Genomic DNA, 59644 nt, shown 5'->3' with positions numbered 1-59644 from the left:
TCTTATAAGGCCACCATTCCTAGTAAGGATTAGGACCCCACTCTTAGATTTTGTTTAACCTCAGTTTTCCCCAAAAGCCGTATCTTCAAATACAGTCTATATGGGGGGTTAGGCCTTTAATACATAAATTTTGGGGGGACACAATTTAGTCTATAGCAATAGTTTATACACAGGTAAATAATGAGTGATAATTGGGTACCAGAGAAAATGAACTCTCAGAATTAATATGTCCCTGAGGGCTTTCATGTATCTTATGTCCTTTATAAGTGTATGGCATGTGCCTTGGCACTGGTGGGGATTTCTAGGGAGAACTCGTGTGGGGTCGTGGTTGTCCTCCACAAAACCAACCTGAAGAGGTCAGAAAGAGTTACACCAAATGACCTTAATAGCGCTTAGTGAATCCATTATTCAAGGATTTATGCAAACCCTTCTTTAACTTGTGATTTGGCTTGTGCTGCTTTGGGAATAATGAGATCCATAATTACCACCCACAGGGAAGTGAAATAATAATTGCTTTTCTTCTGTATTGTTTCATGTTGTCATTCTGAAGTTTAGTAACCAAGTCTTTCTTTTCAGTCTGCTTGCCCTGGTGGGAGGAAGAGGGAGGAAATATAAAGCCCAAGGGCTTGGAGATCTGGCAGATGGGGGTTCACATCTTGAGTTCAAGCACTTGCTGAGTGACTGGGCAAGTCTCAATCTTTCTGAGTCTCAGCGTTTTCATCTATAAAATAGAGCTAATAAAAATATCACACAGGGTTGCTGTGAGGTTATGTGAAAACAGTTTGAAATTATTAACGGGCTCTTGGACTAGATATTTTAGTCATGGGGACTATTCTACCCACACCTCTGAAGAACAGAAACCTCTACCTACAGCCACCATGTCAAGCTGGCTATTCATTCATTTCATCAAGATTTATTTGAATACCTAATAGGCGCCAAAGTACGTATTCTGGTGCTAGGGGCAGGGAAGAACAAGACAGACAAGTTTCCTCCTTTTATGCTGTGTATATTCTGGTAGGGGAGGATTGTAAATAAAATAAGTTCAGCTAGTGCTAAGAGCTGTGAAGAAATTAAATACAGGGTAATAAGACAAAAGAGTCACTTAAAGTAGGGTGGTGTGTGTTTGGATGGGAGTGTTATTTGACCCACATGGGGTGGCCAAATAGGGAGGGAGTCATTTTTAAGGAGGTAAGGGGAGTCCTAAATGTCCATTGTTTCCCACGCAGGGGTGGAAGGGAGTGGTGGAGAGTAAGCACGAGGCCCAAGCTGATTATATCAGGCAGGGTAACTCATCAGTCGATAGGCTGACCAGTGAGTGATCTATTTTAAATGGAGAGGCAGTGCTGACTAGATTTTTCTCTTGGGATTTAGAACTAAGAAACATGGAAAGATTTTTCCCTTGGCATTGAGAGTTGGAGCTGAAAGGTAGAGGGTGCGAAGAGGCCCTGTGCAAGCTGAGGTTTTGGGTAAGCAGAAGCTATGAGTAAGCAGAGGAGGTCATTGAGTGGCTCCATGTGGCATGTGACTGAGTGGGAGAAGGACAATCCATGGGTGTTTACTTGCTGGTGAAGTTCTTGGAGCCCTCTTAGAATCCAGACTACTTTGTAGTTGTGGTCTGCAAGAAATCACACTCTGCTAGTGCCTTAGGTTCTAGGTTTTGGCACGTTGTCTCAATTTTTAATTTCTCAATATGTATATTTTCAGTAGATCTCCCTTTTATGCTAGTTATCTTTTCCCAGACGAATCTTACTAAAAGAGCCATATGGATCTTGGTTTGGATCCCTGGCTTTCCTCTTATTAGCTGTGCCTTTGAAAACTAATTTCTGTAAGCATTAGTATCCAGCAACTGTATCCTTAGAGTGTGGTACGGGTTAATTGAGATAATAGTAGTAAAAAGGCCTGTGAACTGATCAATATTTGTTAGATACCTTCCTCTTTTATTCTGATCTGAATGGTTTTTTGATTACATGCCTCCCTCTCAGTATTGACTTGTCCTAGTTTTTAAAAGTCACCCCCTTTTTTTAAGTTTATTTACTTATTTTGAGAGAGAGAGCATGCATAAGTGGGGGAGGGGCAGGGAGAGAGAGGAGACAGAGAATCCCAAGCAGGCTCCACACCATCAGTGCAGAGCCCCGTGTGGGGTTCTATCTCACAAACCGTGAGATCATGACCTGAGCTGAAACTGAGTCGGACGCTTAACTGACTGAGCCACTCAGGTGCCCGCAAAGTCACCCTTCTTGTAGTTCTTTCACCTCTGTAGTCCTTTTAGGTGTCCCTAAACTGGAAGAACATCATGGCAACTACCCTTATTTCATAAATGTATGGACACTGTCATTAGTCTTATTGAGGCCAGTTACATAGCAAGTGGATTTCAGATTGATAATTATTTGTATTTAGAAGAGATGGGCCTGTCCAATAGTTTGGAGCAGTGACTTCCAAAAAGAGAGTGGGAACCAGGATCGAAGAGTCAGTCCTCCAAATGGTAATGAAGGAAGAAAGGGTATGGAGAAGCTATCTCAGAGAAATGTGGTTCAGAAGAGGAGGGAAAAAGGAGCCGCAGAGTTCTTAGACCTTGGCCTGGCAAGGAACAAGAAATGCTGTGGTCTCAGTATTGGAAGCTCTGGCAACCAGGTCTTAGTCCCTGTGAAGAGAGCTTCTCCCAGCCTGCAAGCAGACAGAAAACTCTTTATTTCTTAAAGCTGGAGAAGTTTTAGGAGGAGGCTCTGGTTTATACTGGAAGTGGAGGCTAGGACGAACTAAGAAGCACATTAAAGATACCTGTGAAATATGTATGTATACGTGAACCTGTGCCTCGGAAAGAACGTACCAGTAATTCTCTGCCTGTGCATCATGATCTTCCAGATCTTCCCAGCAGGCTTCAGTGAGGCAGCTGTGCCAGGCAAAGGCTGCACTGTGGAGATGTGAGAGAACCGTCCTGCAGAGGTAGCCAGGAGCGACATCCTTGACATCAGGGGCACAGGTCTCTGAGAGGAAGTCTGTGCACTTTTCCTGGAGGTGTTAGAAGGGTGTCTAAAAAGCGAAATAATCCCAGGTAAAATGGCAGGGCGATTTCTGTTCAGGGGCTTTAATAGGCTGCTTTCTGTGTAACCATTTCTGATAAATGTCACCAAGTGGATTACATGATTTGGGTATGGCTTCGTGACGATACCTGGAATGGAGAGAACATGGTCTCTGCTTGCAAAACAGTGTATAACCTAAGGAGAAATTCCATAACTAGTATTGAGACTGCTCTTAGGAACTGTTCTAGATTTCAAGCCAGTACTTCCAGGTTTATTTTTTCCCCCTAGGACCATGGCTAATAAAACCCAGGAAGATGGTGGCATCCATTTCCCTTTTCCCTTCACACCCTATTCCATCCAGAAAGACTTCATGGCTGAGCTCTATCGGGTGTTGGACACTGGCAAGATTGGAATATTTGAGAGTCCAACTGGCACTGTAAGTATGCATCATCAGGGGCTAAGAAGTGTCCTGAGAGACCCCTGATTCCAACACTGCAGAGGCCACCTAGCATGCTTGTTAGTCTAGGCAGAGATTTTCATGGTTTGACGTCAGGCAAAGTAGTTCTCTCAGTTTATCTTTCTGAGTAATAGTCACTTCCTGTATTAAAATGTTAAACAGAAGGGCACCTGGGTGGCTCAGTCAGTTGAGCCTCTGACTCTTGATTTTAGCTCAGGTCTTGGTCTCAGGGTCATGGGTTTGGCTGAGCCGTGTTGGGCTCCGTGCTGGGCGTGAAGCCTACTTAAAAAAATAAATAAATAAACACAGCCCCCGAATCTGAGAACAATTAGGCTAAAGAATTTGAATCCCAGTAGAAACCAAGACCTGTAGCACTAAAACTTTCCAGATTGTTCTGGGTACACAACTGCTTTGATGTTGAGAAACAAATTAGTTTGGCTTTTTCACAGATTAAACCTATCGGTTTAGTCTTTAGGAACGAGGTTACTAAGTGCTGAGGGTTCCCATCAAAGGGCCCTGAGTTTTTCCTTCTGGGACTGGAATGAGAGAGGGATTTATCAGAGGGTGGCCTTGAGGAGGATTAGGGCTATGGCAAGCAGTCCCAGCCTCTTGCCTCCCGCTCAGAAAGTACCGTGTGATGGTGAGATGCCTGCGTTGATGTGAAGGTCCCCCAGTGAGGCTGCGACCTCCTGGAGGCCGTCCTCCATGTCTCTGTCATCCGGTGGAGCTCGGCATGTTCGACCCACAGGAGGTTCTTAACCCAGTGCAGCAGTCCACTACCAGTCCACTGAGGTGTTCTTAGTATCAGCAGAGGCTTCCTGGTAAATAGATTTGGGTGTTTCGAGTCCTTATTTGACCATTCTGCAACAGTTGGTGGTGGTGAACATATCCCTCTCCTTTGTGTAAAGTGATCCCAAAACATGAATCAAAAATAATGCATGTCATTTAAAAAGTTAAATGTATTAAACTTGGTTCTTTGGGCAGGTACTTATAATTCTTTTAACTGTTTACTAAGAAATATACTTGCATAGCACATTTGAAATTGTAAGTTTCGTGCTATTTCTTGATTTATGGATTTTAATCATTGTACCTTCCTCTTGTGAGAGCTAAGATGCAGCTTTCTTACCATTTCTTTTCCTTCCCTCGCCCCATCCTCCTGTTGTAGTTAGATGGAAAGTGTTAGCCTCTCCTAAGCCGGTATGCTCTGATTATGGGTTTTCGTCTTGAATAATTTTTATTTTCCCAGTATGCCTTTTAAAGTATGTCTAGCTAATATGCCTACACCACTTTCTCTCACACCATCCAGTGGCCTCCGTAGGATATTCCAGACATAAAATTACTGCTTAGTCTGGCTCCTCAGCTGCCATAACAAAATACCACAGATTGGGTGGCTCAGATGACAGAAACTTATTTTTCACAGTTCAGGAGGCTGGGAAGTGCAAGATCAAGGTTTGGGCAGCCTCTAGCTTCTGGTGGAGACTCTTCCTGGCTTGTGAGGGCCTCCTTCTTGTTGTGTCCTCATGTGGTAGAGAGATCTTTGGTGTCTCTCCCCTTTTATAAGTAGACCAGTTCTATAGGATCAGGGCTCTGTCCTTAGGACCTCCTTGAAGGCCTTTTCTCCAATACGGTCACCTGGGGGATTAGGGCTTCAACATGAATTTGGGGGCAATATAATTCAGTCTATAGTAATTACCAATTCCATTTTACCCTGCAGACTTCCTTCTTGAAATTCTCCCATTTGTTCTTACGATCTGCTTCACAGCTATTGTACTAAGATTTCCCATCTCTCCTTAAAAAATAAAAAAAAAAAAGCAACATTATGAAGTATAATTGACATACAATAAAATACACCCCTTGTAAGTCCACAAGTTCAGTGAGTGTTGACAGATGGAAACCCCCATATAACCACTGCCACAATGAAAATGCCAAACATTTCCACCAGCCCAGAAAGTTTGTTGTACCCCTGGCTGCTGTTCCTCCCCTCACACCCTGCCCCAGCCTCAGGTAGTCAGTGATCATTTACCATCTCTGTAGATGAGTTTTAACTTTCTAAAATTTCTTGAAAATGGCATCATATCATAAGTACTCTTTTGTGACCAGCTTCTTATGCTCAGCCAGCATAATATTTTGGGGATTCATCCATGTTGTTGTGCGTATTCTTAAGTTTTTTCTGTGTTTGAGTCTCTTGTTTCCTGGATTCGTTATCTTCTTTGTTTTGGTAGAGAACATTCCTGAAGGGTTGTATGGGAGGTAAGATTTTGAGACTTGCTGAAAGGGTATTAATCTGCCTTTCTCTTGATTGATACTGATAGTTTGGTTGGGTATGTAATTCTAGCTGCAGAACACTTTTCCCTCACAACTACTCCCTTTCCTCTCTAGTTTCCATTGTGGCTACTAAGAAGTCCCGTGAAACCTGCACCCCAGTTCTTGGTGGTGACCTGACCCACCTCATCCTCCAAAGTTTTCAGGATCTCCTCTATCTTTTGTATTCTGAAATCTCATGTTGATGGGTCGGATGTGTGTGTTCAGTTCCTTGTGTTGGCCACTTGGTGGGCTCTTTCCACCTGGAGGCTTCTATCTTTCCATTCTGAGACATTTTCTCACATCTGATAATCTTCCTGGTACTCCCATTCTTTGAGTTTTGGACTTGCTGGTTAATTCTGTAATTATGTTTTCTTCTAATTGCCCATCTCTTTGGGCATCCTGGTTGGGTTTTGTTTTGTTTTCTTTTTGCTTTAAATTCTACTTAAGATTTCTTTGACTTTGCTGTCCAGTCTTTCTATTCAGTTTATTATCCTAGCCTTAATATTCAAGAACTTTTCTTATTCTTTGATTTTTAAAAATAGCATCCTGTTTTTGTTTCATGGAAATAATATCTTTGTGAGGATATCAATTATAGCAGTATTTTGAATTTTTGTGCCCCCCTGTATCATCTTGTCATGCAGCCTCCTCCCTCCCCCAGTTTTGGTTCTGTGTTTTGTTGAGAGGCTTTCCTCAACTGTCTGGTGATCTTTGGCTGTCTTCTATTGGTGTTCAAGAAAAAGCTACCACAGGGCTGACGGACAGGCCTGTGGTGCAAGCTGGCTGTGGACCACTGAACTGGCCTCTCTGTTGGGGCCTCCAGTGATCAGTGTCTGTGTGATTTCTCTTGAGCCATCCAGTTTTTCCAGAGAAGGCTCCTCTAAACTCTTGCCTTCTAGTCCTAGGCTGATGGTTAGTATTCTCGAGGGTGTCCTGGGGAAGTGGCTTCAGGTGCATGGTTTTTTGCTTAGTGTCCTGGTTTGATTTCAACTTCCTTCTCCACCCTTCACTTGACCTGCTATCTCCGGGGCCCTCCTGGCTTAGCTCCTCCAGAGGGTGCACATCCTATCTTTTGCAGAGAAGATCTCTGCAGGCACTTAGGCTTACAGTCCTTTACTCTGTCACGTCCAGTTCTCTGCTTTTCATCTCTCCTAAAACTTGTTACCCTCCCTTCTTCCACTTTCTTTCTGTGGGGTTTAAGCCTCTTCTTCCTTTGGTGTAAATTTAGTGTGTTTCAGAAAAGAACACAGAAGAGCATGCATTTATTCTGCCCTGTTTAATCTGAAGGCTTCAGGTCCCCATCTCAGCCCTCTGCCCATTCCGTACATCCTCTTCCTCTTCTCAGCTCTTTGTTGTTGATGTTTCTGATTCCAGGTCCTCATATCTTTGTTGTGTCTTCAGCTACCATCACATTCTGACCCTGTCTGCATCTCACCTCTGGTAAGCTCTTTCTCCTGTCGCCATGTTGTTACATGCCAGGCCTCACCTGCTGGGCCTATGCCCTGGGTGGCCACCTCCCCACTTGGGTCCTCATGATGCCTACTAAACTTGGACATGTCACCTTTTTAGCCTTTCATGACTCCACCACGTTGTGCTGACCTTCTGACCTTGTGCCCCCTGTGCCTTGTGTAACATTGCAATTTTGGGCACTCTAAAACCTGGAGTCCATGCTTCACAGAGAACTGTGATGCCCTGCAGGTCCTGCGTTAAGTTTGTGCCTGTGGGGATTTTTAGGGAGCTGCTTCCCAGTATCAAGCCCAGCACTTGCTACAATGTGGGTGTTTAGAATGAATGAATTTACTTATCTTGGCATGTATTTTATGACTGTGATATCTTGGATGGTACCCCAGGAAATAACATTGTTCAAAGCTAGGTATATTGTGGGTACTTTATTAGATTTATTTCATAACTGAGGCAAGCATTTGGTCATACATCCTTTTAACATTTTCCGATTAATACTTTTGCTGTCTTATTAGAAGGTATAGAATTGCAGGACCTTAGTTCTCCTTTCTCTTTGTGTTAGAGTGTATTCACAATTGTTTCTGGAGGATAACTTTGACCTTCCCCTTAGGAACTTCCTCAGCTCACTTTGAAGTGGAGAGTGCTGGCTCTCTAACCAGGTGTCTGCCCCTGGGCCATTGTTACAGGGGGATGTCTCACCTGCTGCTAGCCAGGTGATGGCTAAAGGCAGGAGCTCCCCATTTTACTGGCAGTACAGAATGGCTGCTCTCCAGGTTCTGCTGGGGAGTGCTGTCTGGAAGTCTCTGCCACTCAGTATTTCTCAAAAGCTGAGAGAAATGGTATATATGGGGCTTTTCCATAGATATGTTAGAAGTGCCATTCTATCATAGGGCCTTTTAAGAATTGATGAAATAGGTTCTTAATCTAGGACAGTAATAATTGTATTATTATTACTTAATAATAGCAAAAAAAAAAACTCCAGCTGCTTACTTATGTACCACGTATTGTTCTAATCCTAGTGTAGGTATTAACCTTTTTCTTTCAAAAAATTTTTTTCTCATGTTTATTTATCTTTGAGATGTTATGTTTCATGTTATTTATCTTTGAGAGAGAGGGAGAGACAGAGCGCAATTAGGGGAGGGGCAGAAAGAGGGAGACACAGAATCTGAAGCAGCCTTCAGGCCCTGAGGTGTCAGCACAGAGCCCAATGCGGGGCTTAATCTGTGAGATCATGACCTGAGCTGGATGCTTAAGCCACTGAGCCACCCAGGTGCCCCTGTAGGTATTAACCTTTATGGGTAGGAACTTAATGCTTGCAGCAGTTCTCTGAGGAAGGTACTATTACTATCCCCCTCCCCACCTTTTTTTTTTTTCCCCAACTTCCCATGTTTGTACGTGTGGAGCAAAGAAGCCTAGAAAGGTTAGCCTCAGGTCACAGCTGGTGAGTGGAGGAGCCAGTGTTTGGCCAGCAGCCTAGACTCTGGAGCCTTAGCCACTGTGCTCTGCTTTTTCCCCATCTCTGAACACCTGTGCATTTTACCTATAGTTCGTTTAAGCCCAAATTAGGTTCAGAACCCCTCTGGGTACTCTGGGACCCCCTAGTTTAAGCAGGCTCGGAGAGCTGACTGCTTGCCTGGAACATGTAGGTTCCTGTAGAGACTTGCCTGAACTGAACTGCCCTTTGGACACCAGAAGAAGCAGCCTTAAGAAACCCATGTCAGCGGCCTCCCAGAAGGACTGTGTTAGTGCTCCCCCTGCCGTAACAGAGTTTCACAGGCTGGGGGTTTCAGTAATAGAAACTTCCTCTTCACAGTTCTGGAGGCCAGAAATGCAGAATCACAGTGTGGGCAGGGGTGGGTCTCTCTGAGGGTGAGAAAGAAGAGACTGTTCTGGCCTGCCCCCCTGTGTTTTATCACATCGCTTTCCCTCTGGGCATGCCTTGGTGTCCCAATTTCCCCTTTCTGTAAGGACACCAGTCTTACTGGATCAGGGCCCTGATCTTAACTAAATACATCTGGAGTGACCCTATTTCCAAATAAGGTCACATTCTGAGACACTCAGGGTTAGGACTTAACACAAGAGTTTGGGCGGAGGGTCCCAATTCAACCCACAGGGAAAATTCTGGTCTTTAAGTAAAGAATTGTGTTCTCCAGAGCAATTCGTTTGCTTTTAAAGTGTTTTGAAGACCGGGACTCATGGGGCCGTATTAAAGTGGAGAGACCAAGGTGGCTCCCCCTTAGTGAGGATATAGGATTTCAAGCTATATATTATTTGGCCTAAATTCTTTTTGGGGGTTATTTATCTAATTCTTCACCTTTTTTTTTTTTTTTTTTAATAATGTTTATTTTTGAGAGAGAGAGACAGAGCGAGAGTACAAGTGGGGGAGGGGCAGAGAGAAAGGGAGAATCCCAAGCAGGCTCCGAGCTGTCAGCACAGAGCCCCATGTGGGGCTTGAACTCACGAACCGTGAGATCATGACCCGAGCTGAAGTCTGACGCTTAACCTACTGAGCCACTCAGGTGCTCCAAATTCTTCACCTTCTAATTTTGTTAACTTGCGGTATTTATATGTAACCTGATAAGCCACATTAAATTATTTTAGGAACAGTGAGCTGTATAATTAAACCATGAATTTCATTTTCATTTCTTCCTTTTTCATATTTTCCTTGGCTATCCTTTTGCTAATTCCCTTCCTGCCCTTTCCCAGCTCGGTCTTAAACTACCTTCTAGTAATTAAAGGTAGACCTTCCCTGAAGGCTTTATTAAAATGGGAAACATCATCTGGAAAGCTTTAATTTTTGTTCTTTTTTCCTGAAGACATTTTTCTTCCTGTAGGGAAAATCTTTAAGTCTGATTTGTGGGGCCCTTTCCTGGCTCCGTGACTTTGAACAGAAGAAACATCAAGAAGAAGCACGTCTCCTTGAAACTGGAACTGTCCCCTTAAGTGATGGGAAGGATCAGGCCCCATTTCTTTCATCCTCCTGCAAAGAGACCCCAGACACCCTGAGGCCTGCCGGAGAGCCTGACTGGGTGACTCAGTTTGTGCAGAAGAAAGAAGAAAGGGACCTGGTGGACCGGCTGAAGGTGAGCCCTAGGGTGACGGGAGGTGAGAATGATCCAGGAAACAGTGTTTGGGTGGTAATTTGGGGTTGATGAGTGTGTCCTTCTCCTTTGCAGTGCCTTCTTGAGCCAGTGGTACTGTGCCCTTGCTGTCTTTTTAAAGTTTATTTGTTTGAGAGAGGGAGAGTGGGGGAGGGGCAGAGAGAGAAGGAGGAGGAGAGAATCCCAAGCAGGCTCTGCGCTGTCAGCACGGAGCCCGACACGAGGCTTGAACTCTTGAACCATGAGATCATGATCTGAGCTGAAACCAAGAGTTGGACACTCAACTGACTGAGCCACCCAGGCATCCCGCTTTCTGTCTTTTTAAAGCTGATGTCAGTGGGCCTTCTCTAGACCAGGGATTGGCAGTTCCATTCATTACCCACCTGGAAAAAGAACCTCACTGTTGCCATTGGCAACATGGTTCAGTGGCTGCAAGCTCCATTAAGGGAATGAATTTGATTGAGAGTCTGTGGCTTCGGGAGGGAGTGTGTAGACCTGCAGTGAGCAATAGGGCTGGGACCCAGTGAGGGTCAGGGATGCTGCTGCACCCTTGAGAGTTGCCCATGGAAGGGAGAACCGCCCTGTGTGAAGCGGCACGAGGCCAAGCCCCAACTCTTTAAGGAGGGCCTGGTTTGGGCCTCCTGCGGGAGTTTCCCGTGTGGCTCCTTTACCCTGTAGGAGGAGCAGGTCAGGCGGAAGAAGCGAGAAGAGCGCCTGCAGCAGATCCGTCACAATGCACAGCTCAAGTATGCAGCCAAGCGCATGGTGAGTGTCCTCTCGGAGTGGCAGGGATGGTGTACGGGCACGGTCCCACTGCCTGGGGCCTCACGGAGTTTCTCCTTTGGGTGAGTGGTCAGGACCTCAGTATTCTTGCCCTGACCCTCCCCCCCCCTCCATCACCCAGAAGCTGGCAGCTTGAGCTGAGGTATTGATGCCTGGGGTGGAGATACCAGTAGGACAGCGAGGCCTGTGGAAACGGCATGTGTGTTGTCCTTGGTGGTAGCCACTTCGAGGGTGACTCCATCAAGGGGGCAGGGGCACCTGTACTGAGATTCCTCTGTCCCACTTGTAATGCTCTTACACAGAGACGGGAAGAAGAAGAAATGGAGCGTCTCCTCCACCTCAGCAGGGAGATGCTAGCAGAAGGAACAGGGACCGAGCCCCTAGAGCAGCTGGTATGTGGGGACGAGGAGCTGGTCCTCGCCGAGTACGAGAGCGATGAGGAGAAGGGAGCAGCTCGTGGGTAAGATGGTGCTTCTCCTTTACCCACCTCCCCTGCGCTGGTCTGCATGGGGGCTCTCAGGGAGGCAGCTCCTGTGCCTAGAGAGAGGCAGCCTGCTGTGTCCCTCATGAGACATCTGAAGGGATGGAATGCCATCCCTTAAGTTCCTCATAAATGGGGGCTGTGCCTTAGGCTACAGGGCTAGGAAGGGGAGGAGCAGGGACCTGCACCCAGCACCCAGGCCACTCTTGATCATGTGCTCTTAGCTCCTAGACTACACCTTGTGAGGTTTATGATATAAATCATCAACGTATCCTTAGCCCAACTTGTTCTTTTCGCCTTCTGGCTTCTGAGTTTCTGATGTGTGAGTCCTAAGCTGCTGGGTGGAGTAGAAACACTGAAGGTGACAGTGAGGATGTTCTGAGGCCACACTGCCCTAGTGGGAGCCTCCTTTTTCATTCATGCTTTAGTTGCACAAATGACCTTTGAGGGTCTGCTCTAGGTGTGGCGTGGCTCCAGATGCCACAGATGACAGACATGACCCCTGCCCTCCAGAGCTTGCATGTAGTTGATGGCAGGGGGGTGGGGAATGTACACCAGAACTGTGAAATGAGCACATTTGCCCAGGAGGAGAATAAAACTGGTGAAAGGGGTAGCGTGTGGGGTCGCACCTCCAGGTGAAGCTAGGAGAGCCCTCCAAGGGGGTGACAAAGCATGAGAAAGAGCCTTGGGGAGACCTGGGAGAAGAGAGGTCTAGTCAGTAGCCTGAAGGTACCCTGGTCTGGAAACGGGAACAGGTTTGGTAAGTTCAAGGGGCACAGAGAAGGCCCAAGGGCTGGGCAAGAGCGAATGAGGGAGAGAGGGGAAGAAGAGGCAGCTGTGTGTTTGGGCCTCATGGGTCCACTGAGGGTTTGGGTGTTCTCAGTGCAGTGGGGCTGTGGGGTTTCAAACAAGGGAGTAACAGGATTGTATTTGGGCATTAGGGCATTAAAGTCATTTTGATATCAGTTCTTTCCCCAAGTCACAAGTACCCCTAGAGGTCATCCCTCTTAGGCTCCCAACTTGGAAGCATTGTTTTCTGCTCCTCTAAAGGTGACTCCAGTGTTCTACATTCTCATTGACACTGGTCACCATGTCTGTGTAGAGTGTAACTCCAAGGCCTGAAACCTTTGGTTGACTCTTTTGTGATGGAGAAAATCTTCAGTCTGTCTGCAGTGCACCTTCTAACTTCACCATCGGGTGCTCAGCGTCCCAGCTGCCCTGACTTTTCTTTCTTTTCCCCCTCAGCTTTATTGAGATATAATTGGGTTATAACATTGTGTAAGTTTAAGATACATACCATGATGATCTGATATCTGATACATGTATGCATTGCAAAACAATCACTATGATAAGGGTAGTTAACAAATCCATCGTCTCACATACTTAACATTTCTTTAAAGATGTGCTCTCCTAGCAGCTGTCAGGTGTACAATACAGTGTAGTTAATGACAGTCATCATGCTGTGACCCTAGAACGTATTATCTTATAATGGTACCTTTACCTTTTGACTACTTTCATGTCCCTCTTCAGCCCCTAGCAATCTACTCTGTTTCTAGGAGTTTGGTTTTTTTAGATCCCACTTAGGATATGCCACAGAATTGTCCTTCTCTGTCTGACTTACATCACTTAGCAGAATGCCCTCAAGGTCCATATATATTGTCACAAATGGCAAGACTTCTTTCTTTTTTATGGCTGAATATTTCCGTGTGTGTGTGTGTGTGTGTGTGTGTGTGTGTGTGAGAGAGAGAGAGAGAGAGACATTTTCATTATTCATTCATCTGTCAGTGGATACTTCGGTTGTTTTCATCAGTGCTGCATTGAACATGAGGATGCAGAGATCTCCACGAGATAGTGATTTCATTTCCTCTAGATATATACCCAGAAATGGGATTGCTGGGTCATATGCTACTTAATATTTTTTAATTTTTTGAGGAATGTCCATGCTGTTTTCTAGAGTGGCTGCACCAGTTTACATTGCCACCCACAGTGCGCAAGGGTTCCCTTTTGTCCACATCCTTGCAAACATTTCTTTCTCTTTCTTCCTTTCCTTTCCTTTCCTTTCCTTTCCTTTCCTTTCCTTTCCGTTCCGTTCCGTTCCGTTCCGTTCCGTTCCGTTCCTTGTCTTTCAGAGTACAAGCAGGAGAGAAGGGCAGAGGGAGAGAAAATCCCAAGCAGGCTCCATTCTCAGTGCAGCGCCTGACCTGGGGCTTGATCCTTATGACCCTGGGATCGTGACCCAAGCTGAAATCGAGAGTTGGATGCTGAATGGGCTGAGCCACCCAAGCACCTCATCTTTTTATCTTTTTGGCGGTAGCCATGCTAACAGGTGTGAGGTGAAATCTCATTGCAGTTTTGACTTGCATTTCCTTGGGGATCAGTGATGTTGAGCATCTTTTCGTGTACCTGTTGGCTATTTGTATGTCTTTGGAAAAATGTATATTCAGTTCCTCTGCCCATTTAAAAAATTTTTTTCTGTTTATTTTTGAGAAAGAGGGTGTGAGTGGAGGAGGGGCAGAGAGAGAGGGAGACACAGAATCTGAAGCAGGCTCCAGGCTCTGAGCTGTCAGCACAGAGCCTGATGCTGGGCTTGAACTCACAAACCATGAGATCGTGACCTGAGCCAAAGTTGGACGCTTAACCAACTGAGCCACCCAGGTGCCCCACCTCTGCCCATTTTTTAATTGGATTACTTGTTTTTTGCTGTTGAGTTCTATGAGTCCCTTATATATTTTGGATATAAGCCCCTTATCATCAGATAGGTGGTTTGCAAATATTTTCTCCCATTTCTTGGTTGCCTTTTCATTTTGTTGATTGTTTCTTTTGCTGTGCAGAAGCTTTTTAGTTTGACATAGTCCCACCTGTTTATTTTTGCTTTTGTTGCTATACTTTTGATGTCCTATCCAAGAAATTATTGAGAAGAACAATGTCATGAAACTTTTTCCTGTGTTTTCTTCTAGGAGTTTTATGATTTTAGGTCTTAGGTTTAAGTTTTTAATCCATTTTGACTTAGTTTTTGTGAGTGGTGTAGGAGAGGGGTTCCATTTCGTTCTTCTGCCTGTGACTATTCAGTTTGCCCAGCACCATGTTGAAGAGGCCATCTTTTCCTCATTGAGTATTCTTAGCTCCCTTGTCCAATAGTACTTTACTATATATACCTGGGTTTATTTTTGGGCTCTGTTCTGTTCCACGGGTCTTACGTGTCTGTTTTTATGCCAGTACCAAAGTGTTTTGATTACCATGCTGTTTGAAATAAGGAATTGTGATTCCTCCAGCTTTATTCTTTCTCAAGATTGCTTTGGCTATTTGGGGTCTTTTGTGGTTCCTAATGATTTTTAGGATTCTTTTTCTATATCTGTAAAAATGCCATTGGAATCTTGATAGGGAATTGCATTAAATCTATAGATAGCTTTGAGTAGTATGGACATTTTAGCAACATTAATTCTTGTGACCCATGAACATAGGACATTTTGTCATCTGTGTCATCTCCAGTTTCTTCATCAAAGTCTTGTAGTTTTGAGTATATGTTTTTCACCTCCTTGGTTAAATTTATTCCTGAGTATTTTATTGTTTGTTTGGTTTTTTTTTTTTTAAGTTATTTACTTTGAGAGAGACAGAGAACAGGTGAGTGGGGGAGGGGCAGAGAGGGGGAGAGAAGAGAGTCCCAAGCAAGCCCCTTGCTGTCAGAACACAGCCTGATGCAGGGCTCAGAATCACAGACTGTGAGATCAGATCATGTCCTGACTGAAATCAAGAGTTGTACGCTTAACCAACTGAGCCACCCAGGCACCCCAATATTTAATTGTTTTTTTTAAATGTTTTTTAAAATTCGGGGCGCCTGGGTGGCGCAGTCGGTTAAGTGTCCGACTTCAGCCAGGTCACGATCTCATGGTCCGTGGGTTCGAGCCCCGCGTCGGGCTCTGGGCTGATGGCCCAGAGCCTGGAGCCTGTTTCCGATTCTGTGTCTCCCTCTCTCTCTGCCCCTCCCCCGTTCATGCTCTGTCTCGCTCTGTCCCAAAAATAAATAAAAAACGTTGAAAAAAAAATTAAAAAAAAAAATAAAATAAATGTTTTTTAAAATTTATTTTGAAAGAAAGAGTGTGAGTGGGGGAGGGGTAGGGAGAGGGAGAGGGAGAGAGAGAATCCCAAGGAGGCTCCGAGCTGTCAGCTCAGAGCCCAATGCGGGGCTCAAACTCACAAACTGTGAGACATGACCTGGGCTGAAATCAAGAGTCAGACATTCAACTGACTTAGCCACCCAGGTGCCCCAGTATTTTATTGTTTTTGATGCCTTTATAAGTTAGACTTTTATTTCTTTTTCAGATAGTTTATTATTAGTGTACAGAAATGTACCTGATTTTTGTGTGTTGGTCATGTGCCCTGCAGCTTCACTGAATTTATTAGTCCTACCTAGCAGTTTTTTGGTGCTATCTTCAGGGTTTTTGTAAATAAACTCATGTCGTTTACTTCTTCCTTTCCAATTTGGATGCTTTTTATTTCTTTTTCTTGTCTGATTGGTCTGGCTATGACTTCCAGTGTTATGTTGAATAGGAGTGGTGAGAGTGGGCAACTTTGTCTTTTTCCTTGTCTTGGTGCAAAAGCTTTCACTCTTTTACTGTTCAGATGTTAGCTGTGGGCTTGTAATAGATGGCCTTTATTATGTTGAGGTACATTCATTTGTACCTAATTGATTGAGAATTTTTATCATGAACAGGCGTTGGATTTTGTCATGTTTTTTTCTGTGTTGAGATGATTATGTGACTTTTATATATCATTCTATTTATTGATATACCCCGTTTACTGATTTGCATATGATGAGCCATCATATTTTAGGGATAAATCCCACTTGATCATGGAGTATGATCCTTTTAATATGCCATTTAGTTCAGTTTGTTAGTGTTTTGTTGAGAATTTTTGCATCTGTATTCATCAGGGAAATATGCTAGCCTGTAGTTTCCTGTGTTTGTAGTGTTCTTACCTGGCTTTGGTATCAGGGTAATGGTGGTCTCATAAAATGAGTTTGGGAGTGTTCCCTCCTCTTCAGTATTTTGGAAGAGGTTGAGAAGGGTTGGCATTATTTCTTTAAATATTTGGTAGAATTTGCCTGTGAAATCATCTAGTCCTGGGCTTTTCCTTTGGTGCTCAGAGGCCTGCCCCTAAGCACAGATTTCGGGATCTGGATTAGAACCAAAACTTTTGACCCTGCCCAGGGCTGAGATGTCCAGACCTCTTTATGCATCCTATCTCGAAGAGATAAGGGCAGAGAGGCTCTGTAAACCCTTTGCCACCTGCCTCCAAGACTGCTTGCCCACTCCTGTACTTCTCCTCAAGAGGCCCCTGGGAACAAGAAAAGAACTTGAGTGGAGTTTGTGAATATTAGAGAAAGTGCTACTTAGGGTCTGGGCCTGAGCCAGTAATCCTGCAGATTTCTACAGCTTCCAGTGCCCTGGCATTTCAAGAGACATGAGCCTCTCTGAGAACACAACTCATTCTGAATATAAAATTTTTGCTCTTCATTTCTTCACATGTCCAGCTTCTTACTAGATTCGGTTGAGTTTGCTTACTGTGTGATTTAAATCAAGGCCTTTCAGACAAAGCTGACTGAACAATTATTGATTTATTTATTGACCGGGAAGGCAACCCTATAACTCCTCTTCTAATCCCCCAAAGCAATTAGCATTTCTGCTTTTTTTTTTAAATAAAATTTGCCAGGTGAGTAAAAAGAATCCCAGTGATGGCCCTGTAGGTAGAGTGTGTCTGTGAAAGATTTTGTGTTTTCTGAGGAACCTAGACTAATAACGTTGACCAAACATTCAGCCTTGTAATGCAGGATTTACCTCCCCACCAATCTGCCAGTGCACATGGGCTCTTCATTCATTGCTGGGAATGGTAGACTGAGGTGCTGGCGAGAGAAGAGATTTATCTGGTTCTGAGTGACAGCATCTTTTATTCAGTCAGTCAGCAGTCAGTTGTGACTTCCCTCAGGAAATGTGCGTGGAATTCCTGCTGTGTGCCAAGGCCTTGGTGGGACCCCTGGCATTCACAGAAGCTAGATACTCCCAGGTCCTGCCCGTGGACGTGACAGTCTGGAGGGGGAAACAGACCAAGAATAAGTTATTTTGAATGAGGTGCAGGGGGGCCATGGCAGTGTGTCAGAGGCCAGCCAAGCCTATGGGGGAGGTTGGAGAAGGCTGAACAGAGGAGACAATGTTTATATGGGGATCTCAAGGTTGACAGTTGGCTAGGTAAAAGAGGAGGTGAAGGGAGAGAGCATTCCAGGCAAAGAGAACAGCATGTCCAAGGCTCTGAGGTGGCAAAGAGCAAAGTTCTGTGGGGAACTGAGAGAATTCCAGTTTTCTGGAGGGTGGACAGTGAGGACAGAGTAGCCTTTGATGAGGGACAAGTCAGACACTGAACCTAGGCTTCGGGCATACTGTGCCCCTTTCTCATTTCCCTCCTGAGCGGCAGTGGGAGGATGGGGTTGGTGTTAGCCTGGGGGTGTCTCTCTGACTGAGCGAATGAGCACCTGCTCATTGGTGGAACCTGGTTGTTGGAATGGTCTGTCTCCCTTTGGCTGAGGGCTCCAACCCCAGCAATGCTGGCCTCCATGCGGGGAACAGCTTACTTGTTTAGCTAGTTCCCATACATGGCACATGCTCGGTACAGTGCATCTCAGTTGACCTGAGTCCCCAGGGAAGACTGTTCCATGTTATTTTTCTCTCTCAGAGTGGATGAGGAGGAGGAGGAGGAGGACCTGGAGGAAGAACACGTAACTAAGGTAAGACATCGTGTCCTGGGTATTCTGGGATTGGTCCCCAGTCCAGGGCTGTATCCCCCGAGCTGCTTCTCACTCTCCTGGGGTTCCCCAGACCCAGACCTTGGTGTCGGTGCTTACTTGGCCAGATGGGCTAGGCACCCAGAGGAGAGGCCTCTCCTGGCAGTGAAGCCTGGGCTTGTGTGCCCCAGGGCATCCAGGAGCTGCTGTTCTGGGCCATGGACCAGTGGTATCTCTCTGGGGAAAGGGGGGGCGGCAGGCCAGAGCAAGAGCACCCTGCCCTTTGGCTCCCTCTTCTCTGGTTTGTATTTTCATTGGCATGGAGTTCTGTGAGGTACATATGATTCTGACACCTCTCATGTTTAAAATCATTTGGTTTCATTTGTGTAAGACTCTTGTTTTCTTCGTTAAAAGTAGATATTTTGCCTCTATTTTTCTCTTCTTTTGTCGCTATTCTCCATCTCAGAGGAGCACAGAGAGAGTTTAGCTCAGTGCCCCCCTGCCTTACTGCCCGCCTGTCTTCCAAGCCCTTTGGGAGGTGTGTGTGGACAGCCCACCCCCCAACACACTCCCCAGAATCTATTCTTTCCCATTTGGGAACCACAGCTCAGGGAGGCGGCCTGTCCTGAGATGAACAAGCCCTGTAAAGTGGCTGGATTAGTGGCTGAGCAGGACTGATGGGAGGCGCTCCATGTCGTGGGTGTTCTCGTGACCTTCTGGAGCTGAGGGGATGGTGGGGACTGCCCCGGCCCTGTGTTAACTGAGATCTGCTGTGGGACAGAGTCCCCTTGCTTTAGGTTTGTGTATTTGTGGCCACTCTCCCCAGTCCCTCAGCCTATTAGACCATGTATTCCTTGATGTGCAGACAATATTTGGAGAAATTGTGGTCTCCTCTTTGAAATACCCTGCTTTTTCTCGGAGCAGATTTACTACTGCAGTCGGACGCACTCCCAGCTGGCCCAGTTTGTGCACGAGGTGCAGAGAAGCCCCTTTGGCAAGGACACCCGGCTTGTCTCCCTCGGCTCTCGGCAGGTAAACAGAGGCAGTGGGTCTTGGCTTGGGTGCCAACCTGCTCCCTTCCCTGGGCCTTCGTCTTCTTCCAGACATAGAAGAATTGTGGGTCCGAGGCAGGCCGAGCGGTGGGAGGATCGGCCTCTTCCGGTCCTTGGGGGGCTAGGCAGGCTCTGGAGGGTTGCTGTGTATCACGTAGCCGGGACCATTGTGTTGACTTTTTCTTTATCCTCTGCCTTCTAGAATCTTTGTATAAATGAAGATGTGAAAAACCTGGGTTCTGCGCAGCTTATCAATGACCGCTGCATGGAGATGCAGAGAAGTAAACACGGTAGCCGCCTGCACCCTGGAGCTGTGCAGCAAAGAGCTCTGGGACTGTCGTGTAGCCTCAGGCAGTACTGGGAAGGGGTCGGGAGTGGGGCAGAAGTGGACAAGGATGTGGGAAATAGTGTCTTAAATGGCAGTGACGGCAGAGCAGACGGCCGGGTCCTTCCTAAAGACCATCTCCTTGGGAAAAGGCGTTTTGCTTTTTGGGTCAGTGTCTAGTTCAGAACCCTGGCTCTGAGATGATTTTACTGGCTTTTTCTAGCGAACACCAAGTAAAATACCAGAATGGTGTGCTGAGTACCGAGCAGTACTGGGAAGGGTTTATCGGACCCCACCCTATGGAATTGGGCTCCTGACCCCATGGACACTTACCATTCTTTCTGCCTTTGCCCCCTTGTGCCTGTGCCCCTCAGAGAAGAGCAGAGCTGAGGATGAGAAGCCCAAGAGGAGAAGGCAGGAGCACCAGACCGCATGCCCCTTCTACAGCTATGAGCAGCTGCAGCTCCTCCGAGACGAGGTCCTGGTGGGGGTGAAGGACATCGAGCAGCTGGTGTCCCTGGGGAAGGAGGCTCGGGCCTGTCCCTATTACGGGAGCCGGTTTGCCATTCCAGCAGCCCAGGTGAAGACCCTGGAGGGTTGGGCAGTCACTCTTGGCTCTAACTGTGGCCTCAGCCCCAAGGAGTTTCCTCATTCCTCTTAATTTGGGAGGATGTCACTGGCCATGGTTGGACTGACCAACACACTGCACACCGGTGACCTGTCACCCACACGCCTGGTGCGTAGGGTCAGAGGCGGCCCCAGGTGCCTTGTGGCTCTGGGTTGCAGGAATAGTTGGCATTATTGGGGACAGCAGATAAAAGCCAGGAAGGGGTGTGCAGTCCTAGTGAAAAACAGAGTCGGGGGCGAAAGCTGAGGGGATGAAGTAAGGGTGCTACACCAGAAACGTGTTCCCAGATGGCCTTTCGGAGGAACCTACCCACCAGTGTGTGAGAAGACAGTCTTCTCTAGACTTGCCACATTTGGTGTCATCTTTAAACAGAAAAACTGCCGGTTTGCCAGATCAAAAATACCATTGTTATTTGGTACGATTTTACTGTCTAACTGCTGCTTCTTAATTTGAATGGCTTTTGGAAATAGGGTTTCGATTATGGAGACTTCCATATAAGAAAGAAGAGATTAGGTAGGTTTTCAGTGATTCAGGGAACATGAGTAATAATTTTACAAGGCAGTTAAATGCTCATTAATATACTACGTTGAACCGTGTTGCGTGGGTGCTCAGAATTAAATTCCAGAACCCTCCCAGCCCTCAGCATTGTTGCATGCCGTGCCTGGGGTCTGTTTGCCACATTGCAAGATTAGTGCCATAGATACCTGTGTGCAAATATAGTAAGATGTCCTGAGATTTTCATGATCTTAACTTTTTGAGATACTTTTCACCTCATTTTTGCTTTGTAGTATCCTACTAAAAAAGCAAAGGCAAGTATTATCCATATGTTCTCATATCCATATGAGGACACAGGCCCAGAAAGGTTAAGTGATATATCTGTTTTCTCTTAGTGGGTGAGTAATGGAGCCAGTATTAAAGTTGGGCCTTAAGTTTCTAGTTTTCTGGATTTTCACTCTATCAGTATTCTTTTAACTGTAAAATCATCATCACAGAGAGCACCTAAAAATTCATGGAATGCTTTTTTGTTTACCCTCCACCCCTTAGCCCTTATTTGAGATAGAGTTTATCATTTTGCAGATGAAGAAATTGAGGCGCAGAAAGATTAAGTCACTCTTCCAGAGTCATTTAGCTGGGAAATAACAGCTCCAAGACCGGAACTCAGGGCTACCTACTAGTACACCACTGGTTTTCACAGTGTTTTGAGGAACCTTGGGTGCTTCAGGGGCTACCTCGGGGGTATGGATAAGGCTAAGCAGGGGTTCCACGCTTCTCTCTGCTCCCCTCTGCCCACCGCCACTCTTGGTTCAGTCAGATTCAGATTGGCCCCAGTTATGTCTGTTTCATATTTCATGTTCCACATAAAACCTGAAGAGGGGGTCTGTTGCTAAAAGCACAGGGCTTTGCTAGAGCTTTCACTCTTGAATGCCCCTACACGTATTCTGGTTGGGAAATGAAACCACTCACACCAGGAGCTTAGAGCAGGTGGGGCTGTTGTGGCAAGGAGCCCAGCCCTGCTCAGGTGGCCGCCCCCTCCTCCCAGCTCGTGGTGCTGCCCTACCAGATGCTGCTGCACGGGGCCACCCGCCAGGCCGCAGGGATCCAGCTGCAGGGACAGGTGGTGGTCATTGACGAGGCTCACAACCTGATTGACACCATCACGGGCATCTACAGTGCAGAGGTCAGCGGTTCCCAGGTGGGTCGGCCTCTCCCTTCTTGGGCCAGTGCCTGCTGTGGGGAAGAGGGATGTGGATCATCTCTCCAAGTGCCTAGACCTGGAATACGTCTGGCAATGGCGTGGGGAAGGGTGCGCTGAGTCGAGGCAGTGGCCTCGTCAGGGGCGGACTGGCTAGAACTACAGGGACCCAGATCTTAGAAATGCTGGCACCCAGCGCAGACAAGGTGACTCATTTCCTTGTTCCTCACTGGCGTATGTCATCCTGAGTCCCTCCAGCCCAGGGTGGTACCAGCCAGTTCTCTATAACCCAGGACAGTGGGGTGAGGGAAGCAGGGTCCTCACATGGTTGGACATCATTATTGTTGCTTTGAGGGGTTCTCAGTATTTCTGAAAGCCACTATTTATCGATTATCTCCTCTGTGCCATGCAGCATACACAGTATTGTGAAACCCCACGCTGCCTCTGTGCAGGCTGGTATTCCTAGTTAACGTTGAGAACTCTTGAAATTCAGGGGGGCATAAGCAGTGTGCTGCTCTCTTCACCTTGGTTGTTTCCCATGAGGTGTCCTGGCTAGCATCTTCTAGGCATGATCTAAGATATCATTGGCACAGCCCTAGGCTGCTTGCTCAGAGCCTGGGCCGCCTTCACACCTGTTCTCTGTTCTCTCCAGTTCTGCCAGGCCCATTCCCAGTTGCTCCAGTATATGGAACGATATGGGTAAGATACTGCCTCCTGAGGGTAAGGGAAATCCTGCTCAGTCTCTGGGAGAAGGCACTTGGGTCTCCATCTCTGGCCCAGGCACCACACCGAGTGGGCCAGGGTGCTGTTTACCTCCTGTTTACGGTGGTGTGTACCCCACATAGGCCGAGGGTGCTTGGGACACAACAGCTGGCTGTGAAGGCCTTGGGCCACGGCCAGCCTTTTTCTCTGGGACCATATTTGTCACTGTGGTCTACCTTGAAAGACACTGGACAGAAAGGCCACAATTTGGGGCATTTGGAAGGGAAGCAGCTTGGGGAGTGCTACCACTTGATGTCCGTTGGTGTCTCCTCAGGAAGCGTCTGAAGGCCAAGAACTTGATGTACATCAAACAGCTCCTGTATCTGTTGGAGCAGTTTGTGACTGTGTTGGGAGGTAAGGAGCACTATGCCCACCCCAGCCCCTGGCCTGCTAAGCTTGCTGCAGTCCCTTCTCTGGATGCCAGTCAGGACACCTGGGATTTCTGTGTCCTCAAGAATTGTCTTGGCCATTGATTTAGAAGATGTTTATTTTTCATAGCTTTGTTGAATTGTCTGACCGTAGATCCTTTTTTAGGTTTCTAGTTTATATTTCCCTGAGTCCTTTTTATTTTGCCAGACCTTACTTCTCAGGTAGTAATAACAGCATAGTGTAATAGAAACGGTGATGTTACTTTGGAGTGCTCCTGTGAGGAGAGCTGCACAGGCACACTCACTGTTGTTGACAGAGGAGTCAACTAAAGCTCAGAGATGTGACCTGCCTCTGCTTCATGAACCTAGTAGGAGAGACTAGAGGCTCTAGGTTCCATACTGCTTTGCACAATTCTGTGTCACCTACCCTTTCCTTTGCTATATATATGGCTGTCATTTGAAGGCTTTCCTAGAAGCCAAAGTTCTGGAAAACCAGTGCGGCGTTCCACTGGAGGGATTTTGTCTAATGTCTAATGTCGGTGTTCCTCCCTTCCACCTCTGCCTTGCCACTGGCCACTGTGCAGCCTGGACAACTCTTTGCACCTGCGTAAAGTGGGTGGTCCCTTGGCCCCAGCCTCCTTGGAGGAGGTGTGAAAAGAATGAGATAACAAGGCTTTGGGCTCCATATGCAAACGTGGGTTAGATTTTGAGGCTTCCTAGAGCTTCCCACCCTCTCAGTGGGTTCTTTGGGTGCCATAAATGGCAAAAAACCTGTTTACATGTGAATGCTCTTATTTGATGAGTACATCAAATAGCGTACACACAAAATGTGTGAGAGGATGGGGGTGGGGGGCAGAGGATCCCCATCCTGACCTGCTTGAATTCTGTTTTAGGAAACATTAAGCAAAATCCCAACACACAGAGCCTTTCGCAAACAGGTAAGAGGGCGGCCTTCAGAGACTCAGAGATGGTCTGAGCCGTTTCTGAGCTCACCTCTGGGCCTGTGGTCTTCAGAGCAAGGATTCCAAGGCCCTTCTTTGTTTATCCTTAGGGACAGAGCTGAAGACCATCAATGACTTTCTCTTTCAGAGCCAGATCGACAACATCAACTTGTTCAAGGTAGAGGTTCTCCCCCTTCTGTGTCAGCGCCCAGTTTCCTTATCCTTACCGCCACCTGCGAGCAGAGCACTGTGTTAAGACTGGAAGGAATAAAAAGTAAATTTCTTGTGTTGTGAGTCAGTCTAGAAGTCTGAGGACCTACAGCATAGATGTTTGTAATTAACCCTTAAAGTGCCAGCAAGAAAAAAAATCTTCAATCCAGAGTGAAGGGTCCTAGGGATTGGTGAGAAAAGCTGCCTTTCATTTACCATGTAAGCACAGATAGAAACTCCCGGGTCCTTTACCTCGTTCCATCTTTCTTCTGGCCCAGTCTTTGCCCTGGACTAGAAAGAGCAGGTCAGCTTTGTGAGCACCATCCTGCTATTGGGCTGAGGTGGCTGAGAACACTCCCTGGGCCACTCTGCGTGACCCGCCCCCATCCTTGCACACCAGCTGCAGGTGTCTGCCTGCTCCAGACCTACTGTTCGGGGTACTGCTGCCATCACTTGACTCACAACTTAGTGATTCCAAATTACTAAAAATACAGAGCACTTGCTGTGTCCAAGGCAGTGCACCAGGTTCTGGGACCCCACGGTAGGAGGTACCATCACCATTCAGAAGCAGAGGAAACCAGGGCTGGGTGAGGTTTCCCCAGGACGACATGTACTAGCCATACATGAGTGAGCAAATGGTGCCTGGTGTGGGAGGCAGCATGTGAGCCCTGGCTTGGCCTTGAGACCCTGCTTGCTTCCCTCCTGCCTTCCCATTTTTCTTCAAACCAGCTTACCTGTTTTGATCACGGTCACTGCCATTACCCCATCTGACCAGTTGAGGCCATTTTGATGCCTTTCTTCTCCCTTTGGGTCCCGCATCCAAACAGTTGCCGGGCCTCAGAGCTGGAAGGAGCACTCGAACTCCCACTGCTTTTCCAATCCCACAGCTGCCACTTCAGGGCCGGCTCGTTTCCTCTCGCCTCCTTTCCGCTCTTCCTGGCTTCACTCTCTGTCCCTTCTCAAATCTTTCCTACACTGTCATCTGGTGAGTCCTCACTGGAAGATAGTGCCCTTTTTAGAAATCTTCAAAGGCTTCAACTCCCTGTCTTCCTTTCCAAGCTGCACATGTTGTACACACTGGAGGGCCCCCGAACAAGCCCCAAGCTTTACCCTCTCTGTGCCTTTGCTCGTATGTGTTTTTTTAAACTCTTAATCTTTTCAGGGTTCATCTTAGGTGCTGTCATATTGAAGGAGAGCACAGAAGACCTGTCACCAGGAACCTTTAGAGAGGGTTGGGGCTATGCAGACGTTAGTGAGGAGGCCATGTGCATGAAGGTTGCTCTTGTGGGAGAGCGCTGTGTTGTATGTGGGGGTGGTGGGAGAGGAGTGACCTCAGAAAGGAGGTTGACCCGGTTGGCCACAAGGAGGCTGGGTTCCTCAGGAGCTGTCAATGAATCATGCTCCCTGGGGTTTTGGAAGGTGGTGTTTTTTTTTTTTTTCCAGCCTAATTGTTGCATGTGCCTGCAGTGGTTTGCTTTTGCAGGTGCGGCGCTACTGTGAAAAGAGCATGGTCAGCAGAAAGGTACAGCCTCTTTTCCTGGGTCTGGCCAGGCTCCACAGCACCCCACCTCCTGCCCTCCCAGTACCTTGCTCTCCCCTGCCCTTGGGAGCCCCAAGTCACCCCTGCTCCCTTCTTACTGCAGGGCTGCTTGCTGTGTCGGGTGGGGGTGCCAAGATGCCTTGTGTTGGGGGGCAAGTTGTGGGCTGTGCGGGGTGCAGCAGAACCTCCAGCCTGGGCTCCCACTGCTGCACCCTCATTCCTCCCTGTGCTCTCTCTCCCCGTCCCAGCTCTTTGGCTTCACAGAAAGGTATGGCACGGTCCTTGCATCCTCCAGGGAGCAGTCCAGACTGGCTGGGTTCCAGCACTTCCTACAGAACCTGCAGCCCGCATTGACCGAGAGTGAGTCAAGAAGGGGAGACAGGGCTGCAGGTGGGGGCCAAGAATATCCATCCCTCACGCGTGGACTCCTCTCCTGCCTCATCTGTGGTCCCAGACTGTCTTCCTTCTGCTCTGTGCAGCTCCCGTGCCCCACGGAGATGAGGGAGAGGCCAGGGTGCCACGGTCTGCTTCCCCGCTGATGCACATCGAAGGCTTCCTTGCAGCCCTCACCACTGCCAACCAGGATGGCAGGGTCATCCTGAACCGCCAAGGTAGTCCAAGGAGGAATCAGCATGGAGCCGGGAAACCAAAGCATGAAAAGATTCTACCTTGCACCTCTCTGGGTTAGGACGAGGAGACAAGGTGGTGAAACTGGTCCTCTGTAGCCTGGGTGGGCTGGTGTAGGTGCGGTGAGGAGGGATGTGAGGCACTGGGGAGGCTGGCATCTCACGCCAGGTTATGAGAGAAGTTGTATAGCCTACTGGTTACAGGTATGTGAGTTTTGGTTTGAGTCTTGATTCCGTCACCTCCAAGCTGTGTCTATCACTGTGAACCTCAGTCTTCATGTGCAAAAGGAGCTGGTAGTGCTGTCTGCCTCGGGCTTGTCCTGCACTTTGAATGGAATCTAATCAAAAGGGAAAGTGGTATCTCTAGTGGCTCCTTCATGGACACAACTGAGCTCCCATTTGCCTCAGACTCATGGAAGTCTTTGTTCGGCCTGCCTGCAAACCACCCCCTCCTTCCCCAGCTGGCTCTGTCTTTTTTTCAGGAAGTCTTAGTCAGAGCAGCCTCAAATTCCTGCTCCTGAATCCAGCCGTGCACTTTGCCCAAGTGGTGAAGGAATGCCGGGCAGTGGTCATTGCAGGCGGCACCATGCAGCCGGTAAGGGAACCAGACCCAGCCTCTTGTGCCCTGAGTGCTGGGATGAGACAGGGACGGGGGGAAGAGGCGCTGTCCAGTGGGCCCTCAAACCAGAAAGGGGTCAGCTTGAACAGGCCAAGCAGCGTCCACCAGGTGGCATTGCTGTGCTGTCTCATGCCTGGGCCTTTAGCCTGGGGCAGGGGTGGAGTGGGCAGTGGGGGTGGAGGGAGGCACATGGCTGCTGATTTGGTGCTTTTGTAGGTTAGGTACCGCACTTCTCCCAAAAATAGCCGTTCTGGAATTTCAGGCCCCCATTTTAGTGCCATTCGCTCCTTATACCCACCATAGATACGACCTTTCCTTTCTTTTATAAATTTATATACACACACACGTATTTAGGAAAGTATTTTGTTTTCGTTGTAGAAAGCAGAGACCAGCAAAAGCAGGAAAAAAAAAAATAGATGATAATTCCACCAGCGAAAGATTTTATTTTAGTGTATATCATTATACTAGTCTTTGTGTGCATAATTTTTACAAATATACATACATATTTTAAAAACAAAAATCTGTATCTCTACATGCTGTTGCTGTGATTTGCTTTTTTCACTCAGCAACAAATGTCATAGACATTTTTCCTTGTCAGCAGTATGTATTTATTCCACCATGCTCTGGCTGTGTTTTTTTCTGTTACATGAATATGTTACATCTTATAGAACTACTCTTCTTTTGTTAGATATTTAGGTGATTTCCAGTCTTTCTCTGTTTTATGCAACACAGTGGCAAACAGAACCACGTCTCTGCACAGCGGTTCTGTCCTTAAGGTACACCTAGCCCAGGACTTTGGTGGAAGGCTCCTCAGCGCCCACGCAGTCATTCGTTTCTAACCTCAGCCGCTAGAATCCCCCATTGCTTTATTAGTTTCCAACTTTTCTGTCTTTTCTATAGACTTGCATATTTTTGTTCATGTATTAAAAGCATCTATAGTCATTGCTGCTTTCAATGCCCAGGTGTCTCAGACTTGGCCTGTCAGAGCCCGACGTGCTGCCTCTGGTCCTTGATGAGGCCCCACTAGCCTTGGGATGCTTTCTTCCTTTCTGGCAAGATGAAACATCCCAGCCACCTTATGCCTTCTTTATCCCATATCTGGGATCATTCATTTTTCTAAGATAACCTGGTTTCTTTTATTGGGGATTGGTGTTTAAAAACCAATATCTGGGTATTGGGGTGTTTGTGGTACTCCTGGATTATAAATGTTTTTAGGCCTTCTTGTAGACTGAGGAAAATGGTTTTAAAAAACCATGAGTCCATATTAATATTTCTAAATGAACATCAGTCAGTTATTTGACCTTACACTGTATGTCTTTTCTCTTGAGCTGAATGTTTGGTTTCTCATTACATTGACGTAACTACTTATTTGCTATGTCCCATAATACACTTAAGATATACTAAAATAGTTTCATATACAGTATTATTCTAACAATAAACTATTGATGAAAATTTCATTTCTTTGCATTTGTTTTTTGCCCTTAGGTATATCCTACTAAGGATGTATGGTCACTAAGGATCTGAAGTCACTTGAAGTCAGGCGTTGCTTTGTGTGCTTATGTTGTGAATGTGACAGAGAGTTAGGCTTTCTTTGTTGCCATGTGTTTTCAGTTTTAGAGTTTGATTTTTCATTTTAGACATATATATATATATATATATATATATATATATATATTTGTTAATGCTTATTTTTGAGAGAGAGACAGAATGCAAGTGGGTTAGGGGCAGAGAGAGACACACACACAGAATCCGAAGCAGGCTCCACGCTCTGAGCTGTCAGCACAGAGCCCGACGCTGGGCTCAAACTCACAAGCTGTGAGATGATGACCTGAGCCAAAGTCGGTTGCTCAACCAACTGAGCCACCCAGGTGCCCCTAGACTTAATTATATTTTTAAAATAAGTAAACACCTGTATGGTTCAAAAGTCAAAACTGCATGGAAGATACATTCAGGGGCGCCTGGGTGGCTCAGTTGGCTAAGCATCTGACTTCTGCTCAGGTCATGATCTCATGGTCCATGGGTTTGAGCCCCACATTAGGCTCTGTGCTGACAGCTCAGAGCCTGGAGCCTGCTTCAGATTCTGTGTCTCCCTCTCTTGCTACCCCTCCCCAGCTCATGTTCTGTCTCTTTCTCTCTCAAATATAAACAAACATTAAAAAAAAAAAAAAAGATGCATTCAGGAAGTCTTACTTCCATCCATTTCCAGCCTGTTCCCCATGCCCATAGGTTATCATTTTTCTTACTCCTAGTCTTTCTATGCTTTCATTTTATTTTTCTCCAGAAATAAGCAAATATATGTACTTATTTTTTCCTTTCCTTTGTCTTTTACATCAAAGCATAACTGGTTTTTAGTCACCAGTGTGTTGTGGCACGCCATTCAGTAGCCAGCGCCATCTGTGCGCCTCTTGCTGGCCGCTGAGCTCTGCGCTGGCAGGATCCAGCGTGATGCTTTCAGCTGACCCCTCCTGAAGGGGATCACTGCACAGGAAGTATCCTTGTGCATGGGTTGGTTTGTGGAGCTGTATGCTCAGAGGGGACTCCTAGCTAGGGGGGCTGCCAGGTTGAAAGATAAAAATACATCTGATTTATTAAATATTGCCATATTCCCCCCCAGCTGGAGCTGTACTGTTCTCTCTTCCACCAGCACTGTGTGTATGTGCCTACAGAGGGATACACTTTGGGATTTTTGCCAATTCAATAGGTGAAAACCCTGGAACTCTTTTTTTTTTTTTATTTTTTAATTAATTATTTTAATTTACATCCAACTTAGCATATAGTGCAACAGTGATTTCAGTAGATTCCTTAGTGCCCCTTACCCATTTAGCCCATCCCCCCTCCCAAAACCCCTCCAGTAACCCTCTGTTTGTTCTCCATATTTAAGAGTCTCTTATATTTTGTCTCCCTCCCTGTTTTTATATTATTTTTGCTACCCTTCCCTTATGTTCACCTGTTTTGTATCTTAAAATCTTCATATGAGTGAAGTCAGAAAATATTTGTCTTTCTCTGACTAATTTCGCTTAGCATAATACCCTCTAGTTCTTTTTTTTTTTTTTTAATGTTTATTTTACTTATTTTTGAGAGACAGAGACAGCATGAGCAGGAGAGAGAAAGAGGGAGACCCAGAATCTGAAGCAGGCTCCAGGCTCTGAGCTGTCAGCACAGAGCCTGACGCGGGGCTTGAACTCACGAGCTGTGAGATCATGACCTGAGCCAAAGTCAGACGCTCAACCGACTGAGCCACCCAGGCGCCCCTAATACCCTCTAGTTCTATCCATGTAGTTGCGAATGGCAAGATTTCATTCTTTTTGATTGCCGAGTAATACTCCATTGTATATATATACCACATCTATCCATTCATCCATCGATGGACACTTGGGCTCTTTCCATACTTTGGCTATTGTTGATAGTGCTGCTATAAACATGGGGGTGCATGTGCCCCTTTGAAACAGCATACCTGTATCCCTTGGATAAATACCTAGTAGTGCGATTGCTGGGTCATAGGCTAGTTCTATTTTTAATTTTTTGAGGAACCTCCATACTGTTTTCCAGAGGGGCTGCACCAGCTTGCATTGCCCCCAACAATGCAAAAGAGATCCTCTTTCTCTGCATCCTTGCCAACATCTATTGTTGCTTGAGTTGCTAATGTTAGCCATTCTGACAGGTGTATGGTGGTATCTCATTGTGGTTTTGATTTGTATTTCCCTGATGATGAGTGAAGTTGAGCATTTTTTCATGTGTCGGTTGGCCATCTGGATGTTTTCTTTGGAGAAGGTCTATTCATGTCTTTTGCCTATTTCTTCAATGGATTATTTGTTTTTTGGGTATTGAATTTGATAAGTTCTTTATAGATTTTGGATACTAACCCTTTATCTGATAGTCATTTGCAAATATCTTCTTTCATTTCATCCAGTTGCCTTTTAGTTTTGCTGATTGTTTCCTTTGCTGTGCTGAAGCTTTTTATTTTGGTGAGGTCCCAATAGTTCATTTTTGCTTTTGTTTCCCTTGCCTCTGAAGACATGTTGAGTAAGAAGTTGCTGCAGCCAAGGTCAAAGAGGTTTTCACCTGCTTTCTCCTTGAGGATTTTGATGGCTTCTGTCTTACATTTAGGTCTTTCATCTACTTTGAGTTTATTTCTGTGTATGGTATAAGAAAGTGGTCTTGGTTCATTTTTCTGCATGATGCTGTCCAGTTTTCCCAAGATGATTTGAAGAGACTTATCTTTATTCCATTGGATATTCTTTCCTGTTTTGTCAAAGATTAGTTGGCCATGCATTTGTAGATCCATTTCTGGGTTCTCTATTCTGTTCCATTGATCTGAGTGTCTGTTCCTGTGCCAGTACCATACTGTCTTTATGATTACAGCTTTGCAATACAACGTGAAGTCCGGATCGTGATGCCTCCTGCCTTGGTTTTCAAGATCGCTTTGGCTATTCGGGGTCTTTTCTGGTTCCACACAGATTTTAGGATTGTTTGTTCTAGCTCTGTGAAGAGTGATGGTGTTATTTTGATAGGTATTGCATTGAATATGTAGATTGCTTTGGGTAGTATTGACATTTTAACAATATTTGTTCTTCCTATCCAGGAGCATGGAATCTTTTTCCATTTTTTTGTGTCTTCTTCAATTTCTTTCATAAGCTTTCTCTAGTTTTCAGTGTATAAATTTTTCACCTCTTTGGTTAGATTTATTCCTAGGTATTTTATGGTTTTTGGTGCAATTGTAAATGGTATCGATTCCTTGATTTCTCTTTCTGTTGCTTCATTGTTGGTGTATTGGAATGTAACTGATTTCTGTTCATTGATTTTATATCCTGCCACTTTGCTGAATTCTTGGATCAGTTCTAGCAATTTTTTGGTGGAATTTTGGGTTTTCCATATAGAGTATCATGTCATCTGCGAAGAGTGAGAGTTTGACCTCCTCCTGGCCGATTTGGATACCTTTATTTCTTTGTGTTGTCTGATTGCAGAGGCTAAGATTTCCACTACCATGTTGAATAACAGTGGTGATAGTGGACATCTCTGTCTTGTTCCTGACCTTAGGGGGAAAGCTCTCAGTTTTTCCCCACTGAGGAGGATATTAGCATTGGGTCTTTCATATATGGCTTTATGATCTCAAGGTATAATCCTTCTATCCCTACTTTCTTAAGGGTTTTTATCAAGAAAGGATGCTGTATTTTGTCAAATGCTTTCTTTGCGTTTACTGAGAGGATCATATGGTTCTTGTCCTTTTCTTTTATTGATGTGATGCATCGCATTGATTGTTTTGCAGATATTGAACCAGCCCTGCATCCCAGGTATAAATCCCACTTGGTCGTGGTGAATAATTTTTTTAATGTATTGTTGGATCTGGTTGGCTAATATCTTATTGAGGATTTTCGCATCCACGTTCATCAGGGAAATTGGTCTGTAGTTCTCCTTTTTAGTGGGGTCTGTGTCTAGTTTTGGAATCAAGGTAATGCTGGCTTCATAGAAAGAGTTTGGAAGTTTTCCTTCCATTTCTAGTTTTTGGAACAGCTTCAAGGGAATAGATTTTAACTCTTCCTTAAAGGTTTGGTAGAATTCCCCTGGAAAGCCATCTGGCCCTGGACTCTTGTTTTTTGGGAGATTTTTGATTACTACTTCGATTTCTTTACTGGTTATGGGTCTGTTCAAATTTCTCTTTCTTTCTGTTTCATTTTTGGTAGTTTATATGTTTCTAGGAATTTGTCCATTTCTTCCAGATTGCCCATTTTATTGGCATATGATTGCTTATAATATTCCCTTATTGTTTTTATTTCTGCTGTGTTGGTTTTGATCACTCCTCTTTCATTCTTGACTTTATTTATTTGGGTCCTTTTTCTTTTTGATCAAACTGACTAGTGGTTTATCAATTTTGTTAATTCTTTCAAAGAACCAGCTTCTGGTTTCATTGATCTGTTTTACTGTTTTTTTTGGGGGGGGGTTCAATAGCATTGATTTCTCCTCTAATATTTATTATTTCCTGTCTTCTGCTGGTTTTAGAATTTATTTTTTCTTTTTCCAGCTCTTTAAGGTGTAATGTTAGGTTGTGTATCTGAGATCTTTCTTCCTTCTTTAGGAAGGCATGGATTGCTATATACTTCTCTCTTATGACTGCCTTTACTGCATCCCAGAGGTTTTGGGCTGTGGTGTTACCATTTTCATTGGCTTCCATGTACTTTTGAATTTCCTCTTTAACTTCTTGGTTAGCCCATTCATTCTTTAGTAGGATGTTCTTTAGTCTCCAAATATTTGTTATCTTTCCAAGTTTTTTCTTGTTGTTTTCGAGTTTCATAGCGTTGTGATCTGAAAATATGCACAGTATGATCTTGATCTTTTTGTACTTGTTGAGGGCTGATTTGTGTCCCAGTATGTGATCTATTCTGGAGAATGTTCCATGTGCACTTGAACAGAGTGTATATTCTGGTGCTTTAGGATGAAATGTTCTGAATATATCTATTAAGTCCATCTGGTCCAGTATGTCATTCAAAGCCATTGTTTCCTTGTTGATTTTTTGATTAGATGATCTGTCCATTGCTGTGAGTGGGGTGTTGAAGTCTCCTACTATTATGGTATTATTATCAATGAGTTTCTTTATGTTTGTGATTAATTGATTTATATATTTGGGTGCTTCCACATTTGGAACATAAATGTTTACAATTGTTAGATCTTGTTGGTGGATAGACCCCTTAATTATGATATAATGTCCTTCTTCATCTCTTGTTACAGTCTTTATTTTAAAGTCTAGATTGTCTGATAGAAGTATGGCTACTCTGGCTTTCTTTTGTCAACCGTTAGCATGATAGATTGTTCTCCATCCCCTTGCTTTCAATCTGAAGGTGTCTTTAGGTCTAAAGTGGGTCTCTTGTAAACAGCATATATATGGATCTTGTTTTCTTATCCATTCTGTTATCCTGTGTCTTTTGATTGAAACATTTAGTCCATTGACGTTTAGTGTGAGTACTGAATAAACCCTGGAGCTCTTTAGAAATGCCAATACATGTTATCTTCCCTCTAAAGGTTATTATTCAGTGGTGTGGGCTGGGGCCTGGCCATGTGTATTTTGTTTTGAATGCCCACTGGTGATCTTGTGGGCATGGGCTGGGGTAAGGTCCACTGTGCCCAGTTTACCAGATTCCCTTTGGTGTTTCCACAGTTTAATTTTTTTTTAATGTTTATTTTTTGAGAGAGAGAGAGAGAGCATGAGCATGGGAGGGGCAGAGAGAGAGGGAGACACAGAATCTGAAGCAGGCTCCAGGCCCTGAGCTGTCAGTACAGGGCCCGATGTGGGGCTTGAACCCACAAACTGCAAGATCATGACCTGAGCCGAAGTTGGATGCCCAACCGACTGAGCCACCCAGGTGTTCCTGGTATTTCCACAGTTTAAGTGAGACTGTCAACACTGGGTATCAGTAATTTTTTTTCCTTTTTGTTATCTGCCAATTTGTTATCTGCCTTACGTTTTACCTCTTTTTTCTGTTCCCATGTATTTGCTGCCTTTGAGCCCAGACTTCTGTCTTCCCCGGAGTGTTTCTCTCTGTCCCCCTCCCTGTCAAGGCCCCTGCCTGCTCAGGCCTACGGGGAGCTCATGGAGCCTTGCTGTTGTGGTCTGCAGGTGTCTGACTTTCGGGAGCAGCTGCTGGCATGTGCTGGGGTAGAAGCTGAGCGAGTGGTGGAGTTTTCCTGTGGTGAGAATCCATGGCCAGGGTGGAATGGGCCATGTGTCACACTCTGGCAGCTTATTGTCACAGTTGAGGAGGCCACGAGGTGGGACCTTCTCCCTTTGCCAGCTCTCCGGCGAGCTTACTTAGCCCCGTGCTTCTGCACTGTGTCCCTCCGCCTACGTGGGAGAGGTCTGAGTCCCGCCCACCTGCACTGTGGAAGCAGGGCAGGTGGCAGAGTGTTGGAATTGTTCTCCTAGCATGGAAGACAAGGTTGCAGAATGCTCCTTCTGGACACTTCCTTGTAGAATAGCCCCTCCTCGGTCTCTGCAGGTCACGTGATCCCTCCAGACAACATCCTGCCCCTCGTCATCTGCAGCGGGCCCTCCAGCCAGCAGTTGGAGTTCACATACCAGAAGAGAGAACTGCCTCAGATGGTTCGTACCAGCCTGCTTGCCTTACCATAGCCTCTGCCAGGGCAGGAGAGCAGTTTCTGGGGTGGTGGGTGCTCTGGTCAGTGCTTAGTGTCCAGGTGCTGGGGTCTTCCACCACAGAGCTGGAACAGAATGGCTGGTGTCCATCTAGATGCTTATCAGGGGAAGTCTGAGCGTTCCCCTCCCCTCACTCCCTGGACTGTTAAATAAGTTTTCTTAAACCTCAAGGTGTTCCTTCAGGATGAAACTGATGAGGAAGCTGTTCATTTCCTTTCGTTCTCTTGCCATTTGGTTGCATCAGTCCCCACCTTGGGCAGGGATGCAGGTGTCAGGAGCTTGTCACTAGAGGCTGCCTGGGGTTTTCATGGCGCAGTGGGCATTGGGAGTTGGAGCAGGGAGGACATGACACACCAGCAGCAGGGTTATTAGCTCTGGAGTGCTGGCCTTGTGATGTGTGTGGTACACTCCCCAGAAGCATCAGCTGGGTGTGTGTGTGTGGTGAGAGGGTGGCACCTTCCTGTCTGTTGATTTCTGCCCGGGGGCCTCTGGGCCCACACTTCTCTTCCCCGATCGTAGTCACCCTTGGATCTGTACTTGGTTTTGAGTCCCAAGGTTAGGAAGCATTGTTCGGATATGGCTTCAGGGAGGGCTCTGTCTTCTTTCCTTAGATGGATGAGACGGGTCGTATTCTCTACAACCTGTGCAATGTGGTCCCTGGAGGGGTGGTCTGCTTCTTCCCCTCCTATGAGTACCAACGCCAGGTCCATGCCCACTGGGATAAGAGTGGTCTGCTGGCCCGCCTGGCTGTCAGGAAAAAGGTGAGTGACCCCCTCATCTGGGACTCCCACTTGTGAGGTCAGTGGTACCCAGGGTTCCTGCTAGGATTTCTCATGCATGTCAGACCAGAATGTTAGGCTTACATATGGGCTTCTGTTAGTTAGTTACTCCCACCACTTCTAACACCTCGTCACCTCCCACAGGATTTCTCTCTAGCCCCTTACTCTGTGGGGTTCTCTGGTTCCCAGTCTGGAAAACATAGGGCTGAGAGCAGACCTGGGACCTATGCATTCTGAAACCTTTTCCTGGGAGACATTGTCTGTTCTCCTTCAGATATTTCAGGAACCCAAGAGAGCGAACCAGGTGGAGCAGGTGCTGCTGGAGTATTCCAGGTGCATTAAGGTGAGAGGTGTAACTGAGGCCTTGGGCCCAGAGAACATCTGGAGCTGGCAGCTGCAGATATTTTGGGTGGCATCCAAGCTCTGGCTCCACAGCTTGGGCTGTTGTCTCCTGCAGTGCTGTGGCCATGCGGGAGGCGCGGTGACAGGTGCTCTGCTCCTCTCCGTGGTTGGAGGAAAGATGAGTGAAGGCATTAACTTCTCTGACGACCTTGGCCGGTAAGTTGTGGGTCTCTCGTCTCCTGGGCTCTGACACCGACCACCCCTCACTCCAAATAGCAGGGACCCTGCCTGGAAGCCGATGCCATCTGAGTCTGCACCCTGGCTGACTGCTCAGGTCACTCAGCTGTATGGGGAAGTGTTTCGGCCCTTTGCTTCCAGGTGGAAGTTAGGCTGATCATCAGGGTTCAATTCACGTGGCCTGCATTGGGTTTCTTAGCTGAGAAAATGCACTCGAGGTGGAGGTACAGGGTGGGGAGGGAGGGGCAGAGCCAGTGAGCACAGCTTGAGGGGGCAAAGGTGTGCTGGATATAGCAGCTGAGGACGCGTGGTGAGGACCGGGTCCTATATTCTGGCCCTTGAAGATGTGATGGAGGCCTGCCTGCCCACATGCCATGGCCTCATGTTCCCTCCATGCTAGGTGTGTAGTTATGGTAGGCATGCCCTACCCCAACATCAAGTCTCCAGAGCTACAAGAGAAGATGGCCTACCTGGATCAGACTCTTGTGAGTACCTTCAGCGTGCCAAAGGATGGGAGGAGACAGCTGGGGAGAAAGTTCTGTCGCCTCTAGGACTGTGATACCAGGGCGGTACAGCTGTGACCTCCCACTGCCCGCTGATGTGTGCCAGTGTTTCCTGCCTTGCTCCAGGGGATGGGATGTACCTCCTTACCCTCTTGAGCTTCTCTGTGATCTCATCCGTTATATCAGCTGCTGGCATTGTGCCCATGAAGACTACTGTTCTTGCTCCAAAGCCTGGCAGTATAATTTTCTCAGAACACTAAGAAGGAGGCAAGAAGATACTGATAGATCATCTCCTCTGCCCTTCCCAGCCCAGAATCCCAGGTCAGCCCCCACCAGGGAAGGCTTTGGTGGAGAATCTGTGTATGAAGGCTGTCAACCAATCTATAGGTAGGCCGGGGAATGTTCCTGCAGATAGTGGTGATGGACGGTGGGAGAATGAGTTGACAGGGAAGAGGGATTTTACTGCTCTTTGAGGTTGGGGGGACACGATAGACACCGTGGTGGAGGCTGGTTTAACCAAGAAGCCCCAACCTCTGTTGCCATCTAGGCAGGGCCATCAGGCACCAGAAGGATTTTGCCAGCATAGTGCTCCTGGATCACCGGTATGCCCGCCCACCTATCCTGGGAAAGCTGCCAGCCTGGATCCGAGACCGCGTAGAGGTCAAAGCCACCTTTGGCCCTGCCTTTGCTGCTATGAGGAAGGTCAGTCCTACCTTACCCTGCCCCCTGAGAGCCTCCCCACCCCTGAGATCTAGTGTCTCACTGCCTGTGCCTGTCTCCCCAGTTTCACCGCGAGAGGCCTGGCCCCTCCTGATGGATGACCCACCACCGCCTGAGTGCCAGGCTCTTCCTTCACCCTGCCCACTTGAAGTGTTGGGGAGTGTGGGGAGCCAGCCTAAGAAGGTGATACCCAGGTGGAGACCAGACCAACCCCTTTCTGGAGTCAGTGGGCTGCCAGGACTGGGCACAGGTAGAAAAACCAGTAGGAGAAAAATCGAGTCGATCTGAAGAAACAGTGGGTCCTGGCCATCCTCGGGCCCACCCCAGGGCAGTTGTTCCCCTCCCTGGAATTGAATGTTTGTCCATGCAGCATGGCCCAGAGTCAAGCTTCCTGCCCTGTTCCACTGCACTATCTCTGGCCTTGCAGTCTCTCAGTGGCCACCTTCTCAGGCAGGCCCTCCTGCCTTTCCCCCCTTCTGGCTACAGTTAGCTGTTCTAGACCTTCACCCTCTCTTCAAAACTAAGAATGTTCCCTATTTCCAGCTTCCTGGTGCCCATAGGGCTCTTTCTGCACCCCTCAACCCTACCTTCTTTTTCTATGTTGTTAAGAACTGGGAAGGGGCGCCTGGGTGGCTCAGTCAGTTAAGCATCTGACTTTGGCTCAGGTCATGATCTCGCGGTCCGTGAGTTCAAGCCCCATGTCAGGCTCTGTGCTGACAGCTCACAGTCTGGAGCCTGCTTTGGATTCTGTGTTTCCCTCTCTCTGCCCTTCCCCTGCTTATGATCTGTCTCAAAAATAAACAAACATTAAAAACAAACAAACTGGGAAGAGTGTCCTGGCCCTTTGTTTTTAAACCATAGGGCTGGTCCCTAACCTCTTCCACAGCATTTCTTGCTCCCTTGGCTTGGCTCCAGGTCTTCCTCCAAGTCAGTGGCACCTTCCCTCTCAGCTACTTGAGCAAACTCCAAGACACCTCCTCCCCTGACTTAGCAATTATGCTGAGGACCATTAGGCTCTCAGCAGGACTATTTTTAGAGACCCCGTGTCTATCAGGGAGACATTTTTCCCTGTGTGAAAATACCCCCGCCTCCGCCTGCACCAGCTTCCCTTGTTGACTGCACCTCTCTTCTCTCCCTGACCCAGAGGAAGGGGCCTCGGTCCGCCAGGTGCTCTGCCCCCATTGCTTGAGCCTGGTGGGAACAGGAGGACAGACACTGGCTGGGAGGAGACACTTGCACTCTGCACAGCTATAGTTCCATGATTAAAAGTGCGCCACTGGTTTATGCTTGGTTCTTGCGGTATTATGTCTTTATTGATCCACGTATTTATTTCAGTCTGTAGCTGGAGGAGAGCACAGGCAGAGAGCAGGGGGCTCCCCCCTCCCAGCCATTTGGCCTCAGAAGCTGGCCACCTCACTCCTTGAAGAAGGTTCCGGGCACAGACCTGGGAGGGGGGCAGTCCTCCACAATCCCTGTTCCTCCAAGGGCAGCAGGGGCAGAGCGACTCACGGGCCAGGCAGCCCTGCCTAGCCATGCCCATGTGAGGGCAGTAACTAAATCTGGGTTTTGGTGGGGAAGGAACGGCTAACCCCTAGGATTCCCAGTCGTCCTCATCTTCTTCTCCAGGTGGCTGCTGTGGGGGAGGCAGAGGCGGTATGGAGTCTGACATTCGGGCAAAGGCTCCTCCTGGCCCCTCACCGGTCCCTGTTGCAGGTCCTTTACCAGAGATACCTGGGGGGACAGAGTTGGAGGGTGAGGGGGTTGGTGTGGGATACCAGTTCACCCAGCCCCTAGAGACTTAACAACAGGAAGAAAGTGGCAAAACATTCATGATACAAAATATCCTGAGCCTCCCAGCCCAAGGGAAGGCAGCAGGCTCTGCTTCCTACCTTTACGCCTCATGACCAGCTTGTTAAAGAGATCCGACATCAGGTCCCCACCTTGGCTTGTGGCTCTCACTGTAATGGGAAAGCCACTAGTAAGGAAAGATGAAGGAACCAAGGGGAAAATCTGCCTCTGGGGTGACATTCTCAGGGTTTGGATCTATTTATTTTTTGCTCCCTATCAACACATGCCAGCCCCTCCCACAGCCACCATGTCTTGGAGCTTCAGGCTGGCACTGGATGCAGCACTGGGGCACTAATATGAAACTGAGTAACACAGCCACCTGAAACAGAGGGGGAGGTATGAGTGGCCTCATTGTACGGATGAGGAAACTGGCCCAAAGAGGTCGGGCAATTTGTCTGAGGTCATAGAGCAGAACTTAGAAACTGGCGATGGGATTCAAACTCAGGACTTCCAGGGCATTGCTGCTTTGTGCCCAGGTGTTCTAGTCATGCCGGCATTTAAGATTCATAGCAGGTGCAACCTGCAGCCTCAAGAGGCTTAGCAAAGCAGAACTGGGCTAACCCTCCAGGTCCCCAACCATGTCCTTGGACAGCCCCTGGCAGATTCTAAGAAGATTCTCTGTTGTCATAGTTTGAGCTGGGTGAGGCTCTGTCTCTTATTAGCTTAACGAGGAAAGTTCTAAGCAAGCTACAAAACCAGGAGGGATCCCACAGCCTAGGCCACCCAGGGCTTCCAGCAGAAGCATGAGGCAGGTTGGCTAGGTGCTGCCTTTCTGCACCACCTTTGGGGTGGGCAGAGAGCACCCTATTAGAGTCATGGCTACAAGAGAAGGTGGCCCTTTCCTAGAGCCCTCCTGGAATGGTCCTAGGATCCCCTCACCTTGCTCCTGCTCCTTCTGTTTCTTCTTCTCCAGCTTGCGCTCCTTGACGCTGCGTAGCTTGGCCTTGCCGATGCCCCCAGCCTGGCGGATGGACTCCAGGAGAGTGGCCCGGCCACTGGAGGGGTCCACCACTTCCTTGGGAGCTCCCTGGACTGTAGCTGGGAGGGGCAGGGTGTGAGGAAGAAGGCTGCTCAGGCAGGCCGCCCTATGGGACAGCCTTGCCCAGCCGGAGGTTCTGGGGGTCCAGAGGCTTCCCCTCAAACATGGCTGTGAGAACAGGCTGTTCCTCTTGACAAAGGAAGCCAGTGGGTGAAGCCGAGCCTTGGGAGCCCATATGCAGCCTGAATGCTGACTGTGTCTGCCTGCACTCAGGAGGTCCTGTATGCAGGCACCCCTGCTCCCTTCCAACGCCACTTGGTTTAGGGGCCACTGCAAATCTACCCGTTTGCTGACAGTGTCTGAACTTGACACATGAACCAACAAGGAGTTTTTGTGCCACCTGTGGGTTCTGGAGATAAACCAGATGTCATACTAAAACGAAAATCCCCATTTTAAGGATTTGGATATTTTATTGCTGAACTTTTCCATTTTTTTCAGTAGCCCCTTTTTAAATAGAAATGAGGGACCCACACCTCCATGTCTAGGCTCCCTCTCCCTGGAGATTAGAATTTTGGGAGGCTACAGTTTGAAAACCACTATTTCATGTACCCAGGGGAACAAGATTTTGAAATTAGAATTCTTCTGAAAGTCTGAACCTTATGGCCACATAAACCTACAGAAAACCCTTCAGGAATCCGGAAATCAGAGGCGTCTTCAGAACACATGTCCCCTCCCCGCCCCCAACCCCGGGGCACCCTGCTGCTGCTCTACCTGGAGACAAGCCACCACTGCGGTCTTCTTCCCTGGCACCTTGGCCCGGGGAGGCCAGGGTCTGGGGTGGGGGTGGCGGAGCGCTGACCAGCACAGCTGGAGCTGGGGGAGGCGGAGGGGGTGGGGGTGGGGGTGGGGGTGCTATCAGCACTCCATCTTCTGGGTCTGCAACGGAAAGGTGGGAAAGTGTGATGTTCCTAGGATGCAAGTGTCCGAGCCTGAGAGCTCCTGCCCAACTCCTGTTTCCAGCTCACCTGGCTTGAAAGGCTCGGCCACCTCTGTGTGGAAGGTGGGCAGCTCTGGAATGGTGCCAGGGGCGGAGGGGGCGATGCCGGGGCCCAGGTCAGCACTGTACATGAGGTCATCAGCGATGCCTGGCAGGTCAGGCAGGTAGGATGGCACGTCGATCTCAGGCACTTGACCCAGGTCAGGCACATAGAAGTAGTTCTCTGGAACCTGCACGATTAGGTGGGAGCGTATGAGTCAGGGGCTGCAGGGGACCGGTGCCCTGTAGTTTGACCTTGGGGCAGGGAGCAGGGCCTCGTGCACACCCATGTACAGCAGGGCGGGAGCAGGGCCTCAGCAGACCCTGAGGATGCTGGCAGACTCTCTGCTGCACCCCTCCCCGACACGCGCCCTCCATCTCCACCTGTTGCTCCAGCTGCTCCCTCTTGCTGATGGACAAAGGGGCATCGAACAGCTTCTCCTCTGTCTCTGCCCCCAGCATCACGTGGGTCTTCGTTACAGCACCAGCCAGGGGGTCCAGGAAGACGTACTTTTTGTACCTGCAGAGGTGGGATGGGTGGGGGGCAGTCCATCATATCTGCTCTAGGCCCATGGTCCTGACCCATCTTTCCTATTTCTTCAGGGCCACGGTTTGTACTATGGACTCCGAGGCCTTACAAGGTAAAAACCAAACTGCTCAGCGCCTGGCCACCCCCCCCCCCCAGCCTGCAGTCTTCTGCACCCAAGTCTGATGCCCCCTGTATCCCCCACAAAGCCAGGCTGGGCCCCCAGCCGCCCTTCCAGAGCCCCGCCCTCTGCCGTACAGGTTCTCAGTGGTGTTGAACAGCAGCAAGGAGCTGACGGAGCTGATGTTGCTGGGAAGGCCCCCGAGCCCCTCCTCGGCCTCATCCTCAGGCTCTGGCTTGGTGTTCACACACACAGGGAAGTATTTCAGCTTCTCCTGGCAGGATGAGGGGTGGTAACACAAGAATGGTGGGTTTCAGTACTGGGTCAAAGTGACCACCCATCCCAGTCAAAATCCTCTGAGGGGACAGAACCCTCAGTTCCTCCCCCACAGCCAAGGCCACCTCTGGTCACCCCTCCAAGTGCATGAGCCCATCAGACCTGCAGGGCCCACTCATCCAGGGGGCGGTGCTTGCTCTGGATCCTGTGGCGGGGGCGTCTCTGCACGCCAGGGTCCTGGGCACCTGTGAAGATGGAACCGTACTCCTGCAGACGCTCTGGTGCTGGGTACTTGGCACTGGAGAACACCTGTGGACACAGAATCTTAGATCAATTCTTCAGGGGGCTCAAGATGCTCCAGAGCCTAGGGTGGGGTTGGAGGGGTGGATTCTGAGCAGGAGGAAAGCTTGAGGGGTGGCTGGACAGGGTGGGCAGGGACCTGGGCAACCTCAGAGGTGTGGGGATGGGATTTCTGGGACTGCTTGCCAGCTACAGGGACTCAGGGTCACATGGGCTACCTTGATGGCCTTCTTGCTGCCCTTGATCTTCTCAATCTTGGCCTGGGCCAAGGAGACCCTCTCCCCAATGGCCTGCAGCTGCCTCCGGCTGAGCTCTACTCGCTGGGAGATCCTGCCATGGAAAAAGAATCACAGGCTGAGGGCCGCTCCCCAGAAGGCTACAGCTTCCTGCACACCTGCAAAGCCAAGGGCTTAGGCAAGGGCCCTTAAAATACAGTGTTCTCTGCTGGTCACAGCAGATCTTGGGACTGCCCGGGTGGCCTCTGCAAGGCTTGTCTAACCTGAAGAGTCTATGAATGAACTCCACTGGGTTCCTTGGAGCTCTGGGTAGGAATGGGCAATCGCTCTGGCCTCAAGTCGGTGCCTGGATGTGCCATCTTAAGGGACAGGGCTCCTGCCTCCAGGAGTTTACAGCCTCAAGCAGGGGCAAGCAGAGACAAAACTATCATGACTCACGTATGTAATCAGCTACTTCCAGACGAGGAAACTAGAGCTCGGCAAGGATGGGTGACGGGCAAGACTGGGTCTAAATTCAAGTCCCAGACCCGTTCACAGGGAGCTGCCCCAACATATCATAAACAACTTGTGTGGGCAAATCGAAAGTCCCCACCATGGTTCTCATGTTTGTGGTCAGGGTGCTCTTGGGTTTCCACTCACCCTTCCCTCATCAGTGGGCTCCAGTGACACCAGTGCCCTGCTATTCCCCAAACATGCCAAATGTATTATCGCATGGCCTTTGCATCAAATGGAGTGCTGTCCCCACAGATAACCACAAGGCTGGCTTCTTCGCTTCACTGAGCACCCTCCTTGTGGAAGCCTTCCTGGCCAAGGACTCTTAAAGATGCACCTGTCACTTCCCAACCCCCTTTAACACAGAGCCATTTGACATTATGCATGAGTGCTCCAAGGGGGTAAGGGCTTTGCTTTGGTCCCTACTACATTCCCAGTGCTGGTACCTGCAGGGGCTCGCTGAGTGACAGTACCCATATGCCCTAAATGTAAATGCACGTGAGTCTCACTTATGCTGTCCCATATTATTGAGCAATGGCAAGTTTCTTCTCACCGCAGAGTTGACAGAGACACCAGGGCATCTTCCTCCCGGTTGCTTCCCCACCTCCAAGAACACCAGTCCCTGCCTGCGACCACCGGGTTTCATATAAGCACTCACCTGGCAGGAGTGGGTGCACAAGTGAAAAACAAAAGAGGCAGAACTGCAAGTTTACTTTGCAGGGGAGGGGAGGAGGACACATTGGATGGCAGAGGGGCCCCGCTGCCTCTGGGGTCAGAGACTATACAGCCAGGGAACTCTGGGATTTCTTTAAAAGTTGAACAGTCAAAGCTCTGGACCAATCTTCCTAAATCAACCAACCTCCACCAACTCTAGAGGATTCTGTCCCCCAGAGAACCAACCCGATCAGCCAATTTCACAACCGTAGGGGTCTCTGTTCCCCAAACTCCCTGATTACTCCTGGCTCCTTATGTGTAGGGAGCTACATGAGGTGGGGGGCTAGGATACAAGCAGATACCCAAAGCAGCTTAGTCTTCCTTGACAGACTGGTCTGAATGGGGCAGTAACAGAGAGAACAGAGGGCAGAGTTTCCTTCCAGTGAGAGAATGCAGAATCACCAGACTTGCGTGAGTTCCATCTTTTCTGGCAGGAAGAAAGGTTTCCATCCACTGAGAAAGGTTACTCACACACAAGCTACTTCCTCCCATTCCCAACCCAGCCACATTCTGCCCCTGGGTGCTGAAGCAACGTCAGTGGTTACATAACCACTCGGCTTGAAGTCAACATGGAGAGTGGGAGGGACATCAGAACTGGAGAAGGACAAAGGCTATTCTGTTCCAGTTCTTCCATCAAGGAGAGAAGGGCCCGTTTCTCCAAGTTGCAAACATAAAGCTTAAACAATAAACCCTGGCAAATTTCCAGAATGGATTATTAAATCGAGGGTCTGTAAGCACTTCGAGGAGAAAGAGGCAGATCCCAGGGGCCAGCATTGTTCTAAATTCACAGCATTTCTTTTTTTGACAGCGTTATTAGACTGGTGTATCAGGGGAAAGCCTTAAACACAGTGCATCTTGAGTCAGCAAGGATTCTGACGGCTTCTCACAAAATCCTGTAGACGAGATGGAGCTATGGGGGTTGGAGGAGAGCACATTTAGGAAAAATCAGAGCCAGATGAGCAACAGTACCCAAAGGGCACTGCCGAAGAACGAAATGATTTCAGCCTTGCACAAAGGCCTCTGGCAGGGCCCCATCTAGCTCATGTAACACTGGATTCGTAAACTGGGGGTACTGAACGGAGGAGGGTCAAAATGGTCCACATAGCAGAATCAAGACGCAAATAATCTTGCGAGGCCGGAAAGATGAACTGCCATCAACAAGATGAAATTGACAAGGGATGAAGTCCAGCATTTAGGTTTAAAAGGTACACAAATACAGAAAAGATGGAGGTTTAGCAACAAGGCCTGAGGTTCTGGTTAACTATAGCTCAGTATGAGCTAAAAGTGTGTTAAGCAGCTTAAAAAGGAAATGTGATCTTGGGGCACACAGCTCCTTGTCCCTCCTTCCTTCTTTCAGTAAACAGGGGACATCCACTCTCTTGGAGGCACTATAGAGAAAACAGACCCCAGATTAATGAGCTAACCTATGCTGGGCACCAACCTCTCTGCAGCTGTGTCCCCTTTAAACTGGATCCACATTTTTTATTTATTTTAGGGAAGAGAGAGCACAAGTGGGGGAAGAGGGGCAGAGACAGAATCTTATCAACACAGGGCTCAATCCCATGACCCTGGGATCATGACCTGAACTGAAATCAAGAGTTGGACGCTCAGCTGCAAAGCCTCCCAGGTGCCCGTATACTGGATCCACATTTTAAGAGTCCTCTGAATTCCATCCGGACTATAGGGTCTGTTTTCATTCGCTGCTGTATCTCTAGTACCTGGGACTGTGCCTGACATGTAATGAATACCAGCTGAATGTAAAGTGACAAGTTAACGTCCAAAGGAGGGTGATGAGGACAGCGAGGAGTTATACAAAGATGACTGAAGGGTGTTCTGGCTACAGGTGAGATGACTTAGGGAGTATGGTGATTCCCTTCAAATATCAAAACTATCACAAGTGCTGTTGGGCTGAGAAGCGAGTAGACTTACTCCGTCACCCCAGAAGGCTGCATAAGGACCAGCGGGTGGAGTTATAAGGAAGCAGACCTCTTGTGCAGATCTTCTGCACAAGAACTTTTTAGTAAACAGTTACACAGCTTTGAAAATCAGAGTCCAGCAGGATGACCACCTGTCAGGAATGCTCCAAGGGAGACTGCTGTGCAGGGCAGGGGAGAGGAGGACAGGAGCTTACAAGCATCCAAGAGCCTACAGGTCTAGGTAATGGCCTGTTTGTTGACAAAGCCGCCATCTAATCTGTCACAGTCACAGCCATGGGGCCAAAGACAGTGCAGACCATGGGTAAAAGGGCTCTCACTGCTGGGCAGTGGCAGTATGAAGGCTGCATTAGGAAGGACTGGCAGGCCATACGCAGCTGGGATGGAGTGCCACAACCCATTAGCAGCGTCCCCCGTGAGGGTGGGGGGTAGTGGCAAGTGGGCGATCTGCCATTCCTAATTGATGCCCGCTGGCTTGATGGTCTGCTTCAAGGCAGGTCTGTTTCCAAGCTTATCATGGAAGCCATGTCCTCAAAACACATTCGCCCAGACACCAGGGCTGTTTCTGCTGGCGGTGACAGGAAGGAACTGGCTTAGTTGGTCTGCTCAGAGCCTGGGACAGAAAAGAATCAGGTAACGCAAAACCGCCCTCAGGGAGATTCCCCTCTCCCAGGGAGAGAAGTGACTACGATGCCCCACAAACCTGGGTCTAACATCCAGTTAGCAGCAGTGTGACCTTGAGCAAATCACTCAGCTGGCCTCGGCCTCAGGTTTCTTCAGCTAAAACAGGGACAGTGACTTCTAGATCATGGAACTATTGTAAAGGTTAAAACGAGCACCTGTATGTCTAGTGTTCCTGTACTAGCAGCTATATCCAAAGTACTCAGTTAGCATTTGCTATTGCTACCCCCGAGATTAGGAAGGACGAAGGGGCTCCAGGCACTCAGATGAAAGCAAGAAGAGGTGGTGCTGAGCTGACGTGAAGCAGGAAGTTCCAGGCCAGGAAAGAACACCATGGAGCAGAGAGCTAGGCAACAGCAAGGACTCCTCTGGCTGGCGTGGGAGGGATTCAAGGAAGCGCCCTAGGGACCACTCCCCGCCTGGTGTGGGGGAGGTTGGGGACAGGTGGCCAGGATAGTGCTTGGGCCCGGGGCCCCTACCTCCAACGCCCAGTCCCATTCCGTCAGGGATGATTTCCTGCCACGGCCCCTGGCCATCAGCACTCCCACCCTGCCTTCTGCAGAGACTGCTGGGGAGGAGGGAGGAGGGAGGAGGGAGCACCCTTCCTGCCCCAGAGTCTCTGCTTCTCCCCTCGCCTGTCCCACCCTTTGGCATTGAGACCCCCCTGAACCTGCTCTTGCCATTCTCTCCTCCTCCTCCTCCTCCTCCACTCACTGGGATGATTAGGAATGATCTGCTAATTATGCAGGCGGCTGACTGAGTGCTTGCCAACCTCGGGAGTCACCAGGTGCCAATCAGGACCAAGAAAGGAGGGGAGGGGAGGGGAGGGTAGTCTGGAGGAAGTGAGGCAGAGGGGGAAGGATGGGAAAGGAGGAAGGGGAGACAGGGAAGAGGGGCTGGAAAGACAAAAGAGAAGCAGGGGAAAAGCTCTGCAGAGAAAAGGAACCCTTCCCCAGGCTGCGGCTTCCTCGGTGAGGTGGCCACAGCACTAGGGCTGACGGGGACACCGAGTGACAGCACTTGACCCCAACCTCCACACTGTCCAGCTCCTCTTCCCTATGCCACCCCAGCCCCCTCTGCCTTGTCATCTAAGTCATGTGAAGCCACTGACGTCTCTGGGCAGCTATTTTGGAGCCTGGCTCGTCCCAGGTGAAGATGAGGGCAGGTGAGGGACGGGCACTCTGCCAGGCAGGAGGAGAAGCGGGTCCAGGAGAGCCTGAGAGGTGCTTGTCATTCTCTCCATTCTCCCTGCGGCTCCCGCTGCGGCAGAGCAGGAGGAAGAAGGCCAGCTCAGAATGCTAATTTTCCATGAGCTCACCTACCTGCGGAACTGGGCACAGACGCCCCTGGGGCTGACGGGCCTGCGCCTGAAATGGCAGAACAGTGGGGAGGAGAGACAGATACCTGCCTGTCTCTTCTTTGCAAGAAGTTTCCAAGCAGGTGGAATAAGTTTAAGGGGGAAGATTCCAGGCGGGGGTCACATTCACTGCAAAAGCCCATGAGAAATGAGAAGCGCACACACTTGCTGACTGCTGCAGGATGGGGGTGGGAGGAGCAGGCAAATAAGGCTGGGTCTGGGTACGACCCCCCACCCCACACTATCCTTGACCCCTCCTTTTCCTTCACCCCAATCTGTCATCATTCCCTCTGAAATGTCTCTCATCCAGCCCTCCCTGCCAGCAGCTCCCCTGGACTGCAGCCTCACCCCTTCCCTGCCCTGACTGCAGCAACAGCTCTCAGTGGGTCCCTGGAAGCCACCCTCTCCCCTTCCTGTCCACTCTGTGAGGGCTGCCTGCTGAGCCTTCTCTCAACTCTTCTATGGCACCCTTCCCGGCTCCAGAACCTATTATGGCTCCCTACAAGGCCTGAACCAAGAGCAAAGTCCCGTCCTGTTAGGAGAAGCCCCCTGGACCCTAATGTTCTGATCTCAACTGTTCACTCCCCCACCTCCACCCTCCCACTTCCCTGCCACAGTGCATTCCCACAGCAATGCGGAGCACAGGAAGAAGCGACAGCCCAGCTCCCAAAGGCACACAATCTAAGGGGGAAGCGAGGCCCACAGACACAGGGAAAGTTGACTTTTCACACCCTGTTCTGCAGTGAAGGAACTGAATGTGTGGGGCAAGCAGTAATGTCTCTACTCCCAGTACAAAACACCCCCCGTTCAGGCCACCCTCCCCTGGGGAGCCTGGGATACACCATGCTCCCCATTCAGGACTCTGAGCCTCTGGCACCCGTTTGTGGACCTGTACATGCACATTCCTACCCTGCCTAAACACAACCTATCCCTCCTATGGCCTCCTTCAAGAGGCCAGCCTTCCCTGACCATGTGTAGGAGGCATGTGGGTTTCCTCTACTTCTTCCTTACTCAAGTAAGGGCCTTCATTTCCTGTAAGGAATCCACTGCTTCCATAGGCCGGGTCCCTGCACTTCAGCTGGGGCTAAACCCAGGGTGTAGGAGTAATACCCTTAACAGGGTCTATGCCAACTGGCGTGTCATGCCCTCTGCCCCCACAATGGGCTCTGGGATAGACAGGAGAACCCAGCCAGGCCAGCAGGCCTTCCGAGGAGATACTGACACAGAGGAAAGCCCTCTTTCCTGCTGGACCTGAACCTGAGTGTACAAGCTTCTGGCCCTATTGCAGAGTGAAGCCTGGTGGGGAATGGGACCGACCCAGAAGCAGCAAGCTGGGATGGAATGGAAGAAACATCAGGTACTGATGACATTACTTAAGCCCTGCAACTCCAAATCCTGCTCTACTGATTGATTGCTGTTTGCTTCAACTGGTTTAGGGAGTTCTGACTGATTAAAAAAAAATGGTGGCACATTTAAGTTTTTACTATTTTGAGAGAGAGAAAGAGAGAACACAAGCAGGGGAGAGGCAGAGAGACAGGATCGCAAGCAGGCTTTGTGTTGTCAGCGCAGAGCCTGATGCGGGGCTTGATCCCATGAACTTCGAGATCATGACCTAAACCAAAATCAAGAGATGTACACTCAACTGCCAGAGCCACCCAGGCGCCCCAATGTGCCACCAATTCTTACTTATTTCTCCCTTCTCTAGATCCCTAGAAGCCTGCACAATTAATGTTATACAACCAAGACTCCATCTACCATCATCCATCATCAGGGAAATATGAATAAAAACCACAATGAGATACCACCTTACACCTATCAGAATGGCTAAAATTAACTCAGGAAACGACAGATGTTGGTGAGGATGCAGAGAAAGGGGCACCCTCTTACACTGCTGGTGGGAATGCAAACTGGTACGGCCACTCTGGAAAACATTTAGGAAGATACATAGAAAGATAGAACTACCTCAGAAATTTAAAGATAGAACTACCCTACGACCCAGCAATTGCACTAGTAGGTACTTATCCAGAGGACACAAAAATACAGATTCGAAGAAGCACATGCACACCGATGTTTACAGCAGCATTACTGACAACAGCCAAATTATGGAAACAGCCCAAACGTCCACCAACTGACCAATGGATAAAGTGGATGTAGTGTGTGTGTGTGTGTGTGTGTGTATACACAATGGGATATTCTCAGCCATCAAAAAGAATGAAATCTTGCCATTTGCAACAATGTAGACGGAGCTACAGTGTATTATGCTAAGCAAAATAAGTCAGTCAGATAAAGACAAATACCATATGATTTCACTCATATGTAGAATTTAAGAAACAAAACAGATGAACAAAAGGGAAGGGAAGGAAGAATAAAATAAGATAAAAACAGAGAAGGAGACAAACCATAAGAGACTCTTAACTATAGAGAACAAACTGAGGGTTGTTTGTAGGGCACTTGTAATGAGTACCAGGTGTTATATGTAAGCGATGAATCACTAAATTCTACTCCTGAAACCAGTACTACACTATATGTTAAGTAACTTGAATTTAAATAAAATCTTGGAAAGAAAAAAAAAAGAATCCATCTAGAGACTTACTGTTTTAGCATTCTAGACTATAACATCCGTGGGGACAAGAACCACGTTGTACCACTCACGTATTGGTACCCCTCAGGGTCCAGCACATTTGGCACATGGCTGGAGGTTAATGGAGTGACCAGGCACCTGGCTGTGAGGGGAGCCTGGACTTAGGTCCTGGGCTCCTGAGAAGCACCGTACCTTCTCTGGACCAGGCCTAGCCACTTGGGAGGGCCCATATTTCACCACTTTCTCCCAGGAGATAGACTTCCCGCCCTCCCCTCATTCCATCCATGGGCACAGGGACAGCGAAACTGTCTACCAGCGTCAAACACCAGGAAGGGAAAGGGCAGCATACTAAAAATCCAGTGCTCCCCTTAGAGAAAGGCAAGCATACAATCACAATCCTGGTGAGAAAACACAAATGTTTCTCATGGATTGTTTTTGGCATCCATTTCAGTCACTGGGCATGGGGTGGCTATAATCTGGGACTGATGGCTCTTAAAGGCCTGTGTCCTTCGCTTATGTGTTCCTTAGGCATATTTAGCAAAAATTCCTTAGGCATATTCAGCACAAATATAGGCACAAAAGGCAAATTCCTTAGGCATATTTAGCACAAATATAGGCACAAAAAGGGCACATAACACTTTTCATAACTATTGATCGCAAGTTAATGGAGGGCCACCATAGGCAGCAAAGGAGCAGAGCTGACAGCAACTGATAAAAGAGGGGATGTTTAACTGAATGCTTACTATACTCCAGGTACTTTAATTCCCTTGCAAGTTTTAATCTATTTAATCTTTACCACAATCCTATGAGGAAGGCAGCATTATTGATGCCATTTTATAGATGAGAACACTGAGGCTTAGAGAGATTAAGTAACTTGCTCAAGTTTATAAAGCAAGCAAATGGGGAAGTCAGAATGGAGCCCGGGCAGGCTGCTCCAGAGGCAACCCCCCTTCATCACTTTGGGGCACCACCCTTTTGTTACATTTACCTTCTGTATAGGCTCGGGGCAGGTAGGAGATTTGGGGGTCAGGTCAGAGGCCGAAGAGTAAGAGGATCTGGTGTTTATATCAAGTCTAACTCCTCCCATTTTCTGCCCCTACTCGGGAAGGCTTCCAGGAGGAGGCCTGCTTCCAGGTGATGAAGGGGGAGGTTACATGGTGAAGGAGCAGGGGTTTCCTGGTCAGGGGTACAAGCAGGGGAGGGGGGGTGACTTGGACCACAGGAGGGACCTCAATCAAATACTTCACACTGGGTGGGATAAAAGGTCCCCATGTGAAAGGCATGATGTGGGCACCAGGAAGGAGATCTAAGCCCCATTTCAGGCTTCTTCTAGCCAGAAAAAGACAAAGACCTGCATAAAGGACAAAACTTGGGACCTTTGCAAAGCAACAGCAAACACCAGTCAATAACCACTGAGTGAAAATCATTATAGCTGAGGGTTATGCTAGATAAGCACTGGCAATACTCCTACTCAAAACCATAAACTACCCTTAAGGCCCTGCCTACCTCACCAGGGCTTCTCGGCCCCCTCAGTCTCTCACTCTCCTTGCTCCAACCACATTGGCTTCCATTCGGGTCCTTCCCATCTCGGGGCTTTAGCTCATGTCCTTCTTTCTTTCTGGAATTTTCTTCTCAATCTACCCACTCACAATAACTCCTACTCACCCTTCAGATTTTCTCATAAATGTTTTTCCTCACATATGTCTTCCCTGATCCCCCCCGGACCAAATCAGGCCTCCTGTTACCAACTCCTGTCACACCCTATTTCCCCATCACAGGGAGACAGTGATAATTCCAGAGTCTAGAGCCATAACAGCTGGGTGTGACCCCTGGCTCTGCCACTTGGGCACATCTCTTAGCTGTGCCTCAGTCTCCTCCAGTAAAATGGAGATAACAAGCACATGTCCTCATAAAGTTGTTCTGAGGGTTGAGTTAATGCACTCAGATCAATGGTGGCACATGGATAATGCCATATGAGTATCAGTTATTACAAAACCACTATAAGTAGGTCTTCATCACAATTGTAATTAAATCACTAATTACACAATTGGTTACAGTCTGTCTCTCCTGCCAGAGTCCAGGTTCCCCGCCCCCCATCACCATCCACAGGTAGTGATCCCGTGAAACCTTTCAGAAACTGCAAAGGTGTGCAGCGAAGAAGCAACTACCAGTTCATACAAGTGAGAACCCACTTTGGATTTCTTTCGTTAGCAAACACAGGTACGAGCGTAGGTCCTTCATAAAAGCAAAGTGGCAGAACGTGACCTTTCAGACAGTGAGGGAAACCCACACACTCTCTGGTTGGGACAGGGACACTGCCTTACCCGCTGCTGTAAGTAACTAAAGAGTGCAGCACGGTGCCTTGCACACATAAGAAGCACTGAATAAATATTTGCTGACTGCAGGAATGAGCGAGGGCACAGGCCCCCCGGGGGCTCAGTGGGATAGCATGCACTGAGTTCCCATGAGCACTTAAGAGAAAAAGTTTCTAAGTTGGGCTCCTACCTTGGGCCCCCTGGGCACAGGGAAGCCAGCTGGGTCCCTCCAAGACCAAGAATCACCAAAAGGGCTGCTCCTAGAGGGTGCACTCCCACCGCCCAGCCCCCAATCAGGTGCGGGTCGGTGGCGGCACCCACCTGCTAAAGATGTCTCCAGAGACCTTCTGCAGGTACTGAAGGGCATCTGCCACCTGCTGGATGGCCTCCTCTCGACGCAGGTCTGGCTGGATGAGCGGCACTGCATAGGTCTGCCCCGCCAACGAGTGCTGGGTCCTCATGGGAGTCATGGTGCCTGCGGGAGGGAACCAGAGCATGAGGACCGCCCACACTCACCCACCACTGGGCAAAGTGCTGGGAGAAGAGAGCCCAGCCCCCCACCCCAACTGTCTGCCACATGTTCAGCCAGTGCAGGCCGGGGAGTGGAGGACAGGGCACTGGGTGGGAGGCCAGGAGCTCCCAGGAGCTGGTACTCTGTAGATGCTTGCTGCGTGAATGAGGAAAGGAAATTGGTAGGGACGATGGAGGCTGAAGAGAAGCAGCCAGAGAAGGTGCTTGCTGCTCTGCTAGGCACCCTTTCTGTACATTATCTCATTTCAAACTCCTGAGCCTGGATGAACAAGAAAGAAACCCTGGCTGCAGAGTTCAAAAGAGGCTGGGAGCAGAGGGATGGATTTTGGGGTAAAAATGCCTGTGCCAACTGCCAAATGATAGCCAAGTCTGGAAAAGCACAGAAAATGTGGACTCCTGAATTCTTCCCACTTTGACCCCGAAGAACTCAGGACCTGTTCCTGAGACAGGATAGGTAGTGGCTGGTGACTCTGCGTACACCAGTGTCTGGGCTCTGCTCCCCGAGGCTAGAGCTAAGGGGGGGCCGGGAGGAAGGAGGGACATGTGGGGGCGGGGGACAAGAAGGAAAAACACTCCTTCGAATTGCAAGATGAGGGCAGAGTCTATTTATACTGGGTTTAATTAACTCCGCTCCCTGGTGCCACTAAAGCAGCAATCACACTGCAGACAGCACTGATTTGATTGGCAAGGGATGTACCAGGCAGAATATTAAGGCACCGGGCCCCTATAAATAGGCCTAATCACAGCCCCTCAGCAGAAGATGGCGAGGAAGACATTAATCAGACCTGGCACTGTGCTGCACACCTGTTCTCTCAGGCACCATGTTGGGGCCCCTGATTGCAATAGAGGTGTGGGTGAGGCAGGGTAAGTGTGATGGGGAGGGTTCAGAAGGCTTCATTTAGGCTTAAGAACTGTGTGACTTCGGGTAAGTTGCTTGCCTTCTCTGAATCTCTGATTTTTTCCATTTCCCGTTCTGCAGACGGAGAATGGCACTACTCCTGAAGAAGTGGTTATTCCCAACGTCACACCATCTTCTCCAAGGAGTTTACACCTTTGCTCCCTCTGCTGGCTTCCCCAGCACTTCCTTCTACCCTACAGGTTCTCTCCTACCCTGCCCAGGCCAGGTGTCTTCATGATCTGAAATGACGGGTCTGCTCTTCAACTTTTTCTCCAGCAGTGACAATCCTCAGTTTCCCAGACCTGAAGCTGCCTAGAATCGTCATCAGGGCCCAGGAGTTACTCCCCACCTCCCCACTTCTCTTCCCTCCTATCAAATGACCAAAATGGGGCCAGCTGATGCCTGAGGAACCTAACTCTGAGACCACTGCCCTCCTTCCAAGGAACCCCCCTATTTATATTCATATTGATGCAAATTTGCTGGCCACTCTAACTTAATCCTGTACCTCAGTTTTCCCATCCCTAAGATCAGGAGAGGGTAAAAGGTAGAAGATACTTTCTGTGTACATCTTGAGATGCATTCCTCCTAAGTTACCCCTTCTGTGTGTGTGTGTGTGTGTGTGTGTGTGTGTACATTAATGTGAGGGGGTAGTACAGGGACAAATCTCCCAAACAAGGAAGTAACAGGTCCATTCAAGAATTAAGAGATTGAGTATAGCTAGTTAGTGGCTTACTCGTTCTGTCTGCAAACATCTACTGATCAACTATTAGATGCCAGCCACGATCACAAAAAGATGAATAGGACACTATGCTAGTCATAGAGACAGCCTCAAAACAAACACCATGTGTTAAGCGGTCTAATTCAGCCAGGAATGTAGGGAGGAAGCACTGAGAAAGCAGTGATAAATCCCTCCAGAGGTTAGGGGAGTCAGGAAAAACCTCTCAGCAGAAGCTGCATCTCCCTACCAAGCCTGGAGAGGCAGTGCAGGAGAGAACATTCCAGGCAGAACAGCTTGAACAAAGCTGTGTAGGGAATGGCAAGTGGCTTGAGTGATAAGGGTATAACGTTCCTTGGGCCATTAGCAGGGAAAAAAAGGAGAGGCCAGACTGTGATAAACACTGAAAACCATGGCAAGAAGTTTGGACTGAAACCCTTAGGCCTGTGCTGTCCAATATGGTAGCCACTAGCTGCATGTGGCTATGGGCCATCTGAAATGTGGCCAATCCAAGCTGAGGTGCAGTGTAAGTGTAAAACGTACACCAAATTTCAAAGACTTACTAGGAAAAAAATGTAAAATATCTCATCAAAATTTTTATATTGATTACAGGCTGAAATGACCATATTTTAGATATATTAGGTTAAAGAAAACCTATTACTAAATCCATCTCACCTGTTTCTTTTTACTTGTAAAATCACATGTGTGGCTCACACCGTATTTCTATTGCGTGGCACTCCCCTACAGAATCTGATAAAAACCATGGACTCTCCCAGAAAATGAACATACACCAAACCCATCTCGCAGTGCAGTTTATAGTTTCAGAAGTGCATAAAGTCTTTTCTGCAAACCATCCCCGGACAGCCGGCTCCCAGGGTCTACAGCCCAGGTTAAAACCAGTGCTGTGGGCAGTCAGGAAGCAAGACCGGGGAAAGCAGTGGGAGGTCAGCTAAGAGGGGCCGGGGAGGGACGGGAGCTGCAAAAGAGGGGTCCGAGGGTTCAGTTCGGCCCACTCGCAGGGCCCAGCGCCCGGAGTGTGGAAAGGCACGTGAGGGTCGCGGGGCGCGGTGGGCCGCGACAGGAAGGGAGGCCTGGTGCCCGGGGCCGCGAGTCCGGCGGGCCGGCAGGGCCCTCCCCGCGCCCCGGCCTCGGCCTGGGCCTCAGGCCGGGGGAAGACCGGCGCCCCGAGTGCAGGCGAGCGCGGAGGAGCAGTCTTTCTGGGGGCCGACGCCCGACACCGCTTCCGGGCGGGCAGCACGCGGGGCGGCGGGGTGGGAAGTGAGGCCGGGCGCAGGCCTGTGCGGGCGTCGGCACCGGGAAAGGGGTGCAGCGGGTCCCGCCTCCCGGAGCCCCTCCCTCCCGCCTCTCCTCTGCGTCCCGCCCTCCACGTCCCCGCGCGGCCCCGGGGCCCGCGCCCTCCCCTGGCCCGCCCGCCGGCCGCCCGCTCCTCACCTGCGCGCCGCCCGCCGCCAGCCGCTCCGGCCGCCGCGCTTCCGCTGCGCCCGCTCCGCCGGGTCCTGGCGCCGCCGCCACCGTGGCGCCGCTGCTCCGCCTCTCGGGGCGCTCGGCCGGCTGGTGGAGCTCTGGGAGGCCAGTGGCGGGCCCCTGCTCGGAACCGCCCCCCACCGCAGCCCGGAGCCGTAGTCCAGGCGGGCGGGAGTCCCGTCCCCCCGTCCCCCGCCGCCTTCCGCCGATTGCCCGCCCCCTCCGCTCCGGAGCGCCGCCCCGGAGCGCGACCCCCGACCCGGGTCCAAGAACCGCCCTCCCTCTAGCCGTGCGCTTCATCGCGGGTCCGCGGCTCCCCCCGCGCCCTGTGGCCTGGGCTGTGCCTCCGGGGGCACCTGTCCCCTCAGAGTCACTGAGGAGTGACCGTGTAAGGCAGACACAGAAGGACCGCCACTGTGTGAGTGCCTGGGGCAGTCGAACTCAGACAGACAGAAGGTAGAGCGGTGGGTGTGCGGCGGGGCGGGGTGGCCGTTTAATGAGCACAGACATTCTGTCCGTCTCTCTGTCCAGAACTGACTCAGGCTCCTCTGAATTCTCTACCCTTGGACCTGCATCACCCAGTTGTTAGCCAGAACCCTCTTAAGTCTCCTTAGCCGGAATCCCCTCGTCTCTACATCAGATCACCCTCCATATCTGACCAGGTACCTCATTCCCCACGATAACCCCCCTCACCCCCCCCCTCCCGCCCCCAGCACCTCCGGTGCTAGCCCATCGCCCTGGCTGCCTTCAGCGAGAATCCTGTTCGGTCGGTTGAGCAAAGATTGACTATCCAGTTAGTGATTTTCCATCCCCCGTCCCCGCCCCCACCTGCTCCCTGACTCTGAATCCCCACTTGTCCATGCTGTATTTTCAAGTGACCCTGCTTCTATACCGAGGCTTCTTTTCCCCTGTTGCAAAGTCCTGAATAAATCTCTTTTTCACTGTTCTAACTACTGTGCAGTTCTGGTTTTCTTTGACATGTCAGTTTGGGATGAGGAGAAAGTTCTGGAGATTGGTAGCAGTGATGTACAACAGTGTGAACGTACTTAATGCCACTGAACCATATACTTAAGAATAGTTTAAACATTACATTTATGTTATGCATGTGTTACAAAAATAAAAAACAAAGCCGGTTAGTATTTTTAAAAGATTAAACAAAAAGTTAAATGCATAAAAGAAGCATCAGTCCAGAGATCCTGCAGCAGCCCCTCCCCACATTTATCTCCTTGTCTCAGAGTTCTTGGCCCCTCTCTTTTAGGGTTGCCTGATAAAAATACAGAACACCAAATTTGAATTTCAGATAAGAAATGAATATATATATAGATATATAGGTAGATATTCCAAACTAAACATGAGACACACTTTAAAAAATTAGTTTATTTGAAATTCAAAATTAAATAGATGTTTGATGTTTTTGTTCACTAAATCTGGCAAACTTAACTCTCTTCTTAAAACTCTCTGAGTTTTGTCCTCCTTCCCTGCTGCCCACCCCCATCCTAGAGTTATTTTTGAGAGAGAGAGAGTCAGAGTGTGAGAGGGATAGGGGCAGAGAGAGAGGGAGACACAATCTGAAGCAGGCTCCAGGCTCTTAGCTGTCAGCACAGAGCCTGATTTGGGGCTTGAACTTAGGAACCGCAAGATCATGACCTGATAAATATTGTCTTTTTTTGACAAGAACATTCCAATGTCTTGCTGGCTGCAGCATACGATCGCCACCAATGATGACAAAGAGATGTGTTTCCACCTGTACTGTAGACTGAATATTTGGGTCCTCACCCCCTCAAATTAATATGTTGAAGCACTAACCCCTGGTTTGATGGTATTTGGAGATAGGCCTTTGGGAAGTAATTAGAGTTAGGTGAGGTCATGAGGGTGGTGCCCTCATGATGAGAGTAGAGCTCTTAAAAAAAAACACCTCTGGTGTTGAGAGGTTGCACCAGAGGTTGCTCTGGTGTTGAGAGGGAGAGAGGTTGCTCTCTCTCTCCACCATGTAAGGACATAGCCAGAAGATGGCCATCTGCAAGCTGGGAAGAGAGTTTCCACTAGGAACCAAATATGCTGGCACCTTGATTTTGGACTTCCAGCCTCTGGAACAGTGAGAAATAGATTTATGGTGTTTAAGCCACTCAGTCTATGGTATTTTGTTTTTGACTAATACAACCTGCAAACACATTTTCTCCTCACTCCACCCGAACAATGAGCAGGTATTTTTAATGTTTATTTGTTTATTTTGAGAGAGAAAAAGAGAACAAGCAGGGCAGGGGCAGAGAGAGAACCCCAAGCAATCTCACAGCACAGAGCCTGACATGGGGCTCAATCTCACGAACGTCAGGATCATGACCTGAGCTGAAATCAAGAGTCGGATGCTTAACTGACCAAGCCACCCAGGCGGCCCTACTGAGCAGGTTTTTAAAGGTCTTTTCAGATATTCAAAACACATCAAAGAAGGGGAAGTGTGTCATTCAGAAAGGAGAGCATGCAAGCTTGGGACCCTGCAATTCATTCTTTGTGCAACTTTGGGCAGGTCATCTAAATGAGACCTCAGTTGACTCATCTATAAATTGGGCTTGCGAGTGCTTGCCCTGCCTCCTTTTGAGAACTGCAGAGAAAGGATGTCAAAGCACCTAGTGATCTATAAAGATTATTCGTACATGAAAGGAAATTCCTATGTGCTCCAGGATGTTTGTCTATACACAGACACATACACAGACACACAGACACACACATAGACACACACACACACACCACCACC

At 48.6% G+C, this 59644-nt stretch overlaps 2 protein-coding genes across 3 annotated transcripts; one reads left to right on the top strand and one right to left on the bottom strand.

The window, feature by feature from the left end:
- Positions 1-2867: 2867 nt before the first annotated feature.
- On the top strand, positions 2868-38541 carry DDX11 (DEAD/H-box helicase 11). The gene is made up of 27 exons (XM_047066979.1): positions 2868-3052; positions 3309-3456; positions 10074-10322; positions 11019-11105; positions 11426-11583; positions 18328-18379; positions 19301-19408; positions 19631-19718; positions 20128-20333; positions 21922-22074; positions 22727-22773; positions 23111-23190; positions 24098-24142; positions 24256-24323; positions 25839-25877; positions 26144-26255; positions 26375-26506; positions 27004-27116; positions 34750-34822; positions 35129-35232; positions 35898-36047; positions 36340-36408; positions 36523-36623; positions 37045-37129; positions 37456-37534; positions 37695-37849; positions 37932-38541. Exons 2-27 carry the CDS (start codon positions 3313-3315, stop codon positions 37959-37961), a joined length of 2727 nt encoding a protein of 908 aa, XP_046922935.1. The 5' UTR covers positions 2868-3052; positions 3309-3312; the 3' UTR covers positions 37962-38541.
- Positions 38542-39147: 606 nt separating this feature from the next.
- Positions 39148-56890, bottom strand: WASHC1 (WASH complex subunit 1). 2 transcript variants are annotated; one of them, XM_047066743.1, is made up of 11 exons: positions 56860-56890; positions 53585-53738; positions 43172-43283; positions 42816-42962; positions 42515-42651; positions 42115-42250; positions 41720-41921; positions 41466-41630; positions 40595-40753; positions 39757-39825; positions 39148-39598 (listed from the first exon to the last, which is right to left on the bottom strand). In XM_047066743.1, the coding sequence occupies exons 2-11, from the start codon at positions 53731-53733 to the stop codon at positions 39459-39461; spliced, it is 1416 nt and encodes a 471-aa protein (XP_046922699.1). In that variant the 5' UTR covers positions 53734-53738; positions 56860-56890; the 3' UTR covers positions 39148-39458. The 2 variants fall into 2 exon arrangements, with proteins under 2 accessions (XP_046922699.1, XP_046922700.1); XM_047066744.1 differs by lacking the exon at positions 56860-56890 and adding an exon at positions 56083-56450.
- Between the last annotated feature and the right edge of the window lie 2754 nt (positions 56891-59644).

The sequence above is a fragment of the Lynx rufus genome, unplaced genomic scaffold (genome assembly GCF_022079265.1).
Source record: "Lynx rufus isolate CCGP_SWC_20201006 ecotype Redwood Valley unplaced genomic scaffold, mLynRuf1.p SCAF_7, whole genome shotgun sequence".
Classification (NCBI taxonomy): Eukaryota; Metazoa; Chordata; class Mammalia; order Carnivora; family Felidae; genus Lynx; species Lynx rufus.
This window is presented reverse-complemented; position numbering and strand designations above follow the sequence as displayed.

What these genes read in the sequence shown, in the direction of transcription:
- WASHC1 (XM_047066743.1), bottom strand. Translation starts at nt 53,733, where the DNA reads ATGACTCCCATGAGGACCCAGCACTCGTTGGCGGGGCAGACCTATGCA. An exon ending in GGGAGCAGCTGGAGCAACAG is followed by an intron (nt 41,922 to 42,114) that starts GTGGAGATGGAG and finishes CTAATCGTGCAG; the next exon opens with GTTCCAGAGAACTACTTCTA. An exon ending in CAGTGGTGGCTTGTCTCCAG is followed by an intron (nt 40,754 to 41,465) that starts GTAGAGCAGCAG and finishes TGCCCCTCCCAG; the next exon opens with CTACAGTCCAGGGAGCTCCC.
- DDX11 (XM_047066979.1), top strand. Translation starts at nt 3,313, where the DNA reads ATGGCTAATAAAACCCAGGAAGATGGTGGCATCCATTTCCCTTTTCCC. An exon ending in CAGTATATGGAACGATATGG is followed by an intron (nt 22,774 to 23,110) that starts GTAAGATACTGC and finishes GTGTCTCCTCAG; the next exon opens with GAAGCGTCTGAAGGCCAAGA. An exon ending in CCTTTGCTGCTATGAGGAAG is followed by an intron (nt 37,850 to 37,931) that starts GTCAGTCCTACC and finishes CTGTCTCCCCAG; the next exon opens with TTTCACCGCGAGAGGCCTGG.